This window comes from Lactuca sativa, chromosome 9, assembly GCF_002870075.4.
Source record: "Lactuca sativa cultivar Salinas chromosome 9, Lsat_Salinas_v11, whole genome shotgun sequence".
NCBI lineage: Eukaryota > Viridiplantae > Streptophyta > Magnoliopsida > Asterales > Asteraceae > Lactuca > Lactuca sativa.
The window spans coordinates 190622297-190694385 of NC_056631.2; positions in this window are offsets into that span (position 1 = coordinate 190622297).

Below are 72089 nucleotides of genomic sequence, written 5' to 3' on the forward strand. Positions count from 1 at the left end.
ACTTGTATTCCCCCCCTAAAAACTTGAGAAAACATGAAAATGTAGGGGTATGAACTCACCTTGTGGGATTTCAGTAGATAAATATTGAAGAAGAGAAGTGTTCAACCCAAGAACACTTGAAGAATCGCTTGAAGATTCGAAGCTCTAACACAAATATAATGGAGTTTGTGTAAGATACCCATGATTTGAGTGGAAATAATTGAGATAATCTTAAAGGAAATGGATTATGCTTACCAAAGGTGGAGGAAACTCTCAAGATCAGCCCTTGAATCTCGGGTTTCTAGAGAGAGAAAGTGAGAGAGAAAAGAGTTTGATCTTCTTGTGAAATGAGAACAAATGAGAGAAAATGAGGAGAGAGGATGAATATCCAGCTCTCAAAAACGTGGGAGTTACTTGTGAAAGGGAGTAAAAGGTACAAGGTATGGTGGGGAGGTATGGCTGGTCATAGAGTGGGTGTGGGAGTGGTTGCTTGTGTCATAAAGTAAAGCAAAGTCAACACTCCACCTCTTTGTACTTTTACCCACTTGCTTTTATTATTTAAATAGAGATTTTTATGAATTTATGATTAAATTGTGAATATTTAGGGTTTATTATGTTAAAATATGATTTTGGGTGAAAACCCCGCGTTAAAATAATTAAAAACGGGCCTTAAACGCAAAACTACGCGAAAACCGGGAGAAAAATGTGTTCCCAGCGAGACCTCTCGGTCCTAGGCCGAGGTTCGGTCCCTAGGCCGAGGTTCGGTCAGGAGGGTGCATGGTTCGGAAGCGAAGGCGCGAGCCAGAAGAAAGAAGCGAAGCGAGGCTGGTCCGAAGAGAAGCAGTCCGAGGCGAAGGCAAGGGGGTTCGGTCCGAAGTCTGGCTAGAACCGAAGGTACTGTTGTGAACAGTAATGAACAGTACTTTCGGTTCGGATTTTTCCTTCTTGCATGGTTCGGTTCGGACCTCCTTCAATGCCGGGTTCGGTTCGGATGAACAGTGGTTTCGGTTCAGCTCATGAACAGTACTTTCGGTTCAGACCCTCATGAATAGTGCTTTCGGTTCGGTTCATGAATAGTACTTTCGGTTCGGAGGGTTCGTTTCTTAAGTCTGTTTTTCGCATAGACTTCCATTCTTGGGCTATTTTTCGCCAATTTCGAGGGTCGGGATGCCCCGAGTGATTATAGAAAGTCGGGGAGAGATTTCGAGAGAGATTTGAGAGAGATTCCTCGTTCTCAGAGAGATTTAGGAGAGATTTGACGTACTTGGAGAGATTTCACATACAAAGAGATACGTGAGAGAGATTTCACATACTTAGAGAGAGTTGGGAGAGATTTGACATACTTGGAGAGATTTCACATACGGAGAGAGATTTGGGAGAGATTTCACATACTTAGGGAGATTTGGGAGAGATTTGACATACTTGGAGAGATTTCACATACGGAGAGAGATTTGGGAGAGATTTCACATACTTAGGGAGATTTGGGAGAGATTTGACATTCTTGGAGAGATTTGGGAGAGGTTTCACATACTTAGAGATATGTGGGAGAGGTTTCACATACTTAGAGATATGTGGGAGAGGTTTCACATACTTAGAGATATGTGGGAGAGGTTTCACATACTTAGAGATATGTGGGAGAGGTTTCACATACTTAGAGATATGTGGGAGAGGTTTCACATACTTAGAGATATGTGGGAGAGGTTTCACATACTTAGAGATATGTGGGAGAGGTTTCACATACTTAGAGATATGTGGGAGAGGTTTCACATACTTAGAGATATGTGGGAGAGGTTTCACATACTTAGAGATATGTGGGAGAGGTTTCACATACTTAGAGATATTTGGGAGAGATTTCATTGGTGACCCTTTTTGAGTGTCCGGCTACGCACTGCAAGGTCCTTAAACCCCGTTCCTTGATTAGGGATCTTGCATACTCCCGGTGAGTATGTAACATTGTTTTATCGGTTTGGCTCTCCACGTACCACCGTTTTAGGTTAAGGAGATTTAGGTGAACGCACTTTTCGATTTATGATCTCTCATTAGAATAGAGAGTTGTTTAGAAGTTATGCAACGTAAACTCTAGTACTCACGACAAATTGGGTTGACCGGTTTGACTTGTTGACTTTTGTTGACTTTGACTTGACCGAAAATTGACGGTTGTCACATCATCCCCCCGTTAGAGGGAATTTCGTCCCGAAATTTGAATTTAGGCAAGGAGTTTGTAAATGACTAGGGTCGGCTCTACAATATTTTGATTCTGACTAAGAGATGAGTTATTATACACGACAACTTAGCTTATACACATTATGATATAACCAATACTGGGCGAATAGTGAAATGTGTGATTCTACTTCAGTTTCACATCCCAACGAGGAAAAGAAACTAAGTTAGAATTCTCACATTCTATTATCTACCAGGTATTCGTTATATATAACTGGGGAATGTATAAGTGAGGAAATCATAACAAATAACTTAGTAATCCTTCTTACTACGAGGGTAGATAAGCAAGTCACTTACAACGACAACGATGAACTGATCCTAGTAAGAATGGCACATCCTATGAATACTGCGAACGGGTTAGTCCTATCCGAGGGGTATCACTACGGACTTGCAGCGTCCGCATCGAATTTGGAGGGTTGTCCTCGGACATCCTTTTTCCAATACTCGCGACTGGGGATATTCAGATCTCAGGTCCGATTCCTAAAGGGGTACCTCGTTCCTTGTGGTTGGCCGGCCTATTCGTTTATGTGAGGCAGATAGTAAAGGTTTCTACTGGAGATATTGTCAGGGTCTCTGAGGTTAATGGAACTATGAGCAATTTGTCTTTCTATTTGAAGAATAAGAACAGAGCCTTCCAGGGTGAAAAGCTTGGTTCTTCAATTTTATTGTTGAGTAGATCGACAGGTTTGACCTAAGAGTTCTTGCAGCTCGGTAGAAAGCCTGTGGGTTTGGTTTATACGATTAGGCCTTCTTAGATGGTAGGACATTTACTCGCCCTCCTGGGCTACCTTGGCTCGAAGTTCATGGCAGAACTCATACCATATCTTTCCCAAACTTCTGTGCTTGGACCTTATCTGCTACATGCGTGACATTCCCAAGGGTCTCCTGTAAGTACTTGTGATAAGGTTTCGGAGGTATAACACTCCTCTGATTTGCGTGTTTTGGGGTTCCGTAGCAAAAGATAATTCGTAGGTTTGAGCTGGATGTTTATGAGAGACGAAGGTTTCGATGTTTGGGAGGGGTTAGGTGAAAGGTCCTTTTATAGATGTTAAGTTGGGAAGATGAGGGCTACATCAATGAAGATTGAATGACGACAGCAATATCTTTTTAGATAAAACTAGCTAAGCTGTATTCGCACGAAGAGATTACTGGAGTGATAAAGTATCTTGTGTTTCTTTTTAGGGTGGTAAACTTTGATTGATGTTATCATTATCGTAGATGATTTACACCACAGTGCCTAGCACTGGCGGCAGGTGTGTTTCGAGAATTAGTACTAATATTTGACATCATGACCCCTGACAGGTCTCCCTATGACCGAACGGTCTAAGAACGTCGTATGTAAGTTGACGTTTGGGAATCGTCGAGTGGGTGGCCCCACTCGGTTCTTACTATTAGACACGGAATAGGAGTCGGGATGAAATTATTTGTTTCAAGAATTCAGTATTTCAATTATAATTAACCCCGATGTATGTATGAAGTCATCACATCTTAGAGGTAATGATCTTTAGATCATATATGAATGTATTTGGTTCGATTTAAACGAGAGAGTATTTTAACTACTTTTAGAAAGACGGTGATTTTAGCAAGCATAACAATTTCATTACAAACATATAGTACTTAAACGTTTTTGTCGTTGGGAAACATTACAAAAGTCCTAATATGGTTCCCTATTACCCTTGCTGGTTCTTTTGTTAAGCTCCTCCGCTTTCCCCGTCATTCCTCTCAGTTGGGAAGTTTCTCTTGAAGTGTTCCGCTTCGCCACATAGGAAGCACACTGGGATTTCTTTGGTAATAGGGGTTGGTGTGATGTACTGAGTCGGGGTCCTACAGAAACGGGCGGTGTGTCCTTCCCTGTAGCATTTATCACATTGTAAAATTCGGCAAGCTCCTGTGTGATGGTAATTACACTTGTTACACTCCGGGAGTGACCCCTTATATGGTCTGGCCGGCGTTTGGGTGGTAGATCCTGTGGCTAGTATTGGGGCAGGTGTTGTGACTGTTGTTGCGATGGTGGGGGTGGCCATAGGTTGTTGTCTTTTAATGGATTTTTGAGATTGGTGGCGCTCTTTCATGTTCCAAAACTTTCTCTTCTTATTCGTAGGTTTGAGACCTGAGGTATTTTTGCTGACGGACACCCGTTGGTGTTCCTGAATATTACCACTATCTGTATTGTCAGCACCGCTTCCATTTATGCTGGCGTTGTTAGCATTGAACTGTGCCATGACGGCTGTCACGGCTGCCGTGACTGCAGCTTGAAAAGTAGCAGCGTCTATCTGCAGAGTTGGCACCTTGCTAGTTGGTTGGTTCCCTCTTGGTGAAGACATAGTTCTGTTTCATGATGAAAACATCTTCGTTAGTGGAAATGGTTATCTTAAGTGCATCCTTACAATTTATATTAACACATATAAATTTTTGCACATTACTGTACTACTCCTAGTGTTTCCGCTAACATTCTTGAAATAGGGTTACAGCAGTGGGTAGGGGTAGGTTTCATACGGGCGTCAAGCTTTACCCATCTTAGAATCATGTGTGTCCAACACGTTTGGCTGGGGAGTTCTGATGGGATCCGGTGCATTAGTGTTGGTATGATTCGTACCCGTGAGTCTATGATGAGGGAACTTCTCAACAAAATGATTAAGGGTGAGATGATATTGAGTTTTTAGAATGGCTAAACGTCGTGAGTTTCTAACTAAGCTTTATCTTACATTGATTGGTAACGTAATTTGGTTGTTAAGGGCGTTCTGAAAACAATTCCTAACAGGAGTCTTTACATGGTAACTCATGAATTTCCAGTAGTTCTGCACCCAAGTGGTGCCTTATAGTTTACCCAGGCTAGGTCCTTATCATGACCAATTGGAACATGTTTCTCGAAGATTTGACCTGCATCCCTATGATGCAGTCCTAATACAGAGTAGAAGTAAGTTCAGGTAATGATCTTTTGATGTTGGTTGTTTAAAACCGGGCTCCATTGGTTGGTGAATGACATGATCCAACCTTGGAGAGAAGATCAGGAACGATTCCGGAGCTAGGTTACTCTAGTTTTATAACTTGAGTAGAGTGGGTTGTAGGCAGGCTCCTATCGCAGCATGATGGGAGTGTTTGAACAAAAGGGTGACACAGAACTCGGCTGATTGATACGTCATTGATGTTTAAGATGAAACAAATTAGGGAAGATTGACCTTGTAGAGGGTCTTATATCATATCAAAGCAGGGGTGTCTTGGCCGCCTAAAGGCCTCACTAGAGATACCTACAGTACAAGATAGTTTCATAGGAAATAACACATAGGGCATAGATAGGGATAACGATTCCTTTTTAACATGAAATGAAATAAGGCGTTTACTACTGGCGGCGGTCGTTTTTCTTGTGATCTCTCAGTTCAGCTAGCTGCCGCTCCATATCAGGCATGTGCCTTTCGTACACCCTCTGGCGTACTCGGAGTTTCATGACATCGATTTGTGATTCAGCCAGTGTTTGCAGCAGGGTTTCATAGTCTTTCGCAGACTTTTCACGAGTGTGCTCAAGGCGATTGGTGCGGATTGTATGTATTCTTGCATTTGCATCAACCTCTGCGATACTATGGAGAGTTGTTCTACCCCGAATTCTCGTCTCAGACAACTCTACAGACCAGGATTGGAAAAATTCTATCTGCTGGGGTTCCTTCGTTTATGTTGTAGAAGTTTCGATCTCCATCGAATGACATAGGTTGGTCTTGCTCTTCGCTCCAGATTTCCAAGCACTCTACCCAAGGAGGCATCGGGCCTTGAAAAGCCGGTCGAGGATTGGGATTGGGAACACGGGTCATCGAGGATAGGTTCACCATTTCAGGTTCGGAGTCGAAATCGTCAGCAAGACCTTCAGCTTGGTGACCATCCATAGGGATTGGGCGATCATTCTCTGGCTCCTCTCCGAGCCATTCAGTATTGTTGTGGCTAGGGTAGTACGGGTCGTCGTGGGGATGAAATCCAGCCATGATATCTTCGCGAGAAATGGGGATATAGGAAGTAACTGAGTAGATGTACTAATTAGATAATTATAAGATGATTTTTATCAGGTACTTCAATACACTGTTTAGTGCATACTAGTCATATGTATTTCGGACAGGATAGACCTTCGAATAAGCGACCCTAACTCTAAATCCCCAATCCAACGAGAACAGGAAGTAAAGCAAAGATTCACAGATTCTAAGTCTATGACGTCCTGGCTACATATAATTTTAATGTATCCACTAAGCAATTATTGACCTATTGATAAAAATCTATTTAGTTCTCAGATAAATAATTATAATAACACCAAATACCCCTATGGTATTTCATTGTGGTAGTGTTGGTAAGTTTTTAGACTTGTTGCCATATCACAACCATTCTTGGGCATGTGCTAATCACTCCTCGGACGAGCATAGTTGATCAGGCTATGCCAATCCCAAGACTGACCATACATCCCCGAGCTTACCTGTGATATCCAACAATCATTACTTTTGTTTTGTTCTAGAACGACACGACCCTAGTATGTATGCATGCGTGTATACTTTTAATAAGAAACTACTTATTTCTAAAAGTATAGTTGTTTTGAAAACATAAAATCAGAGACTCTAGTCCCAATGCATTTATAGTTTGTATATCTTATGTGGTTCGATATACTAAGTTCACTATAAACAATGCTCTGATACCAATCTGTCACACCCCCAAACCAAGGATGGCGGAAACGTTCGGGGGTGGAGGACTTCATGTAAAGTATCACAACAACGAGTATAATAGTGCTCAAAGTAAATACAACCATCATAAATATAATTGAAAAAGTTTCACCAAAGTATATGTTTACATGATTCAAATCAATTACATTATGATACAAAGTGAACTGTTCGACGATTTATCGTCCCATCCTCAAAACGTTGTTGGTTTCCTGTTTTCACTGAATTCCTGAGAATACAAGTAGTTTTGAAAAGAGTCAACACAAAGGTTGGTGAGTTCATAAGCTTTTGACAGTAAGAGTTTGAAAATCGATCTTTGTAAAGAGATGTATGATACCAAGAAAAATCCAATATTTTCCTTACAAAAGTTATGTAGTCCTAAATACCAGAACCGAAAATGAACATCAATATGTCATACTTAAAGATATAAAAGTGATTTTAAGTCGGCATATGTCACACCCCCAAACCTGAACGGCGGAATCGTTCGGGGGCGGAGGACGTCATATTCAGTATCATAACAGTTCATAGAAAGGAAAGTACACACCACCATAATATAAATATGTTTGAAAAGTTTACATGATTGTAGGTGTTACATGTTTGCAAAAGAAATCAAATATAAAATGGTGATCCAAAATATGTTACTAACGCCAATGCGTTAGTCTTCAGAAGTAGTTGCTACCTGGCTAGCGGTTTCCTGTGAATACAAGTTATTTCAAAGAAAAAGTGTCAACATTTAAGTTGGTGAGTTCATAAGTAGTGTTTTGAGAAAATGTATGCCATTCGAAAGTGTTTGCATGTTTTCCAGAAAAACCCTTATTTTCTTATAAAAGTATGCAATGCATACGAATGTTCGTGATGTAAATTGCAACTAATTGTACCGAGAAAATCCCTTATTTTCCTATTAGTTGTTTGGTTTGTATACAGGAAAAACCCTTATTTCCCTGACATAACTGGCAGTCTCTAAGACCGAAAATCGCAAGCAAGCGACGTGCTTGTAAGTTGTGTCATAGTTTTACATAGTAAAGCTATACGAAGATCGAACTTATCAGATGAAGAATAGTTTTAATGACTACTCGTTCATAAAAGCATAATACCATAATAATTGTATATCCGATGAGTTTTATAACCATACTAAACATAATATGCCTGTAGCGACGTTCTTCAAGCGTCGTAGCGTTATGACAACTGTCACCCCAAAAGACGGACTGTAGCTAACAGTCAGGGCGCGGGATCATGACTTCCCGTATAGATCTATACACATTTGACACGTTCTCCGAACGGGAGACTCTGGTTATAGACAGGACTTGTAGCATTATTTTCTAATAAAGAAAGTAACGTTTGAAGATATATACGACTCATGGATTCTCAACTAAGTCCGTAATAAGGTAGTAGTTTGTATGCAAAGTTTAACCTCTTTCACAATGTTTGACAAAGCATAATCATAAGTTCTTTGAATGCATGAAATGACTTAGTAAAGAATGTTACCCTTGATATGATGTGTTTGTATATAAACGTATAAATAAAACATATTTCTATTTATAAACATATTATATCCCAAAGAGTGTAAAGCTGTGTTGTGAGGGGTTTTGTATCATAACAACTTCACAAAATAGTTAAAACAACAGTATGAAAAGTACATCAAAAGGTTAATGTTTCACACGATTTTAGTCATGTGTTTACTTGTATTCCTCCCCAAAAAGAGTATAAAACATTTAAAATGTATTTAAAGAGTGTTCGAAGGGGATATGAACTCACTTGATAGTTTGAAGATTGTGAGGTGGAAAATCGAGTAGAGTTTCGTCTCGGGAAACTGACTTTTCTTGGGATTCTCGGGAATCTCGGGAGTAGGATCGACCTTCGGGGCTTGAGCCAAAAAGAACAGGGATTCGGGTTTGAACGGACACGGAAAACGAGGAAATGCTGAGAGAGAGAGAGAAGAGAAATGAACACTATCTTTGGAAACCCTCGCATTCTATTTATAGGAAGGCAGGTCTGCCTCGGTACGCGGGGCGTACGCTCGTACGCGCTGCGTACGCGTACGTCATGCATGACCGAAGCCTCGACTGCCTCGGTTCGGATGGGACGGGTTCTTGGGTTATCGGGTCGGATGGGACGGGTTGCTGGGGAGGTGGGTCGGATGGGACGCCGGGTCGGATGGGACGTCGGTTCGGACGGGTCGGACGGGTCGGCTTCTTCGGATATGGCGACGTGGACGATCCGAGGCCAATCCTCTCGGTTACGCGGGGCGTACAGGAGTACGCAGCGCGTACTTCCGAGAAGGATGCTGACTCCTCTTCGGATTATATCCGAATTTTGAATTAAATAAATAATTAATTTATTTAATAAACTTCAAAAATCCATATCTTCTTCATACGAACTCCGTTTTCGATGGTCTTCATATCCACGCGTAGGTGAGACTACGATCTACAACTTTCGTTTAGACTCCGTTGGCAAATTCCAAAATATATTTTATTTTTTTTATTTTTTTTTTATTTTTTTATTTTTTATTTATTTTATAACTAATCGTTTTTAAGGAATTTCTTTGAAAAATCATAACTTCCTCCTGCGAAGTCAGATTTGGACGTTCTTTTTATATTTGGAATCTTTAAGACGATATCTACTACATAGCGTACTCCAAATCAAAGCTTTTGAATAATTCATTTATCGATGATATTCCCATTACATTAAAAAGGGGGGTTACAAGACTCGGTTTATAATGCCTGGAAATAACGGGTTGTTACATCATCCCCCCGTTAGAGGGAATTTCGTCCCGAAATTTAATACAAGGTAAGAGTTTTAGGGGCTGAGGAAGAGATGCGGATACTTCTGTAGCATTTGGTCTTCCCGTTCCCATGTGAATTCGGGTCCTCTCTTAGCATTCCATCGGACTTTTACTATTGGAATGCGACTCTGCTTGGTCCTTTTAACTTCCCTATCCATGATCTCGACAGGTTCTTCCACAAAGTTAAGATTTTCGTTTAACGCGATTTCATCGAGTGGTATTACAAGTGTTTCGTCGGACAAACACTTTTTCAGGTTCGACACGTGGAATACTGGATGCACTTTATTAAGCTCGATTGGAAGTTGGAGTTTGTAGGCCACTGGACCAACTCTCGAAATGATTTCGAAGGGTCCAATGTACCTGGGATTTAGCTTTCCACGCTTCCCAAAGCGTATCATGCCTTTCCAGGGTGAGACCTTCAGTAGCACACGGTCGCCAATCTGGAATTTCAAGGGTTTACGCCTCCTGTCGGCATAGCTCTTTTGCCTATCCCTTGAGGACTTCAGTCGTTCTCGTATTTGCACGATCTTTTCGGTAGTCTCCCTGATGATCTCTGGGCCAGTAAGGGTGCTCTTAGTGACTAGACCTTTTGCCAATTGGGTGTCGCCCACTTCCGTCCAGCACAGGGGTGATCTGCACTTACGGCCGTAAAGGGCTTCGAACGGAGCGGTCTTGATACTAGTATGATAACTATTGTTATAAGAGAACTCGACCAAAGGCAAGTGAATATCCCATGCCTTGCCAAAGTCGATTACACATGCTCGCAACATGTCTTCCAAGGTTTGGATCGTCCTCTCACTCTGTCCGTCAGTTTGAGGGTGGTATGCTGTACTCATGTCCAACCTTGTTCCCATGGATTTTTGCAGTGATTGCCAAAATCTGGAAGTGAACCTGTTGTCTCTATCTGAGATGATGGACTTTGGTACCCCATGAAGTCGTACGACCTCCCGGATGTAGGTTCTTGATAGTTTTTCCATCCTATCGGTTTCCTTGATAGGTAAGAAATGGGCTGACTTGGTTAATCTGTCGACGATTACCCAAATAGTATCTTGGCCATTCTGAGTTTTGGGCAGTTTGGTTATGAAGTCCATGGAAATCTGCTCCCATTTCCACTCAGGTATTTCAGGTTGTTGGAGTAGGCCTGAGGGTTTTTGGTGTTCTATTTTTATTTTGGCACAAGTTAGACACTTGCCCACATAAGTAGCGATCTCCGCTTTCATGTTTGGCCACCAGTAGAGTTGCTTGAGATCTAGATACATCTTGTCTGACCCTGGGTGTACGGAGTATGGGGTCCTGTGTGCCTCGCTCATAACTACCTCTCTGAATCCCCCAAACTTTGGTGTCCAGATCCGGTTCATGAGGTAGCGTGCTCCGTCACTCTTGATTTCTAAGTTCTTGTCCATTCCCCTAAGGGCCTCACCTGCCACGTTTTCGGGTTTCAAGGCCTCTAATTGAGCTTCCTTGACTTGCGTTGATAGGTGCGAATGGATCGACATAGCTAATGACTTCACTCTCCGGCCTGAGTACTCCTTTCGACTAAGGGCATCGGCTACGACGTTTGCCTTTCCCGGATGATAGCGAATATCGCATTCGTAATCACTGAGTAGCTCGACCCATCGCCGTTGTCTCATGTTGAGCTCCTTCTGATCGAAAATGTGTTGTAAGCTCTTGTGGTCGGTAAAGATAGTGCTCTTCGTTCCATACAAGTAATGTCTCCAGATCTTTAGGGCAAACACTACTGCTCCTAGCTCAAGATCGTGGGTCGTGTAGTTAACCTCATGTGTTTTCAACTGTCTCGAGGCGTAGGCGATGACCTTACCTCGCTGCATCAGAACACATCCGAGTCCTTGGTTTGATGCATCGCAATAAACTACGAAGTCTTCTATTCCTTCAGGAAGGGATAGTATTGGTGCGGTGCACAAGGCTCGTTTGAGCGTTTGGAACGCTCTTTCCTGTTTCTCTTCCCAGTCAAAGGCCACACCTTTCTGGGTTAGGGTTGTAAGAGGCTTCGCTATTCGTGAGAAGTTCTGAATGAACCTGCGGTAGTAGCCAGCGAGACCTAGAAATTGACGAATTTCTGTAGGAGTCTTCGGTGCTGACCAGTTCTCAATGGCCTTAATTTTGGATGGGTCCACGTGGATTCCCTCTTCGCTTACCACGTGTCCTAAGAATTCGACTCTTCGGATCCAAAATTCACATTTCGAGAACTTCGCATAAAGTTTCTCTTTTCTTAATGTCCCTAGAACTTGTCGCAGATGATCGCCATGTTCTTTCTTACTTCGGGAGTAGATCAGGATGTCGTCAATGAAAACGATGACGAACTGATCCAAGTAAGGTCGGCATACTCTATTCATCAGATCCATGAAGACTGCGGGCGCATTGGTCAATCCGAATGGCATCACTACGAACTCGTAATGTCCGTAACGAGTTCGGAAGGCGGTCTTCGGCACATCCTCCTCTAGCACTCGTAACTGGTGATACCCGGATCTCAGATCAATCTTAGAAAAATAGTTCGCCCCTTGCAGTTGGTCGAATAGATCATCTATGCGCGGTAGGGGATAACGATTCTTGACCGTCAGTTTGTTGAGTTCTCTGTAGTCGATGCACATCCTGAACGATCCATCTTTCTTTTTCACAAATAACACGGGTGCTCCCCAAGGTGAGAAGCTCGGTCTGATGAATCCTTTTTCCAGTAGTTCATTCAGTTGACTGGATAGTTCCTGCATCTCTGCCGGGGCTAATCGATAGGGTGCTTTGGCTACTGGGGTAGCTCCGGGAATCAGATCGATTCTGAATTCGACTTGTCTTACGGGTGGTATCCCTGGAAGGTCCTCGGGAAACACATCGGGAAAATCGCAAACGTCGGGTACATCCTTGATGTCCCGGACTTCGCGTTTCACGTCTACAACATGTGCAAGAAATGCGTGACACTCCTTTCGTAAGTGCTTCTGAGCTTGGATACTTGAGATGATTCTAAGAGTGGTACTAGGTTTGTCGCCCAAGACGAGGAAGGTTTCGCCGGTTGGCAGATTAAGGCGAACGGCCTTATCGTAACATAGAATGTCCGCACGATGTGAACTCAGCCAATCCATGCCAATGATGACATCGAAACTCTTAATCGAAACTGGCATGAGGTTGATTTGAAAGGGATTATCGTTTAGAGTTAGGGTGCAGTTTAAGTATATCTCTTTAGTGCCTTCGGTTTTCCCGTTGGCCATTTCTACTATGAACGGTTCACTTAATGATTGTGGTATTGGTTTTAGCATGCTTTTAAAGTCGTGACTCACAAAACTCCTTTCTGCTCCACTATCAAACAAAATGCATGCATACGAGTTATCGAGAAGAAACGTACCCGTAACAACAGTAGGGTCCGCAATGGCTTCATCTTGTCCCATTGCGAAAACTCGGCCTCTTCCGCCGGTATTCCTGTTGTTTGCCTTCGGGCAGTCCCTGCGGTAGTGCCCTGTGCTCCCGCACTCAAAGCAAGCGCGGCTTACTCCGGTATTAGCAGTGGCGGCGGATTGTTGGGTTGGCTCCTTGCAATAGCGGGCTGTATGACCCTTCTTATTGCACCTGGTGCATTGAAGGCCATGACAGAGACCGTGATGGTGGAAGTTGCACTGGTTACATTTCGGTAGCTTTCCATTGTATGAACTTGTGGGGGCAGAGTTGGTAGGCACAGTAATAGCGTGGGTCGCTATCACTTGTTGTTTCTTGGGGTTTTCCTGGAGGATTTGTCCCCTCCTCTTGTTCCAAGGCCTACTCTGTCCCTGAGCCTCCCTAGGTGGATTTGCGGCTGTTGTGATGGTACTCTGTTTCGCTCCGTGATCGATGAGTCGTTGCGCCAGGCGTTTAGCGCTGTTGTAGGTGATAGGGTTGGAGGCTAGGACATGTCCTTGAATCTGGGGTGACAACCCCCAAATGTACCTTTCGACCTTCTTTGATTCTGGGTTGACCATGGTAGGGCACAAAGCAGCGAGATCGTTGAACCTAGCTGTGTAAGCGACTAGGTCAGACCCGACCATTTTCAAATTCCAGAGTTCCTGCTCAAGCTTTTGCACTTCACCCCTTGGGCAGTATTCTTCCAGTAGTAGTACCTTCAGTTCTTCCCAACTCATGGCGTTAGCGACAGTGAGCGTCACTGAGTTCACATGGCTTTTCCACCAAGTGAGGGCTCGATCTATGAAGGTGCAAGCAGCGAACTTAACCTTGCTTGTTTCTTGGCACGAGCAGATCTCGAAGACCGTTTCGGTCTTTTCGAACCATTGCATTAGTGCAATGACTCCTCCTGTTCCATTAAAAGTTTTTGGTTTAGCGTTAGAGAACTCCTTGTAGGTACATTCTCTTCCTTGGCCATGACCAGTGCCATGATTTGGATGATTCGTGCTGCTTCCCGCCCCTCCATTCCCTTGGGAGTTTATTTGCGAGAGGGCTGCGGTTACCGCTGCTGTGATAGCAGCCTGAACCATGGCCGGATCATAAGCTGGTGGTGGAGGTGGTGCCGTGCCCGGCCTGGGCCTTAAGTTTGGACGAGGAGGCATCCTGCTGCCAAAAGAAAAATATGGAAGAAAATTATAAGTTTTGGCAGTTCAAAGTTGAATGATATTGAGTTAACTGCCTTAAATAGATTAAGAATTTGGTTTGATCAACAATGGGTTTTGAGCTTGATTTATTAATAACGTTTGAATGGATGCACTTATGAGTTGAACGGAATACGCATATTTAAAATCAGAGAAGGGGGGGTATGCTCCATATATATAAAACATATAGTCGTGTTACATCCGAGTTTAGACAAAACTTTTTGACCTTTCTAAAGGTCTCCGATTACAGAAAGTTTTAACGAAAAGGAAATTCTTATCCGAAGTCCTAATTTATAACAAAATTTGAAGTCCTGGCAGTCACTACTTGCGACGTAGGTTGCGCTTGGAGCTTGACTCCGCATCTGATTGCTTCGATTCCATTAGGCGTCGATCAAAAGCGGCTTGTTGCTCCCTTAACTCGGCTAGGGCTGCAATTATCTGTGCCTGAAATGCCTCAGACTGGAGTTGGACATTATCTTGTATCTTGTCCAGTCTACGGATATCGGAAGTGTGAACCTGCACTTCCACGTTGATATCCCGGAGTCGGCTTGCTTGTACTCCGGACTGATAGGACTGATTGGCTAACTTACCAACCATTACCGGGAGTGCTCGATCAGCCGAACTGCCACCGCGGACATCGTAGAAGTCCCGACACATGCCGTAGGGAGGGCGTATGCCTTGTTGTTGGCTCCAATGATGTAGGTGACTCCCCCAGACGGGAGTGGGTCCTTGGAAGTTCCTCACATGGACAGGAGGTTGAATGGGTGGTGGATCGATCACTTCAGGTTCTGAGTCAGTACCGGAGTCATCACCCAATTCTAGGGGTTCCTCATCCTCTTCTGGATCATCTTCGATCCAACCTCCGTTGCCTTGGTTGGGAAAGTAGGGGTCATTGGGGTGGTGAAATCCAGCCATTTGACTGTACGAGAAATAGGGTCATAAGATTTGAATAAAGTCGGAACATGCAAAACATGTAAGTTAGTTTAAATAGCAACTACTCCTATAGCATTTAAATTATTGTGTTTGATTCTAATAACGGTTTGGTAAGTTTTTAAAATTTGTTGTCCACTGCAGACACCCCTCGGCACACGTTAGTCGGCTCTCGGACAAATATAGTTGATCAGGCTATATCCTTCCCAGTTCCGATTACATGTCCCAAGGCGTACCTGTACTGCACAACTTATTAATAATACTTCTAATATGGTACGATGTGGAACTGTTATTTATTACTAAATGAATGCATGCTTACTTTACAAAAACTAAATAAATTTAATTTCAAAAGTATGACTCTTCTCAGAGTGTTTTTGCCCAGTTGAGTTTATAGTTGTATAAAAAAAAATGGTTTTGATATACTTAATTCACTATAAACGAAGCTCTAATACCAATCTGTCACACCCCCAAACCTGAACGGCGGAATCGTTCGGGGGCGGAGGACGTCATATTCAGTATCATAACAGTTCATAGAAAGGAAAGTACACACCACCATAATATAAATATGTTTGAAAAGTTTACATGATTGTAGGTGTTACATGTTTGCAAAAGAAATCAAATATAAAATGGTGATCCAAAATATGTTACTAACGCCAATGCGTTAGTCTTCAGAAGTAGTTGCTACCTGGCTAGCGGTTTCCTGTGAATACAAGTTATTTCAAAGAAAAAGTGTCAACATTTAAGTTGGTGAGTTCATAAGTAGTGTTTTGAGAAAATGTATGCCATTCGAAAGTGTTTGCATGTTTTCCAGAAAAACCCTTATTTTCTTATAAAAGTATGCAATGCATACGAATGTTCGTGATGTAAATTGCAACTAATTGTACCGAGAAAATCCCTTATTTTCCTATTAGTTGTTTGGTTTGTATACAGGAAAAACCCTTATTTCCCTGACATAACTGGCAGTCTCTAAGACCGAAAATCGCAAGCAAGCGACGTGCTTGTAAGTTGTGTCATAGTTTTACATAGTAAAGCTATACGAAGATCGAACTTATCAGATGAAGAATAGTTTTAATGACTACTCGTTCATAAAAGCATAATACCATAATAATTGTATATCCGATGAGTTTTATAACCATACTAAACATAATATGCCTGTAGCGACGTTCTTCAGGCGTCGTAGCGTTATGACAACTGTCACCCCAAAAGACGGACTGTAGCTAACAGTCAGGGCGCGGGATCATGACTTCCCGTATAGATCTATACACATTTGACACGTTCTCCGAACGGGAGACTCTGGTTATAGACAGGACTTGTAGCATTATTTTCTAATAAAGAAAGTAACGTTTGAAGATATATACGACTCATGGATTCTCAACTAAGTCCGTAATAAGGTAGTAGTTTGTATGCAAAGTTTAACCTCTTTCACAATGTTTGACAAAGCATAATCATAAGTTCTTTGAATGCATGAAATGACTTAGTAAAGAATGTTACCCTTGATATGATGTGTTTGTATATAAACGTATAAATAAAACATATTTCTATTTATAAACATATTATATCCCAAAGAGTGTAAAGCTGTGTTGTGAGGGGTTTTGTATCATAACAACTTCACAAAATAGTTAAAACAACAGTATGAAAAGTACATCAAAAGGTTAATGTTTCACACGATTTTAGTCATGTGTTTACTTGTATTCCTCCCCAAAAAGAGTATAAAACATTTAAAATGTATTTAAAGAGTGTTCGAAGGGGATATGAACTCACTTGATAGTTTGAAGATTGTGAGGTGGAAAATCGAGTAGAGTTTCGTCTCGGGAAACTGACTTTTCTTGGGATTCTCGGGAATCTCGGGAGTAGGATCGACCTTCGGGGCTTGAGCCAAAAAGAACAGGGATTCGGGTTTGAACGGACACGGAAAACGAGGAAATGCTGAGAGAGAGAGAAGAGAAATGAACACTATCTTTGGAAACCCTCGCATTCTATTTATAGGAAGGCAGGTCTGCCTCGGTACGCGGGGCGTACGCTCGTACGCGCTGCGTACGCGTACGTCATGCATGACCGAAGCCTCGACTGCCTCGGTTCGGATGGGACGGGTTCTTGGGTTATCGGGTCGGATGGGACGGGTTGCTGGGGAGGTGGGTCGGATGGGACGCCGGGTCGGATGGGACGTCGGTTCGGACGGGTCGGACGGGTCGGCTTCTTCGGATATGGCGACGTGGACGATCCGAGGCCAATCCTCTCGGTTACGCGGGGCGTACAGGAGTACGCAGCGCGTACTTCCGAGAAGGATGCTGACTCCTCTTCGGATTATATCCGAATTTTGAATTAAATAAATAATTAATTTATTTAATAAACTTCAAAAATCCATATCTTCTTCATACGAACTCCGTTTTCGATGGTCTTCATATCCACGCGTAGGTGAGACTACGATCTACAACTTTCGTTTAGACTCCGTTGGCAAATTCCAAAATATATTTTATTTTTTTTATTTTTTTTTTTTATTTTTTTTTTTATTTATTTTATAACTAATCGTTTTTAAGGAATTTCTTTGAAAAATCATAACTTCCTCCTGCGAAGTCAGATTTGGACGTTCTTTTTATATTTGGAATCTTTAAGACGATATCTACTACATAGCGTACTCCAAATCAAAGCTTTTGAATAATTCATTTATCGATGATATTCCCATTACATTAAAAAGGGGGGTTACAAGACTCGGTTTATAATGCCTGGAAATAACGGGTTGTTACAGCATAAAACCTTTTTTTTTTATATGAAGGCGTACAAGTATTTTTCTATACTTAAAGTAATTTCAGTGAGCTAAATAGCCATAACTCGCTAATTTAAAGTTAGAACCCGTAAATCTTATGATTGTTAATATCACATGTGAGCTATCATAACCATACTATGACCTAGATGGCCTGAAAACGACGTTCTTCAGGCGTCGTAGAACTGAAATGACACTTGTCACCCGTAGACCTGCAGGTCCAACTGTAGCTAGCAGCAAGGTGTGGGGTGTCAAACCCAATATAGATCTATATACAACTGTCACGCTCTCCCTCCTGGAGACTCTGGTTACAATACAGGACTTATAAATTGGTTACTTTGGAAGTAACCCGAAGGGAATGACTCACAAATTTATTCATTAACAGATTTACGTGAACTAAACGGAAAACCTTTGATAAATAAGTTTAAGAGGTAATGGTACATAAACTATACCTATTATAGTTTATCCAAAACGTTTGTAATATGTAAAAATTCTTCTATGAATGCTTTAATGTTATAAATTCATAAACTATGCTCATTATGGTTTAATGTACTTGTTCCAAATAAATGAATAATCTTATCATATATGCCTATACTTCAGTATGATGATATACTAACAAGGTAACACATTCAATATTTAGAACTTGACATTATACACTTTGCTCAACATAATACAAAGTGTTATAAAAATTACAAGCTGTTAACAAATTTTCAGCCTTTCTACACTGTTTTTGAAAATTCATAGAAAAATCATACGAAGTCGAAAACTAAATCCGTAAATTCTGGGAGTCCCCAAAATGTGTCTAGTTTACTCATAATTTTTATCATGATTTTTAATGACCTGTAACTTAGGTGAAAAAGTCCATAATCACAGACTGGTCCGGATTGGTGTTTGAAATGATAGGCAGTTTTGTAAAAATCACCATAAATTGTAGAAAAATCGTATGGAGATGTGCAAGTAGTCATTTTAAAGCTAAGAAGTGGAACTATATGCACCTAAAACAGTTTTGAAAACAAAAATGTTTAAGATGTCCAAAACAGTCCGTGAATGGAGTTGAACTTTTCTGATGAAAGCTGTTAGAAAGATGTAGTTATGTTCTTAATGTTTTAACTTGTATTCCCCCCCTAAAAACTTGAGAAAACATGAAAATGTAGGGGTATGAACTCACCTTGTGGGATTTCAGTAGATAAATATTGAAGAAGAGAAGTGTTCAACCCAAGAACACTTGAAGAATCGCTTGAAGATTCGAAGCTCTAACACAAATATAATGGAGTTTGTGTAAGATACCCATGATTTGAGTGGAAATAATTGAGATAATCTTAAAGGAAATGGATTATGCTTACCAAAGGTGGAGGAAACTCTCAAGATCAGCCCTTGAATCTCGGGTTTCTAGAGAGAGAAAGTGAGAGAGAAAAGAGTTTGATCTTCTTGTGAAATGAGAACAAATGAGAGAAAATGAGGAGAGAGGATGAATATCCAGCTCTCAAAAACGTGGGAGTTACTTGTGAAAGGGAGTAAAAGGTACAAGGTATGGTGGGGAGGTATGGCTGGTCATAGAGTGGGTGTGGGAGTGGTTGCTTGTGTCATAAAGTAAAGCAAAGTCAACACTCCACCTCTTTGTACTTTTACCCACTTGCTTTTATTATTTAAATAGAGATTTTTATGAATTTATGATTAAATTGTGAATATTTAGGGTTTATTATGTTAAAATATGATTTTGGGTGAAAACCCCGCGTTAAAATAATTAAAAACGGGCCTTAAACGCAAAACTACGCGAAAACCGGGAGAAAAATGTGTTCCCAGCGAGACCTCTCGGTCCTAGGCCGAGGTTCGGTCCCTAGGCCGAGGTTCGGTCAGGAGGGTGCATGGTTCGGAAGCGAAGGCGCGAGCCAGAAGAAAGAAGCGAAGCGAGGCTGGTCCGAAGAGAAGCAGTCCGAGGCGAAGGCAAGGGGGTTCGGTCCGAAGTCTGGCTAGAACCGAAGGTACTGTTGTGAACAGTAATGAACAGTACTTTCGGTTCGGATTTTTCCTTCTTGCATGGTTCGGTTCGGACCTCCTTCAATGCCGGGTTCGGTTCGGATGAACAGTGGTTTCGGTTCAGCTCATGAACAGTACTTTCGGTTCAGACCCTCATGAATAGTGCTTTCGGTTCGGTTCATGAATAGTACTTTCGGTTTGGAGGGTTCGTTTCTTAAGTCCGTTTTTCGCATAGACTTCCATTCTTGGGCTATTTTTCGCCAATTTCGAGGGTCGGGATGCCCCGAGTGATTATAGAAAGTCGGGGAGAGATTTCGAGAGAGATTTGAGAGAGATTCCTCGTTCTCAGAGAGATTTGGGAGAGATTTGACGTACTTGGAGAGATTTCACATACAAAGAGATACGTGAGAGAGATTTCACATACTTAGAGAGAGTTGGGAGAGATTTGACATACTTGGAGAGATTTCACATACGGAGAGAGATTTGGGAGAGATTTCACATACTTAGGGAGATTTGGGAGAGATTTGACATACTTGGAGAGATTTCACATACGGAGAGAGATTTGGGAGAGATTTCACATACTTAGGGAGATTTGGGAGAGATTTGACATTCTTGGAGAGATTTGGGAGAGGTTTCACATACTTAGAGATATGTGGGAGAGGTTTCACATACTTAGAGATATGTGGGAGAGATTTCACATACTTAGAGATATGTGGGAGAGGTTTCACATACTTAGAGATATGTGGGAGAGGTTTCACATACTTAGAGATATGTGGGAGAGGTTTCACATACTTAGAGATATGTGGGAGAGGTTTCACATACTTAGAGATATGTGGGAGAGGTTTCACATACTTAGAGATATGTGGGAGAGGTTTCACATACTTAGAGATATGTGGGAGAGGTTTCACATACTTAGAGATATGTGGGAGAGGTTTCACATACTTAGAGATATGTGGGAGAGGTTTCACATACTTAGAGATATGTGGGAGAGATTTCATTGGTGACCCTTTTTGAGTGTCCGGCTACGCACTGCAAGGTCCTTAAACCCCGTTAAGCCTTGATTAGGGATCTTGCATACTCCCGGTGAGTATGTAACATTGTTTTATCGGTTTGGCTCTCCACGTACCACCGTTTTAGGTTAAGGAGATTTAGGTGAACGCACTTTTCGATTTATGATCTCTCATTAGAATAGAGAGTTGTATAGAAGTTATGCAACGTAAACTCTAGTACTCACGACAAATTGGGTTGACCGGTTTGACTTGTTGACTTTTGTTGACTTTGACTTGACCGAAAATTGACGGTTGTCACATCAAATAATGCTCCAAATCTAACAAAATTGACTAATACAACTTGGCTCTGATACCAATTGTAAGTCCCTAATTTGCCTGTGTATCAATCAGATCCGTTTGATGGTGCGGAATCCCAATCAAACAGATGATTTCAGATCAAATAGAAGATAAAGAGAAGAAGAATATGTTGAATCTTGAATGTATTGATGATATGAATTAAGTTCCTTACACAAGATTCACACACAATAACACACACTAAAGTTCCTCTCTGGCCGTAAACTCTCTTCTCTAGGGTTTATCAATCACTACTCCTCACCCTAACACCTATATATATACAAGTGGAACATGGGCCTGAGAACATGGGCCGTAAATGGGTTTACGGTCGTAAGGTGTTTACGGCCGTAAACTCAACCGTAAACATGACCGTAAACTCCAAAACTATTACAGAAAAATATAATTGCCCAAAAAAGCAAAGTATAAACCATATTTTGACCCAACAGTTCTTATCCCAAAATCGTGGTTGCATCCAATAATTGCTCCAAAATGGCTTCCAAAAACACTAAGTTACTCCAAAAAGAGTATCTAATGAAAGGAGACGCAAGGTCTGGACTTTTTACCTCCAATAAACAAGAAATGAAGAAAACCTATGGATCTCCTTACTCCTTCTGAAATCCCAAGCCATATCTTCTTTTCTTCAACCTTCTAACTTGCACAAAATGGCACAAAGAGCTCAAAATCACTCAAAAAATGGTTAAGGTTTCGTGGGGTTGGTCTGAGGGTGTTGGAGTGTAACGCCCGTAGATCCGGGTTAGTCAATTTAGAGACAATAGGCATCAAAAATGAGTTTTTGATGGAAGATTATTTATAAGGAATAATGTTAACCAAATTTTAGAATATGTCTCAAGGGTTCCGTACATATAAAGAACGCCGAAATCCGAGTTATAACAAAGAAGTTATTGCCCGTCGAAGTTTTACGGCAAAACCAGCACGACACCGGGAGACATAAATAGTGAATTTAAGATGGAGGACTTTTTAGCCTTAGTGACATAAAACAAAGTTGTAGTATATGTTAAACCGAGAACATCCATAAAAAGAACGCCCAAATCTGACTTCGTATGAGGAAGTTATGATTTTTCTAAGATTCGGCTTAGCAGTGCACGACCCAAAACTCGAATTTTAGTTCGAGCGGTTATTGGCTTACGCGACCTAAATGAGAGTTGAAGATCTCATTACTAGGAACTCAACGGTAAAAGTACAGAAGAAAACAGAGTCCGTATGAAGGAGTTACAAATTCTTCGTGGTCATTTAACAGTCTAAACTCCTCCTACTGTTAAATTTAAGATCAGTTGAGAATTAGCCGACAGAGTCTAAATCAAAGTTGTAGACCTTGTTTTTACCTATGCGTGGAAAAAAGAACATCAAAAACGGAGCTCGTATGCGAAAGGTACGGGGTTTAGAAGTCGGCCGGGTGTTGCTGCAAAAAAGGTGACGTGGCTGAATATGGGCCAAGGCTTTCACCCCAAGAAAAGCCATCAGGTGATGACATCTGGCATCGACTCAGCGTGTCAGTGAACATACTTGGTGAATTCATCAGGAATTCAGCCTATAAATAGAGGTGTCGGGTTCCATTCGTTGTCACACCTTTCCAAACTATTCTTTCTCTCTCTAGACTCTCTCTCTAGCCTCCTAACCCCCCTAAAAGCCTAGGTAAACCCCCTAGCACCCGAAGGAAGCCCCGAGGCTCCCGGAGTCCTGAGAAAAGAGCCGTTTCGAGAAAACCCGCTGTAAGTGAGCTACGCCTACCCTATCTTTAGTATAGCTTATGTTTCAATGTAGTAAGGTTATTAGGACCTTATAATAAGTACTTGGGATATTATTATGGGTTATATAAGTATTGTTTAACACTTATATAATAGTAATAATAGCCAGACTATTAATTAGTCTTGGTAAATATTAGACTAAACTCTAGTGGTAATGATACTAAGTTTTGTCCGAGGAAAATTATATTAAGAGTAACGAAGTGTTGTCTGAGTACCGAGTCACCACCGTATCAAGTGAGTGTGTCACACCCCAAAACCGGAACGGCGGAAACGTTCTGGGGTGGATGACATCATGTCAAGTATCACAACACATGCATTATAGTAATCAAAGTACAACAAAACATTGCATTAATAGTAATAATTTTACATGGTTTACATTACAACAATTCAAAGTAATACAAGCAAATATAATAAGTACAGCAAGGTACTAAGCCGTCTTCATCAACAGCTCTGGGGGTGTACCTGTCTAATGCTAACCTGAGAATACAAGTTATTTGAAAAGCGAGTATCAGCATTTTTACAAATGCTGGTGAGTTCATAAGTATTTAGTGACATTTAACCAAATAACTTTATAAAGTAGTAGTTTAAGTGTTTACTGTGTATTAGAGTTCTTTCCAGAAAATCCTATATTTTCTTTAATAAAGCAGCCTTCTACCAAGACTGGTCAGTGTTATGTGGTAAAAAGTCATTTTCCCTAAATTGCTATCATTATCAAAATACTGAATTTGATTATTGAGGAAAGCAAACGGCATCAGGGAATAACATATGCCTTAGCAGTGAGGACTACTGACTAAGGCAAGGAATCATAGACTCCAGGAGAGTATCGAACAAACGACATGCCTGGTTCAGTCTAACAAATAGAGACTCAGACCCCAGAAGGTACCAAAAGAAAGGTACAACTGGTAAGGTCTAAAACAGTGAAAAACAGACCCCAGACAGTATCAAATGAAAGATACGTCTTGTAAGGTCAAAACAGAGAAAACAGACCCCAGACAGTATCAAATAAAAGATATGTCTTGTAAGGTCAAAACAGAGAAAACAGACCCCAGACAGTATCAAATGAAAGATACGTCTTGTAAGGTCAAAACAGTGTGACTCTGAAAATGAATTACCAGCATACAATGTAAATTGCCGGTGAAATACCGTTACCTTAAAGCCGATGAATTATAAGGTAACTCGGGATACTCGTAACCATACTGACTAGAGTACCAGACGCCCTACGAGCGTGTAAAATATGACATTTGTCACCCGTTGGCTTGGTAGGCCGAGACTGTAGCTAGCAGTCTGGGTGCAGGGTTGTCAATCCCGTATAGATCTATACACACAATGTTCGCTCTCCCTACAGGAGATTCTAGTTACCAACTAGACGACGGAGAAGGCCGTGTCCTGAAGATGCATCCCAAATAGTGGGTAAAGACTTCCAAATAGTGGGTTTCTAATGTAAGTGTAGACTAGAGGTAGAGACTCTTAATTGAACTGACTAGAGAATTCCTATATGTCCATACTCATATACATAATATATAACTAATGAATCAAACGACCTTCGGACGGCCATCCGATCCGACCAGACCACATCTCAACGAAGAAAAGGAAATAGGGCGGACGCGCCTTCCTAAGTCTTTCAATCATTACTTATATGTACCTATATAAGCACAGACATACATCTAACTACGACTGAGTGTGTATCAAGTAGAAGTGATTCTTGTGAAGTAGGAGTATCTAACAAGTGAAGTAGGAGCGGTCGCAAGTGAAGTAGGAGTGTCGAACAAGTGAAGTAGGAGCGGTCGCAAGTGAAGTAGGAGTGTCGAACAAGTATAAGCGTTTCACGAAGTAGAGACGACAATAAGTGAAGTAAGAGTGTCTATCAGGTATAAGCGACTACAAGTATAAGTGATAGCGTTACTAAGTAGGAGTATAAAATAAGTATAAGAAAAGCAGCAGTATCTAATAAGTAAAAGTATACGTCGTGAAAGGGAAACTTTGATGAAAAACCTTTATATTTGGAGAAAATCACAATTTGTATTCTTTTGTAAAATATGTTTGAAAACCTTTGAAAATCTTTCATAAACCAATTTAGAACGAATTTAGGTAAAACAGTATAAGTAAGAGTTTTGAAACAATTGAAAACCATTATAGTGTCCTACTCGGTAAAACAGTGTACAGTGGTAAAATCTTGTGCATGCGGGTTATCAATCACATGTAATTGATATGATAACTGGCATGTTTAACTTGTATTCCCCGCTATAAAACATGTAAAAAGATTTAAAAGGTTCATTCAGGGGTATGAAATCACCTGGTGTAAGTAGGTCCAACGAAGGTGTCGTTTGGGCGTTCGGTGTCACGTAAGGACTCGAACACACTCGATGACCTATTTAACATATGATAACATATGTTCACATACAATTAGTATATTTAATACTAATTAAACAAATATACGCGCTCAAAGGAGCGGAAAACACTTTGGATAAGTGTTTGGGTGTCCCGGGTAGCGTCTAAAGGTGTGTATGGCTTAGGAAAGGAGTTTACTCTCTGAGAGTAAACTCTAATTACCTAGTTTACGGCCCAGGGACTACTCACCATGAGTTTACGTCCATAAACTCATGGTGAAGGGTTCTAGTGTGTTTAAGGCTTCTAGCTTGTTCATGGGATTATTCTAAGTACAATTCCAAAAAGGCATGAGTGAGTTTAAGGCTTCTAAGGGCGTCATATAGGAGTTTACGGCCTAGGGACAACTCCTAAGGGAGTTTATGGCCTTAAACTCTCATATCATGGATTTAATGAAGTTTTAAGCCCTTAAATCATTCCTAACATTTTATAAAAATAGTCTAAGGCCATTTGGGGGGTGAAAACCAACATTTGGGCATGTTTTGGGGAGTTTACGGCCTAGGCACTTGCTTGGGCCGTAAACTCCATGTTGCCCCATATTTCCTTGTGTTTCAATGACCTAAACCCAAAATACCAAGTCCCTAAATTATATATGAAGCCTAAGGGTGGTTTGGGAGTGCTTTTGGGGCTTTTAGACATGTTTAAGAGGTGTTTACGGCCTTGGCATATGCCTGGGCCATAAACTCTCTTTTATGCCTCAAAATGATTGTTTTAATTGATCACACACTCCTAGGCTAAATCCCCAATTTATTTCCAAGCCTTTAGGGACATTTTAGGGTCATTTTGGCCTCATTTTAGGTGTTTACGGCCTAAGGAGGACCTTAGGCCGTGAACTCCTTTTCAACAGCTTAAATGGTCCAATTCTAAGCTACAAACACGATTCCTAATGTTTAGAGTAAGCTAGGGTAAGTGGACTTACGATTTGGAAGCGTTTGGTTGCGGATTTGGGGCGAAAACGAGTCTAGAGAGAGAGTATAGAGAGAGAGAGAGGGTGGAAAGAGCTCTAATGGAGTTTACTCCCCCTTATATATGGGTGGGAGTTGGAGCTCAGTGGAATTCTACCCGATACTGCCGTCAGACGGGGCTTTTGGTCGCACCCGATTTAGTGGTCGTAATAATAAAAACTAACTTTTTCCAATTAAATGGAAATGTGTGTTATGTGTTTTTATTTCCTTTTATCACGACTTAACAGCATATTAAATGTAAACAAATGGAATGTTTATTAAATTGACGACCTCTAATTAACGGAACTTTTATAAACTGGAATATTCCGTTAACGGTAACGGGGAAATGTAACGGAACAAGTTGGGTTGTCACATCATCCCCCAGTTAGAGGGAATTTCGTCCTGAAATTCAGGTCTAGGCAAGGAAGTAGGTATGAATGGCCAAGTAGAGGTAAGAGAGTACTTCCTATACGGTTTGTCCTCGCATTCCCAAGTGATCTCTGGTCTGTGTTTGTCATTCCGACAGACCTTCACGTACGGAATGCGGATTCCGTCTAGTGTAGCTAGTGGGTTCCAAATGGTGTATCTACAAGGTTAGGATTCTCAATGGATTCTATCAAGATGAGTGAGGCATGAAAAGTGTTGTCGGGAAGTCACGTATCAAGTCTAAGAAGTGGATCGATCGGGTGTGAATCTTGTGGTATATCCGAAAGTAGTGGCGGTCTGAAGAGGGTTGGACCAAACCTCTGAGGATTTTTAGATGGTCCTAAGCTCTCGGAAGGGTAGAGCCTTTCAGTACTTAGAACATAGTGTACTTCTATGGCAAGATCATCACTGGCGCGATCGCCACTCCGAAGTTCCTATCGTTCTCTCCCGTACTGGTAGTGTAGTCCTTCAGGTTGGTTCTTAGGAATCTCGAGTGGTCTTTGGTTTCGTGTTTTCTGTCAACTGGATGATAGAGACTTTCTAGATCGTCGAGTGGGTTGCGTGACTAGGGTTATCTGTTTGATATAGAGGGTCTATCTCAAGCTTGTGCAAAATGAATCTGCACTATGGGATCTTGAGATACACAAACCCTGCAGGTCGGGGTGATAGGGTTTCACCAGACGAGCGTTGGACTATCTCAGGAGGTGGTTTTACTATCTTTGCATGAGGTAGTATCCGTGGAACATCTAATAGTCCAATGGATCTCTAAGACTTTGGTTTATTCTAGCGTGGAAAGTGCATGTTCCTGCATAACCCTTCGACTAACACTAAAGCTGGTGTCAAGTCTATAATCTCTTCGGGATCTGGGTCATGAAGCTCAACGCAACTACTATCGCACTTTGATCAAGGATTCTTGGCTGCGAAGGTTATCCTGTGGTTCTTGGTATTCTAGTGTTCTCTTCGGAGAATGAAGTCCATCGTCTATAGGGCAACGACGGTTTCCTCCATACAAGAGGGTGGAGGATGATAGGCACTACCTGTCTGTAACAGGGTGGGCAAGGTGCCTAAGTAGTAAGAGCATCTACTGCAACTACTCTTCCGAAGGTTTTGAGTTTCCTCGGTCTAGGTCAATTCTAGTGAGTATAGGGTCTCATCACTCGGAACTTTACTAGTTTAACCCGCAGTGATTCTCTTGACTCCGGCTCCTATGTTATGGAATAGGGTGAAAGTGTTTTGCGAAGAGGTTCGTGGTAGAGCTCATGCTTGGCTTAACCACCAATACTTGGTGTATGCAAGCAGTATACAATTGAGGTCGGCAGGATGTTCAGCTGTGCGACTCCACCCCAAACCCACAACCCAATGAGGAACAGGGAATAGGGAGGAAACACACACCTTCAATCTTTTTGATCTCAATTATATGCCACCTTTATGCATATACCTAGTTATAGTGGTCAGTCTCATGAGTTCTGTTCTCTGGGTTCACGAACCTGATGTGCGAGGTGCGAAGGGTCTCCCGGGGGAATCTACGGAGTATGCTTCGGTTGGTTGTTGTCTACTGAAGTTTCTATAGTGTCCTTCGCTTCGGTGTTCATCTGACTACGAGGGGTCGTTCGACGGCGCGAGGTACCCTCCCTTGGGTACTTCGGAAGGTTTGAGATAAGAGAGACGATTGGCGGATCGCATTAGGTTTGATTTATTTAAGTTAGGTTTAGGTTCGGAAGAACCTTTATGCGCCGACATGGCTACGGAGAAAGTTCTTTTTACACAACACTATGAATGAACACATGGTTGTACGAAGTCGAACCATGATCGATAGAGTCGTCGAAGTTGGCACACTCTGACATGATGTATAATGAAAATTGATAGATTCATGTGCCGAACAGGCACACGAGTTCTAGGCGTCTCGGGTTTCGTCCTATGTATCAATACCGCGGATACTTGGACCGATAGAGTCGACGCGGAACTATAGAGGGTCCTAAGTGTTTCCGAATAGAGTACCTTTTCATGAGTGGATTCTCACAAGGCATTTCTATAATCGCCTCAAATATACTAGTCATGTATATTTAAGGTGGGGAGGACTGTTGACTGAGCGACCCCGCCCTAAATCCACAACCAAACGAGTAACAGGAAATGAGGCGGCATTCGCTCACTCTAGGTCTGTCCATCTTAAATATACATGGCCGTAACGTATATCTTTAGCCATTATAGTTTTACCTAATGAATTTTAAATTTTATAATAGTGCTGCGACTTTCGCCTTACTGGGAAGAATTTACATTTGAATTAGTCTTTTATTGTTCTTAGTTTAGTTATCTGAGATCGAGAGACGTACCAAAATCTAACGAGTTCCTTGCCGCTTCTCCCTAAGCAGTAGTGTTAGGCTCCTTCTGTGTCCTTGTTGTTTCCTTCAGTTGGGCAATCCCCTTTGAAGTGTCCAAACTCGCCACATTGGTGGTTGATGTAATGAACTCAACCGGGGTTCTGCAGATGCGAGCAGTATGCCCCAACATGTGGAACCTAGCACAATAGAGCTCTCGGCAGACACCATGATGATGGTAGCTGCACTTGCTGCAGTGGGGAAGGTCTCCTAGGTATGGTCTTCTTGGAGTCCGGAGGGAAGGATTGACAGGGGTATAGACTGCCTCAGCTCGTTGCCCTTCGGAAGGTCCTTGAGCCGAGGTACTTCCCTCCTCAATCTTGAGTTTTCTCTTTAGTGGGTTCGGTGAAGGTTCTTGGGTGACTGGGTATGAAAGTGGTTGTTGCTGCTGTCCATCGCCAGGATTGGAAATCCCGATAGGGCCCTTGCTAACATTGGTGGTGTTAGCATTCAGTTGAGCCATGACAGCTGCTACGGCTGCCGAGACTACAGCTTGGAACGTAGCTTCATCGAATAAGAGAGCAGGTTTCTTGCTTGTGGATTTGTTACGCTTCTTCGGTGGCATGGTTTTCCTACACGGAAAGGAATACAAGGTAATAAGAGACGATGGTTAACCCTGGACATTTCTGTCCTGAACGTATTAGGCATAAACATTTCCCGTGCCTTGGGTACTAGGCGTCTGAGGGTCGACCTACATCCCTATGATGTAGTCCTGGTAATCGAAGTGGGTGTATGAGTATCGGAAAAAGGCCATAAGATGCGAGTCGTTCCTACTAAGTTACCTTTATACTGGGAAAGGTTTTCACTCTCCTGCCTGGAGAGATTTGAGAACGGTTCAGAACGAACTACGGAAAGAGAGGCTCACAAGGGCAGATGGCTAAAATTCTCTCTATAGAGATGCGGGGATCTGCCCTAATCGTGTAACTGGCAACGGGAAACGACGATTTACCTAACACATAGCTGATGGGTTTTGGTCATAAGACATCCTATGTGCTCATACAAACCCTAAAGCTCGGATCTAGGTTTCTCTATTGTACATACTTTGAATCCAAGACTTGAACCCTAATTCTAGCATATGGAAATCAGAATTCACATGTAAATAGGTTTAAGAACATACCTTGATTGTTATATAGCAATAACAATCCAATTCCTCCTTGAATTGACCTTGGAAAGCAGAGAGTCACAAGTGTCACTCCTCTAATGGCTTACAAACACCATAAGCAAGTGGAGAAGGTATAAGGAGAGAGGAGGGAGGTTAGAATTCGTATTTGGGACCTCTTGGGAAGGGATACACGAATTCATAACCCTAGGGGTGTTTATATAGGTGTAGAGATAGGGTTTCAGTCATTATCCTTATCTAGTTGATTATCCATTAAGCAACCAATAAGATAATCCTTGAATCCTTATCATACTCGAATTCTAAGGCTTTCCAACCTTAAATTCGTTCACCATACTTATAAGATAATCCTTACCTTATTTTGTAACTATCACATAATTACAATTCAGCCCCTCAAGTTTAATTAATTACATTTGATCACAAAACCAATTCTTAATTAATTATCGACCAATATTAATTAAACAAATATGATTTCTCCTTTAATATATTATTCTTATAACATATTAATAAATCATATTATCCTCTCTTTCTATTTATTTCTCCAATCAAGTTGCTTTGGTGAAGGCAACCCAAAAGGACCATGCACCATCGGGTCAAGTACATACCAAAATAGTTATGGACTTAGACACTAATCCAACAGTCTCCCACTTGGATAAGTCTAACAACTATTCTGCGTATGACTTCGGATCCCGATCTGCAATCGTAGCTCTCCAAAGCCGCTGTTAACTCTGATCATATCAAATACGCGTGTCCTTAGATAAGGGATCATATATTCCTCCATTCTAGATATCATATGAGATATGATTTCAAATCATTCTCTTTGTACTCTATCTCGATTCCCGATTTATGACGACTGACTAATTGAACAAATCAAATTAGCCCTAGCCCGGCCGAGCATTTACGTTTGTCATCACTAAACCATCGAGGGGCCCAAAGATATCGCTTTTATCCTACTTTGAATAAAAGGAACGGATAAACTTTGATACAATGCTCGCTTGCACTCACGCACCGAATCACACACAACAATATGTTTTATAACACCCAGTTACTGGTGTGTTTACATATTATCAATGTGCAACCGATTCGCAAGATACAACTCACACATCTCGGTTTCAAGAATATAAGATGTTATCGTCTCACCAATCACTCGTGATACAATCCATGGAGTGATCCAAGTGAGCGTGGGTCTAATCCAATGCTCAAATCACATTCGTAAGCACTCATGAACGTTGCAGCAAACTCTTGCTTATGTCTAATACTCTTTTAGACAATCCACACACCAATTCACGACAGTCTTCATTCATATCTACTTCCAACATATGAACGACTGTGGCCCGTTTGAATAATTCGATTATTCTTAATAAACTCAATTATTCTGGAAGTCAAAACATGCAAATGTGAAACACAAGAATAGTACTAATCCCATATGGCCTCAAACCTTTGAGTATAAATAAAACACCTTTTATTTATCACCATATTGATTACTCATTATTTGTCGTTTCGGGTAATCAACTTCTTACTTGAATTCCAACACTTGTCCCATGCTCCTAGCATGCACACAATGTTTACCTATGGTTCTTACTTTGTGAAATAGATCACATTGAACACATTTTCAATCATTCTCATTTCACAACTCCAAATTCTTTTCATAAGTGAAAGAATATCAAATTCTTGCTACTTATAGAATATTCTAGATTCTAACATTCTATGCAACTTATCCTTTCGTAATGTCACTGCACCAAAGTCACAAAGACTATTGCCAATGATATTACAAAGTCCTCTATCGGAGATTGTTACAAGACAATTCCATAGACGTGATGTCTCTCACTCAAAGTACATTCTTTGAAAATCCTTTTGCATAGAAGTTTCTAATCTAGACATAGATTTTTCAATATTCAATTCCCAATATGGACACACATCCATATGTTCCATATGACAACTCATTCTTAATAGAATCTTATCTATTCTTAATGATGTCGATGTGGTCCATCCAATATGGAAACATTTCCATATTATACTTCCAACTACTCACAAGCGACCAATCCTCGTCGAACTTTGGGTTGTCCTTTGATAGTTGTTTAATTATTTTAGTCAAAACCAATTCTAGTCCCTTTTCCCTCTAAATGCGCTCGACATTTGGAAAATTTTAGAAAGGTCAAACATTAAAGCATTTGCAATCGATCCTATACCCGAAGCGTATGGGACACGACGCATAATGTTTTATTTTCTATGTTCTCAAAATTCGAATTGTGAAAAGGGATGCCGTAATCATAATCGAAATTTTAAGAACACACTATGTACCTTTGACTAAATTTATTAACATTTCTCAACCTAATCCTTTAGATTTGAAATGAAGCATAATATTCTCTCCCTTAATTATAGCAAAACAACTCTTCAACTATTGCAACTTTGCAAAGTATGACTCTTGTTTTCTATAATTAATATTGCTAACCTTGCAATACTTTCCTTAATAATCATACAATCATAACTTTTATGCTCCCACTATCTTGATGATTATTATAAAAAAATAACACTTATGCTCCCACTAGCTTCGACATGTATTCATAAACATCTTAACTTTCAGAAACAATGCTTATTGAATTTCTTAAGTTCACCTTTGCCTTCGATAGTTCATATGTGTGTCTAAACAATTAAGACTAATTGCCAAACCTCACAATTCAAATTATGGAAAGGTATGCCGTAACCATAATTGAATTCGAGAATGCAATTTCACTATCTTCTTAAAATCTTTCTTAGTGAAAGCATTTCCTCACAATCATTTTCATGAAGGAGGAAATCTTATGACACTTAGATTTTAAACGGTGTAAATGTTCCTATCCATGTGAATTTGTCAAAACCAACGTTTTACGACAAATTCAAACTCATATGGATCGAACTTTCTTAATCTTGATTTCTTGCCTCATGGTAGCACAGCTGCCCACCACGTCTTCCAAGTAGTTAAGCATCTCACCCTTTCTTATCAATGTACCTTTCATTGATTAAGGTGCCTTGCCTTTTATGCATTCAAGATGAGAACTCATAGAACTCATATGCATAATTAACTCAATTGGAACAGCATATAATCAAAATAATGTCAATACGATAGGTTGTCAACCTCAACTCGTGTGCTAGTGATGATCGATAAGGTTTATTTGATTTGTTCTTGAAACCTTTCAAGACTATTAAGACTCCCACTGACTCCTTGACATATATGATTCTCTTGTCAAAAACCATTTCTTGACAAACAAATATTCAAGAGTTAGTGTAGCTTTTATCAAAACACTTCACAAATTGGTCCTAGTTGGTCTTTGTCTTATCCAAGACATCACAATCTTACCATATTTAATGAAAGTTACAAACCTTCTTAATACTTATCACTCATTGTCACAATCTTAACTTTAAGATTTATCATTGGAACGAAGTATGATTGACTTCTTGATTTAACCATTTCTTCAATTCTTGATTCCTCTTCTTAGACATACAATTGTATTAAGACTCACTTAGAGGATCAATTGAGATATGGTTCTTAATCATTAAGACCTATCATAAAGCATAAAAGGTACTCTCCCATCTTCTTAGAATGGAGAAACCTTTATCTTTCTGCCTACTTGATTCTTCTTATTCGTTCTGCTATTGATCTAAACCCTTTAATCAATTCAAAATTACACTTAATCTTGTAAGTATAATCATATTTACTAAATCTTTAGTAAATCATGACGAATATAATTGTTACTCTTATGGTGGTCTTGATCAACACGCAACTTTGTGTATTCGATCTCCTAGTCCTTCACTTGACAGTTTGTCAACGAATTGGTCTAATTTCCAAATATGAAATTTCTCATTCATCGTGCAACCAAGTTGCATGATTCCAAATTTCTGTCCAATTGAAACTTGGGCGATGAGAAAACTCTCCCTATTTGGTAAATTCTTGACTTTTCCATAAACACCATAAATAAGAATCATATCCATTTGTTGTAGAAATATGCAAACACCAATTTTCATAACGATTTCATTGTAAGGAAATAAATAAATAAATAAGTCAAACAAAAATTTTATTTTATTTATAAAAGCAGCGGAAAACATATGTCCTTACAATGCAAAATCCATTGAAAACTATGTATTTCAAAAGAAAATTTTCTAACAACTCTATCATAACTTTCTAAGCTCAAAATCTAATCTTCAAGTCCATGCGATCAAGATCCATTCCTTGTGATTAGATTCATCTTGCTCTTTCACCAAGCTTCCTTTCTTTTCACCGATCCTGTAAAACATTCAAATGCAATCTTATTACATTATGTATTAAGAATTAATGAATAGGAACTTAATGGAGTTAGATAGTGGATTTTACCTGAAGCGCAACCATACTCTTTGACTCTCCCAGCTTCTGGACTCTTCAGGCTTTTTGGGCAGACTTGTATCCAACGCCCTTTCTTTTGGCAGCAAACGCAGGTCGGTTCTCCTAGAACGTCCTCGGAAGTATGGTCGGTTGACTCTCCCAACAAATACGCTCCATTGCTTCGCCAAATCATTTCTGATTCAGTAGCAATGAGCATGTAAGTTAGGTCAATGAGGTTGTCATCATGATTCATCATATAATACTTTCTTTTGAACTCATTATATGATTCTGGAAGTGACTGCAAAACCCAATTCACAGCCAACTCATTCGGGAATGACACACCCAACATTTTCAACCTATCAATGTGTGATTTCATTCCTAGAACGTGGGCACACACGGGTTTACCATCTTCATGTTTCATTTCCAATAGGGCTTTAGTGATATTGAACCTTTCAATTCTTCGATCTTGTGGGTTGGGGAGAACAATAGGAGGAGGAGGAGGAAGTGAAGCATGATTTCTTGTTCCTCGATCGAATCGTGGAATATCATCTTCATGTGGAATGCTTGTTCCACGGGATTTGGGAAGACCATAGTTGTCGAACTTTGACATCTACAAAACGGGAGAAAACGAATTCAAGTTAGTTGATTGATTGAGTCCTTGGTAAATCACCCAAATGAAATTCCAAGGCTAGGACCCAACACAATATTCTACAACTCGGGAGAGGGATGCCGTAACCCTAATTGCAGAATATTTGAAGGTAAGTGAATGACGATTCACTAATTTCCACCACGAAAAACGAAAAAGAATTTTAGTTTTAAATCTATGAAAACTCCTAGATCCTTTGAGATTCATTGAACTTTCAATGGCATGTTTAAATCTCGATATGCCCCTCTTGTTTGTGACTGGGATGCCGAGGATCACAAAGCGGGTGTGAATAACCATGCAAACTTACATGGTGCCCTTACATGTTACGGTCGCCTATTCGATGTGCCGATAAACCACACACGCTCCACCGAACTATGACAAACATTGAGTCACCCTTTGCTACCTTTGCTTAGACCCATTTAGTGTGCCGGTTAACCACACACGCTCCACTAACGTCTTCGCAAGGGCACAAAGTGTAGTTTCATGGAATTGCATCAATTCACTTTTGCCTAAGTAACTAAGATTGGGAATTTTATAAAACATTTAGTTACTTGATAATTCATTATACTTATAATGGAAGGTTTCGTCCTATCCTACCCGTTCGGCTAACGACCCTCCACTAGTCAAGAGTGCGGTGGGTAAGAGTGGATACCCATTCAATCGCCATTTTATAGGCAATTTCCTTAAACACCCCTTATAGACCAGCTTCGTGAATGAGGCCTACTAACGGTAAGACTGACTTTTACTCATACATATATATAATGTTAGACTTTTAATGTTATATATAATATAGGGTGTATTTTACACTTTTAAAATATTAGGTGGTTCAATTTAACAATTATACTTTTAATTTACTTAAATTGTAAACCTAAACTTTTATAGATTTATTAAACCTCTTTAATTAAACACCTTAATTAGTTAATCAAACCATAAGGGTGTGATTTGAACATTTTCAAAACTATACTTGAGTTTTAGAATTTAACATTTCTAATTAAACTTTTAATCAACCTTTAAATTCCAAAACTTGAGGGCAAGTTTTGAAACATTTCAAACCATAAGGGTTTAGAATTTAAATATGCATCAAAATTAAACTATTTAAATCAAAATTTAAATTCCAAAACTTGAGGGCAAGTTTTGAAATCTTTTTCAAAACATTAAGGTTTCAACTATTTAAATTTCAAAACAACAAAACTTTTGGGGTTCAAATTTAAACTATAAAACCTAAAGGGCCAAATATGAAACTTTTCACAACAACAAGGATCAAATAACAAATAATTCAAATTAACATTTAATCACATAATTATCCATATTTGATGATTTCTTGCAAAATAATTTATCAATTTACTTAAAATAATTAATCAATTATCTTATAAGGAAACAATTATCCTATTAATTGATAAATATCTTCAATTAGATTAAAAATATAGTCAAATATATCATATAATCGGATTAATATTAATCTAACATGATAAGGTAATTATCCATAAGCAAAAACAGCAAGAAATCCCGAAGTACCCTCCTTCTGACGAGTTGACTCGTCGAGTCAGCCTTGGACTCGTCGAGTCACCTTGGACTCGGCGAGTTCAGCCATGGACTCGGCGAGTCCAGCCTCCAGAATGCAAAAAATCGAATTTTTCAGTTACAACAAGCATCAATACAATAGAAACCAATCAAGGCTCTGATACCACTGATGGGTTTTGGTCATAAGACATCCTATGTGCTCATACAAACCCTAAAGCTCGGATCTAGGTTTCTCTATTGTACATACTTTGAATCCAAGACTTGAACCCTAATTCTAGCATATGGAAATCAGAATTCACATGTAAATAGGTTTAAGAACATACCTTGATTGTTATATAGCAATAACAATCCAATTCCTCCTTGAATTGACCTTGGAAAGCAGAGAGTCACAAGTGTCACTCCTCTAATGGCTTACAAACACCATAAGCAAGTGGAGAAGGTATAAGGAGAGAGGAGGGAGGTTAGAATTCGTATTTGGGACCTCTTGGGAAGGGATACACGAATTCATAACCCTAGGGGTGTTTATATAGGTGTAGAGATAGGGTTTCAGTCATTATCCTTATCTAGTTGATTATCCATTAAGCAACCAATAAGATAATCCTTGAATCCTTATCATACTCGAATTCTAAGGCTTTCCAACCTTAAATTCGTTCACCATACTTATAAGATAATCCTTACCTTATTTTGTAACTATCACATAATTACAATTCAGCCCCTCAAGTTTAATTAATTACATTTGATCACAAAACTAATTCTTAATTAATTATCGACCAATATTAATTAAACAAATATGATTTCTCCTTTAATATATTATTCTTATAACATATTAATAAATCATATTATCCTCTCTTTCTATTTATTTCTCCAATCAAGTTGCTTTGGTGAAGGCAACCCAAAAGGACCATGCACCATCGGGTCAAGTACATACCAAAATAGTTATGGACTTAGACACTAATCCAACAATAGCGTGAGTAGTGTAACCACTAACTCACTAAATTGTATTATTTTATGGGTGTATTAGCGTGACGCACACGAGGAAAAGACAATTCCCACGTTCCATGTACTGGCTCCCTCGGTCTGCCTCGTATATTTGACTGGAATTGGCGTTGGTTTCCTTCGGGTAGTTTCCTAGGGTTCTCTTCTCGTATGGACATATTGAATTTCTACTCCGCCTTCCTTCTGATTCCGACTCTGGGTGTCACCACTTCATGATGGATGACTGGAATCTCGGAAGCTTAGGCGAATTTTCTCACCGACGTCCCTAAAAGATATAGGCACTTGGTGAATTCAATAGTCTCGGCCTAGTTCATTCGTTTCCTAGTTGGAAATCTTCTCAATGAACTTCTTCGGGGTCGGAATCAACTCTTCTGGCAAGCACTGAAAAGGGTAGGGTTTTCTACAGGGTCCGTGCGAGAATGGAAATGTCTAAAGAATCCTAAGAGATTATTAGCATTTCACTGTATGATCTATATCGAGTCCTGCTACGATTACACAGGGTATACAAATCATATATAACTTAGATCCGATAGGCCTTCGAATATGTGATACTACTCTATATCCACATCCCAACGAGGAAAAGGAAGTAGAGCGAAATCACACATTCTTAGCCTATGGGATCCTTATTATATATAACCTTGGGAGTACACCCTCTGTAGTCGTAGGTATATCAATAAGGATCTTTTTGTTCTTCACGCAAGGTTGTTTATGGATCCTAAAATACCCCTATGGTATTTTAATTCTTGTTTGTTTCTTATCTTTTGAATATCATTCTGGGATTAGTGTGGATCTTTTAGCGTTCTAAAATTCCTATAGTATTTTAACTTTATGTTTGGCTCTAGCATTCCTAGTTGGTAAGTTTCAGACCTGTTGTACACTACTATTACTCCCAAGCACATGTTCATCACATCTCAGATAAATGTAGTTGATCAGGTTACATTTATCCCAGCTTACGATTACATAACTGCCTAGGTTTGACGGTAATGCTCAACATCCGAAGACTTTTATTCTTGTTCTTCTTGTGATACTTTTGTTCGAGTGTTTAGATTATGGATGTTATTATACTTTGGTAAAATATGGTTATATTTTAAAGTATAATTCTTGGTCAGAGTGTTTTATCCCATTGTATTTATAGGCTGTATATCTTTTATGAATTGATATACTTAGCTCACTATAAACAATGCTCTGATACCAATCTGTCACACCCCAAAACCGGAACGGCGGAAATGTTCTGGGGTGGATGATGTCATGTTAAGTATCACAACACATGCATTATAGTAATCAAAGTACAACAAAACATTGCATTAATAGTAATAATTTTACATGGTTTACATTACAACAATTCAAAGTAATACAAGCAAATATAATAAGTACAGCAAGGTACTAAGCCGTCTTCATCAACAGCTCTGGGGGTGTACCTGTCTAATGCTAACCTGAGAATACAAGTTATTTGAAAAGCGAGTATCAACATTTTTACAAATGCTGGTGAGTTCATAAGTATTTAGTGACATTTAACCAAATAACTTTATAAAGTAGTAGTTTAAGTGTTTACTGTGTATTAGAGTTCTTTCCAGAAAATCCTATATTTTCTTTAATAAAGCAGCCTTCTACCAAGACTGGTCAGTGTTATGTGGTAAAAAGTCATTTTCCCTAAATTGCTATCATTATCAAAATACTGAATTTGATTATTGAGGAAAGCAAACGACATCAGGGAATAACATATGCCTCAGCAGTGAGGACTGCTGACTAAGGCAAGGAATCATAGACTCCAGGAGAGTATCGAACAAACGACACGCCTGGTTCAGTCTAACAAATAGAGACTCAGACCCCAGAAGGTACCAAAAGAAAGGTACAGCTGGTAAGGTCTAAATTAGTGAAAAACAGACCCCAGACAGTATCAAATGAAAGATACGTCTTGTAAGGTCAAAACAGAGAAAACAAACCCCAGACAGTATCAAATGAAAGATACGTCTTGTAAGGACAAAACAGAGAAAACAGACCCCAGACAGTATCAAATGAAAGATACGTCTTGTAAGGTCAAAACAGTGTGACTCTGAAAATGAATTACCAGCATACATTGTAAATTGCCGGTGAAATACCGTTACCTTAAAGCCAATGAATTATAAGGTAACCTGGGATACTCGTAACCATACTGACTAGAGTACCAGAGGCCTTACGAGCGTCTAAAATATGACATTTGTCACCCGTTGGCTTGGTAGGCCGGGACTGTAGCTAGCAGTCTGGGTGCGGGGTTGTCAATCCCGTATAGATCTATACACACAATGTCCATTCTCCCTACATGAGATTCTAGTTACCAACTAGACGACGGAGAAGGCCGTGTCCTGAAGATGCATCCCAAATAGTGGGTAGAGACTTCCAAATAGTGGGTAGTGTGTAAGTGTTGAACTAGAAGTAGAGACTTCCCAATAGTGGGTTTCTAATGTAAGTGTAGACTAGAGGTGGAGACTCTTAACTGAACTGACTAGAGAATTCCTATATGTCTATACTCATATACATAATATATAACTAATGAATCAAACGACCTTCGGACGGCCATCCGATCCCACCAGACCACATCTCAACGAAGAAAAGGAAATAGGGCGCACGAGCCTTCCTAAGTCTTTCAATCATTACTTATATGTACCTATATAAGCACAGACATACATCTAACTACGACTGAGTGTGTATCAAGTAGAAGTGATTCTTGTGAAGTAGGAGTATCTAACAAGTGAAGAAGGAGCGGTCGCAAGTGAAGTAGGAGTGTCGAACAAGTGAAGTAGGAGCGGTCGCAAGTGAAGTAGGAGTGTCGAACAAGTATAAGCGTATCACGAAGTAGAGACGACAATAAGTGAAGTAAGAGCGTCTATCAGGTATAAGCGACTACAAGTATAAGTGAAAGCGTTACTAAGTAGGAGTATAAAATAAGTATAAGCGAAGCAGCAGTATCTAATAAGTAAAAGTAACGTCGTGAAAGGGAAACTTTGATGAAAAACCTTTATATTCGGAGAAAATCACAATTTGTATTCTTTTGTAAAATATGTTTGAAAACCTTTGAAAATCTTTCATAAACCAATTTAGAATGAATTTAGGTAAAACAATATAAGTAAGAGTTTTGAAACAATTGAAAACCATTATAGTGTCCTACTCGGTAAAACAGTGTACAGTGGTAAAATCTTGTGCATGCGGGTTATCAATCACATGTAATTGATATGATAACTGGCATGTTTAACTTGTATTCCCCGCTATAAAACATGTAAAAACATTTAAAAGGTTCATTCAGGGGTATGAACTCACCTGGTGTAAGTAGGTCCGACGAAGGTGCCGTTTGGGCGTTCGGTGTCACATAAGGACTCGAACACACTCAATGACCTATTTAACATATGATAACATATGTTCACATACAATTAGTATATTTAATACTAATTAAACAAATATACGCGCTCAAAGGAGCGGAAAACACTTTGGATAAGTGTTTGGGTGTCCCGGGTAGCGTCTAAAGGTGTGTATGGCTTAGGAAAGGAGTTTACTCTCTGAGAGTAAACTCTAATTACCTAGTTTACGGCCCAGGGACTACTCACCATGAGTTTACGTCCGTAAACTCATGGTGAAGGGTTCTAGTGTGTTTAAGGCTTCTAGCTTGTTCATGGGATTATTCTAAGTACAATTCCAAAAAGGCATGAGTGAGTTTAAGGCTTCTAAGGGCGTCATATAGGAGTTTACGGCCTAGGGACAACTCTTAATGGAGTTTATGGCCGTAAACTCTCATATCATGGATTTAATGAAGTTTTAAGCCCTTAAATCATTCCTAACATTTTATAAAAATAGTCTAAGGCCATTTGGGGGTGAAAACCAACATTTGGGCATGTTTTGGGGAGTTTACGGCCTAGGCACTTGCTTGGGCCATAAACTCCATGTTACCCCATATTTCCTTGTTTTTCAATGACCTAAACCCAAAATACCAAGTCCCTAAATTATGTATGAAGCCTAAGGGTGGTTTAGGAGTGCTTTTGGGGCTTTTAGACATGTTTAAGAGGTGTTTACGGCCTTGGCATATGTCTGGGCCGTAAACTCTCTTTTATGCCTCAAAATGATTGTTTTAATTGATCAAACACTCCTAGGCTAAATCTCCAATTTATTTCCAAGCCTTTAGGGACATTTTGGGGTCATTTTGGCCTCATTTTAGGTGTTTACGGCCTAAGGAGGAGCTTAGGCCGTGAACTCCTTTTCAACAGCTTAAATGGTCCAATTCTAAGCTACAAACACGATTCCTAATGTTTAGAGTAAGCTAGGGTAAGTGGACTTATGATTTGGAAGCGTTTGGTTGCGGATTTGGGGCGAAAACGAGTCTACAGAGAGAGAGTATAGAGAGAGGGTGGAAAGAGCTCAAATGGAGTTTACTCCCCCTTTTATCTGGGTGGGAGTTGGAGCTCAATGGAATTCTACCCGATACTGCCGTCAGACGGGGCTTTTGGTCGCACCCGATTTAGTGGTCGTAATAATAAAAACTAACTTTTTCCAATTAAATGGAAATGTGTGTTATGTGTTTTTATTTCCTTTTATCACGACTTAACGGCATATTAAATGTAAAAAAATGGAATGTTTATTAAATTGAGGACCTCGAAGTAACGGAACTTTTATAAACTGGAATATTCTGTTAACGATAACGAGGAAATGTAACGGAACAACTTGGGTTGTCACAGAGTGCATAGTCCCTTTCATCTTACACATAGATATGAAGTATATAATATAAATTATGTGCTATGTGTGCATATTGTCTGTTACTTGCTATCTATGCTGGGTGAAAGATTTTTATACATGTTTTAAATGATTTAAACTGTATATATATATATATATATATATATATATATATATATATATATATATATATATATATATATTTTATATCTACAAATTTGTTGGGTAAAATATGGGTAGATGAAATATGAGTCGAATGATGAGGTGAAAGGTGAAATAGACCATGAGGTGAGGGTGAGAGGTGGACGATGTGAGAAGCCTTGTACCCAAATGCCGGCCCTATCATCTAGTAGAGTTTAAATGACAACCACAGACTATTCTAGACAGTCCAGTGGAACACTAGCAGATTCACAACCTGTAGGTGTTGTGAACGATGTGTTCAACAGTGTACTCTAAAAACCCATTGACATGTATTGCGAGTGGATTCTCAGAAACGTTACTGTCGATAAACGAAATAGCCCTGGCAGCTATGGATTTAGTGCCCATTGAGCAAACTCTGGCAACTACGGATTTAGTGCTCGTTGAGTAAACCCTGGCAACAATGGATTTCGTGCCGATTCCTTAGGATGATCCTTAGGAATGAATGAACGAGGAGTAGCTGATTCTTAGGGTAGATCCTTAAGAGTAAAGAAGATAACGAGGATGGGTAATTGGGTTGATTGATTGTTTGATTGTTTAAAAATAATAATTATATTTGTGTGGGTTGAAAACCCTATGTACTCACCAGGTTTCCCAACCTAAACCACTCGGTTTATTTATATCGCATGTGTTGATATGAAGTCACATTACACTGAGAGATTAAGGAGATATAAATCACTGGTGATAATGAATATAAATTTTGTTTATGCTTATGTTTCTGTATTGACGATGACATCCCAATTGTTTTAAAATGAAAAAAATACTTTTCTTCGGAAATGCTTTGATAACGTATTTATCATGTTTTACTGGGAACAAATTATGCAACATTTTTATTAAAAGAGGTACTCTGATTTATATAAAGCATAAACAAAATCGGTCTTTTCTGGCCGTGAAAATGAGGATGTCACTGTTGGTATCAGAGCATTAGTTTAAGCGAACTAGGAATTTTTAGGATTTCTAGACTTAGAATGCTAAGCATTATTATGAGGTGTGAGCACTAGCTTATTTTAGGAATGATGCCTAAATTGCTTTTACATACTAAATGATTTGTGATGCTTTATGCTATCGTTTGATCGCATCTATGGTCTGTTGCCGACCGGATCTAGAAATTTTATGTGTACAGATTTCTAAACGTTTAATTACGGTATTAGAACTGGCATGTAACTTTTCGACGTAATAAGGAGATTTACACGTCAATCGTAAATAAAATCTTTCCTATCTTAATTCTCATCATTTCGCACCGAACATCTAATCTGGTGTATAGATCAAAATGGCTAGAACCCGAAGTGGAGTCGGGAACACGAATGCAGATAGGAATCAACAGCCCCCAGTGGCTAAAAAAATACCTGTTGTAGTAACCGCACCTGAGCCAATCACGATGGTCAAGGTACAAGCGATGATCCAAATGATGTTGGATCGTCAAATGGAGGAAACAAGGCGTTTACTTCAACTAAATCGAGAGGAACTTACATTACCTATTAAACAGCCCGAGCTGAATGATTGGCAGTCAAAAGGAGGAAACTATAGTGGGACGGTTGGCCAAGCCAACCCACCGATAGTTAGACGAAACAATTAGGATGGTGGAAATGACGGACGTGGATGCAAGTACATGGATTTCATGGCATCCAAACCACCGTGTCTTTCTGGAAGCCCAACACCGGTGGAAGTTATGGACTGGATCTCCGAGATGGAGACAATGTTTGAGAGTTGCAAGTGTAGCCACAGACAGAAGACCGCTCTCGCGGTTCCTCTATTAAAATCTGGAGTACTGAGCTGGTGGAAGCTGCTAGTTGATTCAATGCCTGAGGGAGAAACTAGTAAGATGTCTTGAGAGGATTTTTTGGTGCAGCTGAAGATGCAATACTGCTCTGAGCAGGATCTTCTAGAAATCAACAATGAGTTCCAGAATCTGAAGAAGGGAAGAATGAGTATTACAGAATATGCTGCAAGCTTTAAAGAAAAGATGAAGCTGGTTCCTTACCTAGTCCCAACCTTACTCTCCAAGGTTAACAAGTTTGCCCATGGATTACCAGCAAACTTTGGTTCAATGGTCAAGCAAACAACCATTTTGAAAGCCGCCATCTGGGCAACCAGGAATGTTGAGACCCAGATTAGGGAAAACGATCTGGAGAGAGCTGAAGTTGGCGAGAAAAGGAAGCATGAGGGATCTCCAAAATCCAACAAAGAAAGGTAATTCTCAAAGACTGAAGAAGGAGGAGGAGGTGAACCCAAGTGGTGCAAGAAGTGTAAAAAGAAGCACTTCGGGAAATGTAGCGAGGAGGTGACTTGCTACAAATGTGGAAAGACAGGGCATTACACCAGCAAGTGTGCGTCCAACAAGAAGGTGTGCTATGAATGTAACAAAGAAGGGCATATTTCTAGGGACTGCCCAAAGAAAAACGAGACAGCAAGGCCAAACACACCACCAAGGCCAAGGGCATTCAACATGATCCTCGACGAAGCGGAAAACAACGCGAGGAACCAAGGATGAGGAATTCATACCCGAAGATTGAGTTATGAGGTAGCCAAAGAGATAGAACCATATGATGTAGCCTATTAGAGGCATAGTTTAGTGTGAACTTGAACACCTATGTAATCGTTTCAAGAAAAAATAAAGCCTTCGTTTTGTTATCTGATGTGTTAAACTATTATGTGATTTTCTTATATGGTGACTTGGAAAACTGCGAGACAATACTTAGGACGAGTATGAGTAGGTGTGAAAGGTAGTAGATGCATATACTACCGGAAGCACAGGACTCACACTTGGATCAGGGAAATTCACAAGGTTACCAAGAAGCTAGTAATTGATACCGTTATATTCAAGTATGTCGTTACCATCATTTCGGTAATGACTAAGAAGAATGTTGTTATTCTGACCCTAGTGGTCATATCAAATTGAGTCTGACTACGATGAGTATGTTACGTCGTTCAGAGAACCAAGTTCGATGTAGCATCTGACTTAAGCTAGAAGATTGAAGTGAGAGATAATCAAAGCGATTAATAGAAGTATCACACTCGTTGTTAAAGAAGTTAGTATCTAGAAATGCTACATGTTAAAATGTGATTCTATCACATTAGAACATGAAGGAAGGTATATTCCATTATGGAATTTTAATCTAAGAGACCAGAGTCTAAGCATTGCGACACACGATGAGAGGTCATTGGAACGTGATCCATCGACCTATTGTGGAAAACAAACAACTTATCTTAAGTTTGTTAAGGAGAAGAAGGAGTCTCCAGTAAGGATTGAGATTGTGACTTGAAGGTCATAATTTGGAGTCTAACGTGAGATAGGGAGCGTGTGCAAGATCAAGCACGCTTGCAGTCAAGAAGACCAGGAGTTAAATACGCATTCGAAGAAACATAGAAGTTACGATTATTACCTAGGACAAAGAGATAAAGTATGGAGTCATTGTACAACCCTGTTTCGTTGATTATTCCAGGACGTAATCATCCTAAGGCGGAGATAATTGTAACGCCCGTAGATCCGGGCTAGTCAATTTAGAGAAAATAGACATCAAAAATGAGTTCTTAATGGAAGATTATTTAGAAGGAATAATCTTAACCAAATTGTAGAATATGTCTCAAGGGTTCCGTACATATAAAGAACACCGAAATCAGAGTTATAACGAAGAAGTTATGGCCCGTCGAAGTTTTACGGCAAAACCGACACGATACCGGAAGACGTAAATAGTGAATTTACGATGGAGGACTTTTTAGCCTTAGTGATCTAAACCAAATTTTTAGTATACATTAAACCGAGAACATCCATAAAAAGAGCGCCCAAATCTGACTTCGTATGAGGAAGTTATGATTTTTATAAGATTCGGCTTAGCAGTGCACGACCCGAAACTCGAATTTTAGCTCGAGCGGTTATTGGCTTATGCGACCTAAATGAGATTTGAAGATATCATTAATAGGAACTCAACAGTAAAAAAGACAGATGAAAACGGAGTCCGTATGAAGGAGTTACGAATTCTTCGCGGTCATTTAACAGTCTAAACTCCTCCTACTGTTAAATTTAAGATCGGTCGAGAATTAGCCGACATAGTCTAAATTAAAGTTGTAGATCTTGTTTTTACCTACGTGTAGAAAAAAAGAACATCAAAAACAGAGCTTGTATGCGAATGGTACGGAGTTTAGAAGTCGGCAGGGTACTGCTGCAAAATGGGTGACGTGGCTGAATATGGGCCAAGACTTTCTCCCCAAGAAAAGCCATCAGGTGATGACATGTGGCATCGAATTGGCGAGTCAGTGAACATACTTGGCGAATTCATCAGGAATTCAGCCTATAAATAGAGGTGCCGGGTTTCATTCATTCTCACACCTTTCCAAACTATTCTTTCTCTCTTTAGCCCCCTAACCCCCCTAAAAGCCTAGGTAAACCCCCTAGCACCCGAAGGAAGCCCCGAGGCTCCCGGAGTCCTGAGAAAAGAGCCTTTCGGCTCGGCAACGCTGCTCCAGGGAAGCCCGGTTTTCGAGAAAACCCGCTGTAAGTGAGCTACGCCTACCCTATCTTTAGTATAGCTTATGTTTCAATGTAGTAAGGTTATTAGGACCTTATAATAAGTAATTGGGATATTATTATGGGTTATATAAGTATTGTTTAACGCTTATATAATAGTAATAATAGCCAGACTATTAATTAGTCTTGGTAAATATTAGACTAAACTCTAGTGGTAATGATACTAGGTTTTGTCCAAGGAAAATTTTGTTGAGAGTAACGAAGTGCTGTCTGAGTACCGAGTCACCACCGTATCAAGTGAGTGCATAGTCCCTTTCATCTTACACATAGATATGAAGTATATAATATAAATTACATGCTATGTGTGCATATTGTTTGTTACTTGCTTTCTATGCTGTGTGAAAGATTTTTATACATGTTTTAAATGATTTAAACTGTATATATATGTATTTTATATCTACAAATTTGTTGGGTAAAATATGGGTAGATGAAATATGAGTCGAATGATGAGGTGAAAGGTGAAATAGACCATGAGGTGAGGGTGAGAGGTGGACGATGTGAGAAGCCTTGTACCCAAATGCCGGCCCTATCATCTAGCAGAGTATAAATGACAACCACAGACAATTCTAGACAGTCCAGTGGAACACTAGCAGACTCATAACCTGTAGGTGTTGTGAACGATGTGTTCACCAGTGTACTCTTAGAACCCATTGACATGTATTGCGAGTGGATTCTCGGAAACGTTACTGTCGATAAACGAAATAGCCCTGGCAGCTATGGATTTAGTGCCCGTTGAGCAAACCTTGGCAGTTATGGATTTAGTGCCCATTGAGCAAACCCTGGCAACTACGGATTTAGTGCCCGTTGAGTAAACCCTGGCAACAATGGATTTCGTGCCGATTCCTTAGGATGATCCTTAGGAATGAATGAACGAGGAGTAGCTGATTGTTAGGGTAGATCCTTAAGAGTAAACAAGATAACGGGGATGGGTAATTTGGTTGATTGATTGTTTGATTGTTTAAAAATAATAATTATATTTGTGTGGGTTGAAAACCCTATGTACTCACCAGGTTTCCCAACCTGACCCACTCAGTTTATTTATATCACAGGTGTTGATATGAAGTCACATTACACTGAGAGATTAAGGAGATATAAATCACTAGTGATAATGAATGTAAGTTTTGTTTATGCTTATGTTTCTGTATTGACGATGAAATCCCAATTGTTTTAAAATGAAAAAATACTTTTTTTCGTAAATGCTTTGATAACGTATTTATCATGTTTTACTGGGAACAAATTACACAACATTTTTATTAAAAGAGGTACTCTGATTTATATAAAGCATAAACAAGATCGGTCTTTTCTGACCGTGAAAATGGGGATGTCACATGAAGGCTGTAAAGGGAACCACTTGAGATGCTTAAATAGGGTTGAAACCCTAAATATTAGGGTTTCATCCAGACAGCCCTACTCGCCGAGTCGGGCTCCCGACTCGTCGAGTAGTTCACTCCCCCCCAACCAGAAATCTAGTCTACTCGACGAGTTGGGCCTCCAACTCGCTGAGTCTTAGAGCAAAACATGAAATTACTTAAATTTAAATACGTACCAGGAACCGGGTGTTACAAGTCGCCCCCATTTATTTTAGACTTCATCCTCGAAGTTTGCTGCTGAATCTAGAAAAAGCTCGTGGTAGTGTTCCCTCATCTCGTCCTCCGGCTCCCACGTCCATTCCGAGCCCTTACGATGCTGTCATTGCTCTTTCACCAGCTCCACCCTCTTGTTTCTTAGATCCCTTGACTTCCTGTCGAGGATAGCTGCTGGCTGCTCGATGTAGTTTAGGCTGTCATCCACCTGAATATCCTCTAAAGGCACCACTGTTGAATCTTATACCAGACACTTCCACAACTGGAAGACGTGAAAAGTACTGTGAATCTGGTCGAGTTCGGCTGGCAGGTCTAACCTATATGCCACCTTGCCCACCCGGGCTATAACCCTGAAGGGTCCAATGTACCTGGGGCCAAACTAGCCCCGCTTCCTGAACCGAATGACTCCTTTCCAAGGAGACACCTTCAGAAGCACCATATCCCCGACTTGGAACTCCAGGTCTGAACGTTGCTTGTCAGCATAACTCTATTCCTGGCTCTGAGCCGTCTGAAGCTTGCTCCAAACCTGTTGGATCCTCTCTGTAGTCTTGAGTACCACTTCGGTACTCCTCATGACCCTCTGTCCAACCTCACCCCAAACATATCATGGTCCTGCACTTCCTCTCGTATAACATCTTGAAGGGAGGATGGTCGATACTCGCATGATAGTTTTTATTGTAGGAATACTATGCCAATGGAAGGTAAGTATCCCAACTACCTCCGAAGTCTAAAACGCATGCCCACAACATATCCTCAAAATTCTAGATGGTCCGCTCGCTCTGAACATCCGTATGTAGGTGAAAAGCGGTGCTAAAGTGCACACGAGTACCCAACTCATCATGAATTTTCTTCCAGAATCTGGAAGTGAACCGCATGTCTTTGTCAGAAACCACCGAGATGGTCACCCCGTGCCGAGCCACTACCTCTCTGATGTAGATGTCAACCAACCTTTCGGCTGAAATGCTCTTCTGAATCGGAATGAAGTGGGCGCTCTTGGTCAACCAAACCACAATGACCCAAATCGAATCCACTCCCTGCGCGGTTCTGGGAAGCTTTGTGATGAAATCCATAGTGATATCTTCCCATTTCCACATCGGGATATCTAACAGCTGGATCTTGCTGTGAGGACTCTAGTGCTCGGCCTTGAGCTTCCTGCAGGTCAGACATCTCTTAATATACCAAGCTACATCCCGATTCATGCAGGGCCACCAATAATTTGGACGAAGATACCTGTACATCTTTGTCGCCCCGGGATGGATTGAAAACCTGGATTTATGCGCCTCCTCCATCAATACCTGGTGCATGCCTCCATGATATGGGACCCAGACCCTACGGTGTAGCGTCAACAATTCTCGACTGTCATAATCGAAGGAGGAAACCAGAACCACAATACGCTCACTCTTACGATGTTCCTCCTTCATCGCCTCCTGCTGAACCTCTTGAATCTGCTCCAACAGCGGAGTCACCACGATCATCCTCAAGAAGATATATCTGATCGGCGCTGCCTTGCGGCTAAGTGCATTAGCCACGACATTGGCCTTCCCCGGGTGGTAAAGGATCTCATAATCGTAATCCTTCACCACATCTAGCCATCGACGCTATCTCATATTCAGATTTGGCTGATCCATGAGGTACCTCAAACTCTTATGGTCCGTGTAAATCGTACAGCGGACCCCATAGAGGTAATGACGCCAAATCTTGAGGGCGAAAACAACTGCACCCAACTCCAAGTCATGTGTCGGATAGTTCGCCTCATGCAGCTTCAGCTGCCTCGAAGCGTAGGCGATAACATGCCCCTGCTGCATCAATATCGTGCCCAAACTCGAGATAGACACATCACAGTACACTAAAAAATCCTCCATGCCCTCAGGGAGGGCAAAGATTGGCGCCTCACACAATCTCTGTCTCAATGTATCAAATGCGGCCTGCTGCTCAGGCCCCCAGTGAAAGACCATGGCTTTCCTTGTGAATCGGGTCAAGGGCACGACTATCTTGGAGAAGTTCTTAATGAATCTCCGATAATAACATGCCAATCCCAGGAAGCTCCGAATCTCAGATGGATACCTTCGAACCTCCCACCTCATCACGGCCTCCACTTTGGCCGGGTCGACCGTAATCTCGTTCTGGTTGACAAGGAGCCCAAGAACTGCACATCGTGCAACCAGATCTCACATTTAGAGAACTTGTCATACAAGCTCTCGCTCCTCAGAGTATCCAACATCTCTCTCAAGTGCTCCTTATGCTGCTCTTGCATCTTGGAATAAACCAAGATGTCATTGATGAAAACTATCATAGACCGATCCAACATCGGTCTGCACACGCGGTTGAAGAGATCCATAAACGCGGCATGAGAATTGGTGAGACCGAAAGGCATCACCACAAACTCATAGTGACCATATCGTGTCCGAAAAGCAGTCTTCTGCATATCCCCCTCTCTTACCCTCATCTGATGATAACCCAAACGTAGATCAATCTTGGAGAACCAAGATGCTCCTTGAAGCTGTTCAAAGAGATCATCAATCCTCGGGAGTGGGTAACATTTCTTCACCGTTACCTTATTCAGCTCCCGGTAATATATATACATCCAATGCGACCCGTCCTTCTTCTTCACAAATAGAATCAGGGCTCCCTAGGGTGAACTGCTCGGTCTGATGAATCCCTTGTCTAACAACTCTTGCATTTGTGAGAGTAGACACCCATTAAACCACCATTTTATAGACAGTAACCTTATAGCCCCCCTTATAGACCGGCTTTGTGAATGTGGCCTACTAACATTAAGACTGACTTGTCTTATATATATATATATATATATATATATATATATATATATATATATATATATATATATATATATAATATTAAACTTATAATATTATAAAGTAGAAGGGTTGAATTTCAAATTTTAAAACTTTAGGGTTTTGAATTAAAGTTTCATTAGTGAGACTTTACAAATTCCAAAACGTGAGGGCAAGTTTTGAAACTTTACAAACTCTTCATTTCTATAACTTATGAGTTTAATTGCATTTTAATGGATGAGACCTTTAATTTTTCATAACTTGAGGACACGTTATGGAGGTCACTAAAAGGATTAAGATCAACAGTTTTAACTAAAAAAATTATCAAATAATTTATCTATGATCTAGTTAAACTCATAACACAAGATAATTCACATCAACAACTTTACAAGAAATTAGCCTAATCACATAAACTAATACAAATCTTGAGATTTTGACAATTATCTTTTAATTGGTTGAGGATGATCACTATCATATCAGAAAAAATAGAATTTATGATTCAAAACAGTTTGTGGTAACGATCCTAATCCAATTCTGGCCAAAACCTCGAACGTCTGCAACCAGAGCCTGCAACTCATCGAGTGCATGAAATGACTCATCAAGTTGCTCTGTTACTGGGTGGACTCGTCGAGTCAGCCAGTGGACTTGCCGAGTTCATCAGTCAGAGGCTAGAAAATCGAGTTTTTCAACTTTGAAAAACAACAAGCATCAAGTGTAACAGAAAACAATCCTAGGCTTTGATACCACTGTTGGGTTTTGAGCACTATAACTCTCGTATTGTGCACATGCAACCCTAAATGCTTTGGATCTATCTTTTCTCTAATTATACATGCATATTTTCAATTTTCCAAAGCATACATCCTAACTAGCATACAAATTGACATTTAAGCATTACGATGGCTTACCTCTTAGAAGGACTTGTAGTTCTTGACCTTTGAAAGATTGGGCACCTCAAGTGTGATGCCTCTAATGGTTCACAAACACCAATATGCAAGAGAAGGCTTGATAGAATAAGTTACTTAGCACAAAGCAATATCAAACTTCTTAGAATGATGGTGTGTATGTGCGTGTAACCGATTTTGGTCATGAGGGTGTGCTTTTGTGGTGTAGCTAATGCTAGGGTTACCCCTTGTAAACCCTAATGGCCTTTCGTATTACTTAGGCTCCATGGGTTAAACCTCCATGGACTATCCATGGACTATCTCATTGGTTTAGCCCATCCTAAATAACCATGGATCGTTAGCCCACACTATAAGAATCATTGATTTACACAATGAATCCCCCTATATCTAATTAGTCTCTTTTGACCACAAAATTAATTCTGAATTAATTCTTGATCAATACTAATTAAATAATATGATTTCATGTTAATATATTATACTTGTAATATTTTAATAAATAATAAATAACTTTATTCTCAAAAGTCCATCCTATCAAATTATACTGGTGAAGGCAGCCCAAAAAGACCATGCTACAATTAGGTCAAGTACATCCCAGTTATAGTTATGGGCTTAGACACCAAATCCAACAGGAAAAAGCTTCATTTTCTTCGTAAAACTTGCAACATACTCATTAACGCTCATCCTTCCATTCTTCAGATTTTGGAACTCGTTGTTGATCTCCAGAAGATCTTGCTCAGAGTAGTAATGTATTTTCTGTTGCACCAAAAGGTCTTCCCAAGACATCTTACTAGCTTCTCCTTTGGGCATGGTATCAGCCAATAACTTCCACCAGGTTAATACCTCAGTCTTCAACTGTGTAACTGCGAGAATGATCTTCTGTTTGTTGCTAGAGTCGCAACTTTCAAACATCATCTCCATCCCGGATATCCAATCCATGACTTCCACCGGTTTTGGGCTTCCAGAAAGGCTTGGTGGTTTGGATGCCATGAAATCATTATACTTACATCCACGTCCATCATTTCCTCAATTGGGTTGGTTTCTTCTAACCACTCGTGGATCAGCTTGGCTGATCGTCTAACTATAGTTTCCTTCATTCGATTGTTCAATGTCCAGTTCAAGTTGTACAATAGGTACAGTAGGTTCATCTTTATTATTAAGCAACATTTGTCTCATATCCTCCCTTTGCTCGGACATCATAGCTCGAATCATTGCTTGGACTCCTGCCATCATAATTGTCTCGAGTGCAGCTGCTACCTCTGGTGCACCCTCAATCACTCGTGGCTCGGGCTGTTGATTACCATTTCCCAATCCTCTTTTAGTTCTCACCATCTCGATCTATACACCAAATCAGACGTTCGGTGTGCAGTGAAGAGAATTAAGATACGGAAAGCTTTGATAGACGTATAAATCTCCTTATCACTCCGAAAAGTTACATGTCAGTTTTAATACCATAATTAAATATTTAGAAAATCTGAACACATAAAATTTCCCGATCCGGTCGGTAATAGATCATAGATCCGATCAAATAATAGCATCATAAAGCATATAAGGAATCTTATAGCATAAATCATTTAGCACATAAAAGCAATTTAGGCATTTCCCTTAAATAAGCTAGTGCTTGTGTCTATTCAGACATACTTCCTAAATATAGAAGACACTCATCACACAATCATCGCTTAGCATTCTAAGTTTAAGTCTAGAAATTTCCTAAAATTCTTATTTCTCTTAAACTAATGTTCTGATACCAACTGTGACTCCCCCAAATTCACGGTCATTTTAAAAATTTTATTTATGCTTATCTTAAAATCAGAGTATCCTTTTTAAAGAATAATATTGCAGAATGTATACCCATAAAACATGATAATGATATTATCAAAGCATTTCCGAAGAAATGTATTTTATTTATTTTAAAACATTGGGATATCATCGTTAATACGGAAACATAAGCATAACAAAAAATTATAAGCCTTATAGTAATTAAAGTAGTGGCTTAAAACTCCTTGAATCTCTCAGCAGAATTTATCTTTCATATCGCTACCTGTGATACAATAAACTGAGTGGGTCAGGTTGGAAAACCTGGTGAGTAGATAGGGTTTTCAATCCACAATAATATGATTATTATGTTTAATCATCAAATAATTTACCCAATTTCCCTTCCCCGTTATCTTCTTTTCTCTTAAGGATCTTCTCTAAGAATCATCTATTCTTCATTTATTCATTCCTAAGGATTGTCCTAAGGAAAAGGCACGAAGTCCATCGCTGCCATGGTTTATCTAATAGACACTACGTCCATAGCTGCCGGTGTTATCTATTAGGCACATCTGCCAATGTTATCTGTTAAACACTAAGTCGATAGCTGCCAATGCTCATTTATAAGGCACTAAGTCCATTGCTGCCAGGGTATTTAGAGTACATCTAGTGAACACGTCGTTCACAAACACCTACAGGCTACGAGGTTGCTAGCATTCCACTGGAGTGTCTAGAGTAGTCCGTGGTTGTCATCTATAATCTGCTGGATGACTGGATCAACTTTAAAGTCAAGGCTTGTCATCATCTTTCACCTCTCATCATCTATATCATCTTTCATCTCTCATCATTCATCTACCCATCTTTAACCAATATATTTATAGGTATAAAAATACATATATAGTTTAAATCACATAAAAAAATGTATAAATCATTCATCTAGCAACTGTTAAAGTGATGACTCGAAATACGGGTAGCGTTTTGCATATAGCAACAGTCTTTTCCTTTGACGAAACCAAATATCATTATCACTAAGTTTTAGTCTAATATTTATTGCAACTAATTATTAGTCTAGATTCATCCTCAATTCAAAGTCAACTTCAAGATCTATCAAGTAAGGAACTATCAGGTAGGATCATATCGGAGGTAGGGTCTGTTTGGTATACAAAGTATACTGTTTGACAGTCCCACTTTAAACACCTCACTAAATCCAGCCTAGACATCATCCTTATAAGTAGATCAATCAGTATAACTACTTGGAATCACTGATAAATCTTTTTTATAGGTTCATAATAATGATGATGAACTTAAACATGGTTATACTAAAAGTATGGTAAGCATAACTCAACTTACATGTGGCTTAGCGAGAAACCGGGCTTTTTGCGGGCATAACTTATGAGCCGGAAGATATTTTTCTCGGGGCCTTATGGTGCTTCGGGACTTGCTACTAACACCTAGGAGGTTCTAGGGAAAATAATAGAGGCTTTGGGGGAGTTTAGGAGAGAGTTGGTTGAAGATATGTGAGAAAGAGTGAAAAACACCTTCTATTTATAAGCTGTCAACACCGAGTACGTGGGGCGTATGCGAAGGGTAGTCCGTGGTTGTCATCTATAATCTGCTGGATGACTGGATCAACTTTAAAGTCAAGGCTTGTCATCATCTTTCACCTATCATCATCTATATCATCTTTCATCTCTCATCATTCATCTACCCATCTTTAACCAATATATTTATAGGTATAAAAATACATATATAGTTTAAATCACATAAAAAATGTATAAATCATTCATCTAGCAACTGTTAAAGTGATGACTCGAAATACGGGTAGCGTTTTGCATCTAGCAACATTCTTTTCCTTTGACGAAATCAAATATCATTATCACTAAGTTTTAGTCTAATATTTATTGCAACTAATTATTAGTCTAGATTCATCCTCAATTCAAAGTCAACTTCAAGATCTATCAAGTAAGGAACTATCAGGTAGGATCATATCGGAGGTAGGGTCTGTTTGGTATACAAAGTATACTATTTGACAGTCCCACTTTAAACACCTCACTAAATCCAGCCTAGACATCATCCTTATAAGTAGATCAATCAGTATAACTACTTGGAATCACTGATAAATCTTTTTTATAGGTTCATAATAATGATGATGAACTTAAACATGGTTATACTAAAAGTATGGTAAGCATAACTCAACTTACATGTGGCTTAGCGAGAAACCGGGCTTTTTGCGGGCATAACTTATGAGCCGGAAGATATTTTTCTCGGGGCCTTATGGTGCTTCGGGACTTGCTACTAACACCTAGGAGGTTCTAGGGAAAATAATAGAGGCTTTGGGGGAGTTTAGGAGAGAGTTGGTTGAAGATATGTGAGAAAGAGTGAAAAACACCTTCTATTTATAAGCTGTCAACACCGAGTACGTGGGGCGTATGCGAAGGGTACATTGGGCATACTCAGTATGTTGTGCGTACTCATGCCAGGTGTCTCCATCTCATGCAAAGCCGTGGGGAAGAAGTAGTGGCTCAGATTGTGTCACGTGTCACTCGCTGGTTTAGTCCAAAAATTAATTATCTTCTAAAATTCGTAACTTTCACATACGAGCTCCGTTTTTGATGTTCTTTATATCCACGTGTACATAGAGACGTGATCTACAACCTTGGTTTCGCTCCGTTTATGATGTTCTTTATATCCACTTTGTCATCCGACTTCCGTTTTTACTGTCTTTATATCGTTGTGCTCTTATTAACGATATATTTAATTCTCGTTTAGGTTGTGTCAGGTAAGAATTTATCGATCTAAAATTTGATTTCCAAGTTGGGTACTGCTACGCTAAATCTTAGAAGTAGCAAAATCTTATAAAATTCATTACTTCCTCAAATGATGTTAGATTTGGGCGTTCTCTATATGCACACTCTTGGTTTAACGTCTACTATGATTTTCATTTATATTTATAACACTAAAAATAGTATTTTGTCAAAATTTTACTTTTTACGATACGCGGAGCTGTGCCTGTTTAATCACGAAACTTCGAAGGATGATAACTTCTTTGTTATATGTCGGATTTCAATGTTCTTTATATGTACGTAATGCTTGTGACATATATTATAACTTTGGTTAAAGATAATTTACTCTAAATAATCTTCTATCAAAAAGTCATGTTTAACACTTATTGTCTCTAAATTGACTAGCCCGAATCTGTGGGAGTTATATGCCTTAATCAAATTCAAATCTATTTTAGGTAGGTAAGGCATTTTCCAATTTTAATCTTATGAAACTCCTGGATCTTTTGAGATTCATTGAATCTAATCAATGACATGTCTAATCTTGATACTGCTCTTATTTTTGTGACTGGCATGTCCAGGATCACAAATGAGATGTGAATAACCATGCAAATTAGCTTCGCACTCTCGATGTCATTTATCATCTCGTTTTAATGTGCTGGTTAACCACACACGCTGTTGGGTCAAAATTATGTTTTATACTTTGCTTTTCTAGGCAAATGTATTTTTATGTATAGGACTGTAAACAACTCTGTGTTTACGGCCAGATAAGTGTTTACAGTCGTAAACAGGTTTACGGCCGTAAGCCCATTTACGACCATAAACCAATTAGGCCCATATTCCCTAAGTATATATATAGGTGTTAGGTGGTTGAGGAGGGATTGATAAACAGAAAAGGAGTGTACGGCCAAGAGAGAAAGAGAGGAGCTTAAGTGTGTGTATTTGAAGGTGTTCTAGAGAGAGAGAGAAGAGTGTGTGTGATAGTGTGTGAATCTTATATTCGGATCTTCATTCATATCAATAAATACAAGATTCATCATCATCTTCTTCTTCTCCTTCTATTCTATTTGATCTGGCATCATCCGTTTGATTGGGATTTCGCACCATCAAACGGATCTGATTGATGGACAAGCAGATTGGGGACTTATAATTGGTATCAGAGCTTTGATTGTATCAGTCAATTTTGTCAGATATGGAGCTGATTTGATCTTATTTTAGAAGGATTCTTGTCTTTTTGGATAGATCGTGGCAAAATAAGGGGGTTTGTTCTTCGTGTTTTTCATAAAGACGGGTTTTTGATCGAGTTTTGGAGCAAAAGGGGGCAAAAATCGTTGTTTTTGGTCGTAACCAGCGAAGGGGTGGCGGCGTTTACGGCCAGCAGCTAGGGTTTCTGGAGTTTACGGCCCCAGAGATTACGGCCCTCCGAGGTTTACGGTGCGAGCTTACGGTCCGAAGTTCACGGTCACGTGTTCGGTCTGTGGTTCACAGTCAGCATCGCATTGCACGTGTACGGTCGAAGCTTACGGTTCTCGCCTCGTATTACACCTCGTCCTCGCATCACAATCTCGGCCTCGCACATCCGAAGTTCGCATCAGTGCTTTACTAAAAAAATTCAAAGCGAAATTGAGGGTGTCAGGTATCGAACCCGGGACCTCTGTTTCATAAACTCAGCACGTTACCCAACTCGACTAGCCAGTTGATTGTGTCACTCCTCTCACATTTAATTCATAAGGCGCCCTTCTCGGTTCCAATTTTGAATTTTTTACATTTTTAACCAAAAAAATCAATTTCTTTTATTTTTAAATTCTTTTTTCTTCCAAAAAATTTAGTTTTTAATTTTTGACTTTTGACTTCAAAATTTTGACTTTGACTTTTAAAATTTGACCTTTGACTTTCTCGTTTAACTTTTATATTTTCAAATTTAGCTTTTCGGTTTGACTTTTAAGTTTGGCTTTTGAGTTTAACTTTTAAAATTTGACTTTTAAGGTTGACTTTTGAGGTTTACAGTCAAAGGGCATTTTTAAATTTAAGTTTGATTTTGGCTTGTAGTTGTGTTTTTAATGGCTTTTGAGGTCAACAAGGGAAATGAAGACATGAAAGAGAATCATTAGGATATGTTAAGAAAAAATTTCAACATGTTCAACTACATTCCTGATGAAACCCTGGAGGCTCAGCTGCAACGATTCACCACTCTCACTAATGAGATGAATATATCTGGGGTCTTCTTGACCAAGTCGGAGATAAGCAAAAAGCTACTGAATTCACTTCCGAATCGTGGGATATGAATGTGGTTGTCATCAAGAAGACAAAAGATCTCAATCATCTTAGTCTTGCTGCTGTAATTGAAGAACTTAACGCTTTGAAGTGTGGAAAAACAATGAGTTCTGCAAACATCCTGGTCAATGAAGTTTCATGCTCTCAATCATGTGAAGATACGATTAAAATTCTTCATGAACATAATGAGTTGCTAAAAAGGGAAGGCGAAGACCTAAAATACGAAGGATATTAACTCAGGAAAGGACAGAAACCCCTAAAGGCTGAATTAGAAGCAAAAACCAAAGACTTTAGGAGGCTTCAGGAAGACTATAGTAATAAATGTGAAAATTATGACTATGTTAAGAGACAACTTGCTGAATTAACTGCTGAGCTTGACATATTAAAAAGCAAATTTGAAAATGTAGATTTTGATTTTAGAAAATTTGATGTGTCAAGCGAAGTAGTTGCAAACATGATAGACCATTATCTGCAATTTAAAAATAACCAGCAAAAAGGTCTAGGGTATGATAGTGTTCCTCCACCTTTCAATCATAACTACACATCCATCTCTATGACATAGGAAGCAATTGACAGGGAGGCACATCTTCAATATGACAAACCAGCTGGATTTGTGTTCAGAGGTAAACTATTAGAGGATGAGAACAAGGAGAAAACCATTGAACAAACCAACATCTCCTTGAGCTCTGAATCTGTTGCATCGAACTCAGTTGCTTCTGATCAACTTGCTGTTGAGAAATACAGGCCACCAATTCCAGTGAAACAAAGTGCCTGTTGTAATTGTGCTTGTGAGAACAATAAGAGACAAGGCAAGGATATGCCACCAGGGGCAGGAAGATTCAACTTCACAGTGAAGAAAAAGACATGTTTTGACTGTGGAACACCTGGCCACATTGCCAAAAATTGTCCTAATCGTGTATACGTTCCCTACTATGGATAAGGCTGGAAGAACACGCCAAGTGGGAGATACTTCAAAAGAAACCCTTCCAGGTCATAATCGCGTAATGGTGACTAGAACACATAGAAGGCCAAGAATCAAACTTCCAAGGTCAAGAATCCAAATCCTAAAGGTAAGAAGGGAATGCCAGCCAAGAGGTCTAATCCAAGAGATGCTAATGTGAAGCCAAGACTGGTTAGGTCAAAATCATCTCGGAAGCCGACTTCGAGTTCAAAATCAAGTGCCGAGGCACCCATCGGATCGAAAAAGAAATGGGTCAAACCCAACTACAAATGGGTTCCAAAGGTTCAATCTCCCAAATCACCTAATAACTCTAATATTTCTACATCTTCTATTTGTGATAAACAAGACATGTCGTGGGAGAATGTTCCTTGCAAGGATAACAATGGTCGACCCAGTTTCAAAATTGACTGGGTTCTAAAGACCAACTAATCCCGCTCTGTGTCACAACAGCTATGGAGGTATATCATCAGACTTTGGTTTGTTGGTAGTGGCTGTTCCAGGCACATGATAAGGGACATCTCTCAACTGTACAACATTCAGACCTTCGTTTGAGAGTATGTGTCCTTTTGTGGGAAAGGAGGAAAGGAAGAGATCACAATGGGGTTAGTGCTTAATGACATGAATAATTTTCGGATCTGTTTTGAGATTATGCGTGTTGTTCTCAGACCTTCTGGATGCAAATTCAATCGGTGAATTACGGTTTGCGTTTTCTTCTCTATAATCCTGAGTTTATCTTACTCTGATTCCTTTTAAAGTCAATTTTTCATTTTCTTAATAGTTTTTCGTTAGTAGTTATTTTTGGGAAGTGATATCAAGAAAGTGATAACGGGCAGTCTAAAACATGTGTAAAGGACTGAATCTGAATTGTCTAGACTCTGTGTGCAATATGCTAGTAGGCACGAAGGATTTGACAGTGTGGATTTAGATAGGATTGTTTGGACTAACCATACATCGCTCAGGTAGATTGAGCAGTGAGATAAACACGGGAACCCACGAGATACACTAAATTAATATGCATCTAGAACTGTGGTTCGACTTTTACTTGATGTACAGACTTATGTCCTTAAATCTGGTTCTGATAGAACGACTGGGGGGTTCTGATAAAGTAGGTATGTAGGAAATTATTTTCTTGCTTTCTATCTGTCAGTCATATGTTGCTTCCTCTGCGTGATTAGAAGAGATCCGACCTGGAATGCAACATATGCAACTTTATTTCTACGCACCTCTTTATCTATGAAATTCTTTCTATCTATTATCCATATGTTGTCCCCTCCGCGTGATCGGAAGATCCGACCTTGGACATATGCACCCTACTATCTCTATATGCCTCTATCCCTGTTAGTCATATGTTGTCCCCTCTGCGTGATTGAAATAGATCCGACCTGAGACACAACATATGCATCTATCTCTAAATTTGTCTTCCTCCTTAATAATTGTTTACTCACCTAAAGTAAGGAGTCCTTAGGAAGTTCTTGATAACTAGGGTATATCAGGAAGTGGGGAACACGTTATAGTGCAACTAAAATTGAACCATTTAAGAGGTTGCATGTAGATCTCGTTGCTTAATTAAAGTGGACAACAATACCCGTGGTTGTCGTCAGCAAAATAGTTTACTTAGAAAACTTTATCGATATCCTTCGTGTTTAAGTGGATCACAATACCCACAATTGACCAGATCTATTCATGAAGGTGAAGGTACTGATAAACAAGTTCAGGATGTCTCACAACTTTGATCCCAAATATTTTTACTTTTTGTTAAATTTGTTCATAGTTTTCCTCTATGCACAAATTTAGGGAGAGAATTAAAAAAAGATATTCAAAAATCAAACAAAAATAAGAAAAATTCAAAACACAAACAAAAATCAAAAAATTCAAAATCAAAAAATAGTGTTATATTCTGTTTTATTTCTTGTTCAAGAAAATCAAAAATCCAAAAATATTTTTGTTTCTGTTTTATGTTTTTCAGAAAATATGAAAAACCCAAAAATATTGTGTGCTAAATTTTCATTTAGTTTTGTTTTGTCTTGAAAACTGAATTCAGGTGAAGATGAAAGTCATGGAGTTTGTGTCAAAGATTTCTGAGCCAAGGCTTCATCCGTGATCATCGCAGAATTCTCATTCGAAAGAGCAAGAAATGAAGATTATTCTTTCGACATTCAATCTTTCAACCACAGAAGCAAGGTGAAGTTGAAATTGAAGATTATGTGACAGATTGCATTGAAGCCTCCTCAATCAGTCTGCCGTTATCTTAAACCTGCTGCAGTGATCTAAAAGATTTGTTCTCTCTAAAGATTCTCAACCTGAAAGCGCTATCTTTCAAGAAACAGTACATCAAGCCTCCTCACCCAATGTGCGTTCAGAGTCAAATTTTCGAAGAAAAGCCCAACTGCTCAAGATGAAGTCATTCATTGAAGATTCATATGTTCATCTTGATGCTATGTAGAAATTGAAGATAAATGCTGAAGCCAAGCTCCAAATGAAGATTATCAAGAAAAGCCAGCTACCTTTTTAGGGGGAGCTTGTTGGGTCAATTAAGAAAAGAAAGTTATAAACCAAGGGAGAGATTGTTGGATCAAAATTATGGTTTATACTTTGCTTTTCTAGGAAAATGTATTTTTATGTATAGGACTGTAAACACCTCTGTGTTTACGGCCATATAAATGTTTACGGTTGTGTTTACGGCCGGAAGACCATTTACGGCCGTAAACCCATTAGGCCCATATTCCCCAAGTATATATATATATATATATATATATATATATATATATATATATATATATATATATATATATATATATATATATATATATATATAGGTGTTAGGTAGTTGAGGAGGGATTGATAAACAGAAAAGGAGTGTACGGCCAAGAGAAAAAGAGAGGAGCTTAAGTGTGTGTATTTGAAGGTGTTCTAGAGAGAGAGAGAGAGAGAATAGTGTGTGTGTGTGTGTTAGTGTGTGTGAATCTTGTATCCGGATCTTCATTCATATCAATACATACAAGATTCATCATCTTCTTCTTCTTCTTCTTCTCTTCTATTTGATCTGGCATCATCCGTTTGATTGGGATTCCGCACCATCAAACGGATCTGATTGATACATAAGCAGATTGGGGACTTACACGTGCTCCATTAATCAACGATAATTTTCGAGACACCAATTACCACCCTTTATTAGTCCCCCATTAGTGTGTCAGTTAACCACAGACGCCGCACTAACGACTTATAAAGTGTAATGTGCAATTTCATTGATTAGCATAAAAATTCACATTTTTCCTAAAGTAAATAAGACTAGGATTTAAAATAGTTTAGTTACTTTATATCATTATACTTTTAATGAGATTAATTTTCCTATCTAACCTATTCGGCCAACGACCATCCACCATACAAGAGAGCGGTGGGTAAGAATGGATACCCAATGACGGTCATTTTATAGGTCGCTTCCTTAAACTCCCTTTATAGTATGACTTCGTGAATGAGGCATACTAGCAGTTTGACTGACTACTCTTATACATATAATATATATTAAACTTTTAATTGTATACATAATATAAGGTGTATTTTAAAATATTTTAAAATAGCAAGGTTTTAATCTTTTAATAAATTAAACTTTTAATTAAATTAAATTTAAACCTTTTATGGATTTATTGATTATCTTTTAATTAATCAATTAAATAATTAATAATAAGATCCATATGGATGTATTTTAAACATTTCAAAATACTAGGGTTTATATTTTAAATTTCGAAAGTTAAGAAATTAATTTTAATTTAAAACTAAACCAATCACGGATTCAAGATAAGGATATCCAAATACTTAGATAATTATTCAGTTTTACTTATTTAAAACAGTATTTAAGGTAATTATCCTAATTAATTCATAAGATGTCTTTAGAACCAAATTTTGTGGATCTGAATGTCCAACACGTTGTGGGAAACAATCACCACACCGTGTTGGGACGATTTCGCAGGTCAACATGCCGTGGCGGAAGAACACCATGTCGTGTTGGCGGAACAAAATGACAAATCTCTTTGCTTCTTCTTATTCAAGTTCAACCATTGTATCAATTCAATAGAAAACTAAACCTATGCTTTGATACCACTGATGGGTATTATGCAAAAAACATATAAATCATATGTCTGCATGCAACCCTACTTACTTTATCTATAAAATGCTACTTTACCCTTTCTTGCATTTAATGCACTCATTAAATGTTTAAATTTGTTAGTAATAATGAGGTGTATTTTGGTAAAGAGGATGTTTATTTATAGAAATGGACTATTAATTTGGGACAAACCGAAAAGGAAAGATGCACAATAGTTTTGGGACGGAGGGAGTAACTTGATCAATTTTTTCTCTAATTGCCCATACAACAATGAACAAAAAAAATAGAAACCCTAGAAATCTAGTATATAATCGAAAAATAAACATTTATGGTTATAAGAATCATTATAAGAATTATACGTTGATTGTTATATAGTAATAACAATGAAAAACCTTGTGTTATTGAAACCTAGAGAGTAAGCATCACAAATGTCACGCCTCTAATGGTTCACACCCAACACTAGCAAAGGAAGACAATTGAGAGAGAGGAAGGAGGCTCAAATTTTCAGCTAGCTCTTCAAAGAATTGAGTGGCCGAAAATCATAGGGTTATGCCCTATTTATAGTGCAGTCAGGAAACCCTATATAAGCCTAAATCCAAGATCAACTTAAACCAGATAATTATCCACCTTCATGTTTATCCACATAGGACAATTCTAGAAGCCCTTAGGCTTCAAGAAACCGTCCAACCCATATGGAGGGTTCTAGAATGCCTGTTGCTCAACTATTAGCCAATTACATTTTAGTCCCTACACTTTTAGTTAATTCCTTTAATCCCAAAATTAATTCCAATTAATTTCTGATTAAATATTAATTAAATATTACTAGTTCTAATTAATATATTATTTTCACAATATATTAACAAATTATTTATTTCAATTTATTATCAAATAATAAATCAACCTCTCTCTCCAAAATCATCATGTCTAGTTGCTAGTCTTAAGGGCAACCAAAAAGGACTGTGCTACTATCAGTTTAAGTATATACCAAATATATTTATGGACTTAGACACCTAATCCAACACTATGGTAGGACAACAATCACTATGAATGATGTGAATGATTCTCAGTGTAACAGCCATAAATTTTCAGTAAAATTTAAAACTTTTTCAAACATCCAAAAGCCATTAGTTATTACAAAATGTTTTCAAAATAATTTCATATCAGATTATCCTAAAAACCATAAGTCCAAAATGCAAGGATGTGTACGGTCACGCCTTCGCCTTGCCAAAACATCTGAAGCACCTGAAACAATAAACTGAAACCGTAGGCACAAAGCTTAGTGAGTTCCCCCAAAGTTCCAACACACAAAAAGTAGCACATATATAAATAACAACATGCATATAGAGTCTTCAGTATGAATGGACCGCCCTCACCGGGCCTTTAGTCTATCTGGCCCACTCTCAGAACCTTCAGTATGTCTGGTCCGCTCTACCGGGCCTTCAGCCTGTCTGGACCGTTCTCCAGATATAGAGTCTTCAGTATGACTGGACCGCCCTCACCGAGCCTTAAGTGTATCTTGCCCACTCTCATAACTTCAACATGTCTAGTCCGCCCTTACCGGGTCTTCAGCCTGTCTGGACCGTTCTCCGAGCCTTCGGCCTGACTGATATGCCCCATTGGGCCTACAGTCTATCTGTGCCGCCCTGGGTATGTTGGCATATAGCACAAAGTAGGTCCACCTCAACCACCCCCCCCCCCCACACACACACACATACAATCAACACATAGATAACAAATACTAGCATGTACAAACAGTCAAACCGATCTAACATATCACTAATCATAACATCATCCTATATACCTAGATACAGACCGAATAGGTCACTAAACATAGCATCATCCTATATACTAGGATATAGATCTAACAAATCACTAAGCATGTCATCATGTGATAACCAGGATAACAATCCAAAAAGGACTGACATTTGTGCCTTTGACCCTGTTAGTACAGTGAGGAAAACTCACCTTGAATGGCAGATAAATCCCACAATTGCTGCAACTGCTACGAACCTGCTTCCACAAAATGAACCAAACAACTAAGCCATTCTTAATAATTACCCATGGCAAAACCACCAAGCACTAATCCCATAAATGGTCCAAATAACCAAGCCCACAATCGGCCCAAGCCCATTGGGCCTAAACAAGGCCCAACTCCATTAGGCCCACTAAAGCCCAATTCACCATCGAAGGCCCATTAGGGAAAGCCCAACCAGAAGTCCATTACTTTAAAATCCTTAGTCCATTATGAGCCCAAGCCAAAAGATAAGTCCAAGACCAAACTAGCCAACATTCAATGAGTCCAAAACATGCACAGGAGATGCTCACGTCGTGATCACCTTATGCTCACGTCGTAAGGTCGTGATTTATACCCATAAAATTCATTGTATACGCTCTCACATCGTGAGGTCTTATCCCTCATGTCGAGAGTCCCGATCTGATAAAAAATGAGCATTAAGCTCCTAATCCATTAAACCTTGACATGGGACACTCTAGAGGGTCTTCCTTGACCCAGAGGACTATAAAAATCGAAGCTTTTTGAACATGCATGTCCAATACATGTCCCAAAATCAACTATGGCACAAAATGAAGGAAAAAGGTCCAAGACTCAAACTTGAAGTCCAAAACCATGATCAAAATTCAGATCTAGAACTTATATGACTTAAGATACCATTATAATCCATAAAGTTGCCAACTTTATGGATTCCATGCATGCTAACCAACATTATAAGCCATAAAATGCATGTAAAAACGTAGATCTAGAAAGCAAGTAAAGGAAATGCATGAGCTTGAGGACTTACAAAGATCCAAAAACTCCAGAACTAGCCAGTGGTGGAATCAAAAATTTTGATTTGAGGGTACAAATATTGTATATATATTATATGTAGTTATCCAATATCGGTTATTAAAAAATATATTATAATCTCTTTAGTTGGGGGTAAAATAACATGAAACATGTTTACAAATAATATTTTTCATATATATAAAACAATTTTTTAGGGGTACTGTAGTACCCCCAATACCCTATCTAGCTCCGCCACTGGAACTAGCTGATGAAGCAACCAAGAAGCTAACAAATGCACCACCTATGATCTTCTTCTTCTTCCAAGGGCTTCAAAGCTTCAAAATCTCTAGAATAACACCAAGGACGACCAAGGACTTAAATGGGGGCTAAGATTAGGGTTTCCAGAGGTCTTGGGAGTGAAAGAGGCTGAGGATAAGCAACCCTAATCATATCATACCTTTAAATACCCAAAAATCAGGGTTTAGGTGCATCAGGCGCTCCTCACGTCGTGAGAATTTCATGCTCATGTCGTTAGCCTTAAATGAGCTTGGTTAACAAGTCAACAATCACTCACTCGAACTACTGGAACTTCAAACGACCATAACTTCTTCGTTTCAACTTCATTTTTGACGTTCTTTATATCCACAGAAAGGTGACGAGAAGCTCTACACATCTATCTGTTAGGTTATGAGCATTCTAACACTCCTATGGCGTACATTCAACCCTAAATACCTTGGATCTATGTTTTCTCTATTATACATGCAAACTTGAACTTTCCAAGGTATTACCCTAACTAGCATACAATCTTTAATACTTGGGTAATATAAACAAGTTATAAGACATACCTTTTCATGAAGATTGAAGTCTTGATCTTTAAGAGCTTAGCCCCAATAGTGTGGAAGCCTCAAGTGGAATCACAAATCACCAAAAACACCTTGGAAAACTTGAGAGAATATTAAGCATACTAGAAATTGGCCCACTCTTGTAACCTCACACATTAGTACCATTTCTTGTGCCAAAGACCTCTTTATATAGTATGGAGGATTAGGGTTTCATCCATGTAAACCCTAATACCCATGCCCTATCCTTTCCATAGGATCCATGGGTTAAAAACTCCATGGACTATCCATGCATGCTTAGCCCAACCTAAATGAACTTGGCCCATACTATATATATAAGAGTCCATATTTAATTAGTTCCTTTTGATCACTAAATTAATTCTAAATTAATTATTGACCAATACTAATTAAGTAATATGATTCCATGTTAATATATTAGAACTTATAATATATTAATATAAATCATACTATTCTCAAAAGACTATCCATATAAATTGTTCCGGTGAAGTGGAACCGAAATGTACCACGCCAAATCGGGTCAAGTACATACCAATTATAGTTATGGACTTAGACACTAATCCAACAGTCTACCACTTGGATAAGTCTAAAACTATTATTGTGTATGACTCTGAAACCCGACTAGCAATCGTAGCTCTTAAAGCCGATGTCGAACTCTAACCTTAGTCAATGACTTGTCCATTAGATAAGGGATCATATATTCCTCCATTCTAGATATCATATAGACTGATACATGGATTATAATCATTCTCTCTGTCCATTTTTTGTTCCTGATTTCCGATTTATGACGACCGACTAATTGAACAAATCAAATCAGTCCTGGCTTAGCCAAGCACTTCGGGGTGTCATCACTAAATCATCGAGGGGCCCACAAATATCGCTTTTATCCCTTTAAGGGTAAAAGGAATGGATAAACTTCGAATCATATGCTTGTTCTACTACTTGTTGAATCATACACAAAGGAACGTTTTATAATATAGAGTTACCAATGCGTTTTCGTATAATCAATGTATAACCAACTCATAGGCAACAACTCATATCTCTAGTTTTTTAGAATATAAGATATTATCGTCTCATGATCACTCGTGATAAAAATCCATGAAGTGATTCAAATAAGCGTGGGTTTAAGCCAATACTCAGAACTTATGAGCACTCATGAATGTTGCAACAACTCTTGCTATGTCCACTACCTTGGACATCTACAAACCAACTTCATGACAGTCTTGATTCATATCTACTTCCAACATATGACCGACTGTGGATAGTTTGAATAACTTAGTCATTCAGGAAGAACAATCTACTTATTCTGGAAGTCAAAACATGCAACGTGAAACACAACAATAATCGAATCCAATATGGTCTCATAACTTAAAAATATAAATAGAACACCTTTTATTTATCACCATATTGATTACACATTATTTATTGCATATTGTTTCAAACTATCAACTTTATAATTGAATTAAAACAATAGTTGTCCCATGCTCCAAGCATGTACACTATGTTTTCTTAAACACTAGTCATGCCATACACCAAGTGTGCACACTAAGTTTGTCTATGATCTTTACTTTGTGAAATAGATTGATTGAACATAATTCCAATGATTCTCATTTCACAATCCCAAATCCTTACCGCAAATGCAAGAATTCCAAATTCCTGCCATTTACCTAAATCTGTTAGATTCTAAACTTATATGCATTGATCCTCTTGTAATGATTATGCACACTAGTCACAAAGACTTGTCAACAGACATTACAGAGTATTCCAATGGAGATCAACTCCATGGAACCGAAGTCTCATATTCAAAGTACATTGCTTTGAACATACTTCTTGCATTAAGTTTCCTAATCTTACACATATTTAATGAATAACTTCCACCTATGGGAATATGTCCATATTCGCATTTTAACTATTACTCCTGAACAAGAGTTGTCTCTTTTTAGAATATGTCAATATGGTCCTTCCAAAATTAACACTATACTTCCAACTGTCCCTAAGCAACCAATCTTTGGTAAACCTTAGATTGTCCTCGACAATTTCTTAATCAAATTAGTCATATCCAGTTCTAATACATTTTCCCTCTTAATGCTCTAGGCATTTGGAAAATTTTAGAACAAATGAATATTATAGCACATCTAATCGATCCTATATCCAAAGCATATGGGACATGATTCATGATGTCTCACATAAAGACATGATACTAGACCAGTCTTTTGCTATAATATTTTTATTTCTATTTGCCATGTTCTCATAATTCAGATTATGAAAGGGATGCCGTAATCATAATCGAATTTTAGAACGCAAATAATGTTCCCATATATAGAATTTACTTATGTTGAACCATTCCAACATAACATTCATATATATACTTGACTAAATTTGATTAAAATCTCACAATCTAAGCTTTTAGATTTGAAATGAAGTATAATTTCCTCTCCGTTAATTATAGCAAAACAACTTTTTCCCAATTGAAAATTTTGTTCTCTATAATTAACATTGATCGCTTGCAACACTTATTATAATTATCATGCTCCCACTAACATGATGATTATTAGCATATCACTTATGCTCCCACTAGCTTTGACATGTACTCAGAAATCAGCTGGACTTCTAGAAACCATTACTTCATTGACTTTCTTACCAAAGTTCAAATTTCTAATACGAGATGATTTGATAAAAAAAAACTTTATCAAAATCACACACCTTTCCTTAGATAACACACATGTGTGTCTAAAGAATTTTAGAACTATGAAAAGGGATGTCGTAATCATAGTCTTAATTCTTTAGACCTGTGCCATTCCTCACAAGTCAATGTTAGTGTGTCGGTTAACCACATACGCTCCACTAACAACTTTGAGAATGCAAATATCACACTTGCTATCTCCCTAAAATCTACTTAGTGAAAGCGTTCCCTTACCATCATTATCATGAATCGTTAGAGAATCCATATGACACTTAGATTTTATGGTGTATGTGTTCCTATCCATGTGAATTTGTCAAAACCATAATCACAAGACAAGGTTAGTGACAATTCTAAAGTCATATGGATTGAACTTGTGCAGTTTTAACTTCTTGACATATGGTCGGACAAAGGCCTGCCATTGCTTCCAAGTTGTTATGCAACCAATTGAGAATTCTCAAAACTCATATGCAAAGCCAACTTTAACTGGAATGGGCATAGAAATAGAAATATGTTAACATGATAGCTTATAAACCTCATGTTGTGTGCTAGTGATAAACTACATGTTTTTACTCTTGATTAGATCTTGAAGTTTTTTCAAGATCTTTAAGACTCTCACTGTCCTCTTGACATATAAGACTCACTTGTCAAATATTCAAGAGATAGTGTGGATTCTTTATCAAGACAAACACCTCACACAATTGGCCTTAGTTGGTCTTTGTTTTATCCAAAACATCATAACATACCAATTTCAAATGTGCAAGAGTAGGTCATATTTTACTCTTACATTTGACAAGTGTTATAAACCTTTCTTTAAGATATGTCACTCAGGTTACAATCTTGGAGTATGACACTAAGAATTGTTTTGGAACGATGTATGACTCATCTCCTTGATTTAACCATTTCAACAATTCAAGATTCCTCTTTTTAGTCATAAGAATGCACTAAGATGTCCTTAGAGGACAAATTGTGATATGATTTCTAAATCATTAAGATGATCACAAAACATGATACTAAAGTACTCTCCCATCTTTTCAGATTTGAGAAACTTTTATTTTTCTGCCTAATTTGATTCTTATCATTCGTTCTGCCATACATCGAAACTTTTCCAATGTTTCAGAATTATACTTAAACTTCTAAGTATAACCATATTTACTAAAATTTAGTAAATCATGACGAATAGTCTTATCAATCTTTTGTGGTGGACTTGACCAGTGCACAAGAATGTGTACTCGATCCCTTAGTCCTTCACTTGACTCACATATACATGTGAACAAGGAACTAGTCTTAATTTTCCAAAGATGAAGATTTTCATTCATCATACTATACAACTTGCATGATTCCAAGTTTCGGTCCAATTGAAACTTAGGTGATGAAAATCTTTCTTTATTTGGTAAATTTAGACACTACCACAAATGAAAGAATCAAATTCAT